Genomic DNA, 72,089 nt, shown 5'->3' with positions numbered 1-72,089 from the left:
GGCACCAACGTTGTGGAATTCTCTTCCTCTACCTTTACACTCTACAGACTCCATTGAACGTGATGATATATTCTAATGTTATTTCTGGTATAATTGTGTAAAACTGATTTTTTGTTTTTCTGCGAAAAGTGCAATATGAATAACTTTTACATGCTTTACTATCTATCCATCTATGAGTTAAGGTATACTAAATAAATGCTGCTAAACAGATTTGGAAAAACGTTATACTATCTGTGTTTTTTGTGAATCTTTTATGTATTAAAAAGAAGAAAAAATCAGAAGTGCTGCGTGGCTCTCCATGCTGTAATGTATTGCTATTTCCACAGGTTTCCCAAGGGGACGCTACTGAGAAGCTGGCTCACCAAGTCGCGGCCCAGGTTGCTGCTGCTGATCGCAGGCTTGAAGAGGCCTCAGGTGACCCTCATGAGGCGGAAAAGGATGAAGCGCACAAAAGTAGCAAAGGCCACGTAAGCGGTAAATATGGTTTATGTTGCATGGAGAAATGCTGGAACCAACCGGTGACATTTTAGAAAATTGAAAATTGAAAAAATATCACAGCGAAATAAGATTATATTTTTACAGCTCCAATCAGGTGACAACATTCTTATCTTTGTCATTCATTCAATTTTCATTTATCAGTCGAAATAAATGTCAATAGACTGGCTGTTGCTAAAACAGTGTTGGAATCTATTATTTTTTCTGGTTCTCTCGCTGATCGGACCAGTAGTTACATGTGCATGTGTTACATGTTTGTTTGTTTTTTTGCATAGCTGTGGCTCAGGAGGTAGAGCAGGTTTTCTATTATTGGTTGGTTAGTGGTTTACTATAACAATATTCCCTGTGAATCCTCTGTTGGCTGATTATTTAATAATAAAATGTAAATTTACAGTAATTGACTACACAGCAGTGGGAAATAAAGGTCATTAGAGTGCATCTATGTAAAGTAAGGAAGTTTAAGGAAGTCATTCTGGCACTATTGTCTTTTTCAGTGCCAAGTGCCAACACAATGCAGAGCAATTTCAGAAGTAGTGTTACATCCTCATTGCGTAGAGCTATGAATATTGTGGTCCCTCTTTAAAAAAAGGCAGATATCAGAAGTCAAACATGAACAAATAATAAGTGATATCTATGTGCACTATGTGCATTAATGGCAATGGGCACAAAGGTGCTTTTGTAATGGCCAGCTGGTTAACCAGCTGACAATTCAGGCACAACAATCAACATTGACCAGGCCAATAAAATCAGGCCATTATTTACTCCAGAGTTTTAACATATCTAATGTGCCTTGCTGTGGGGTTGTACTGACAAAATGGGGAAAAAAATGGAGGTTATTTCCTGGCGACTTTTAGGCACCAACAACATTGTATGTTCTTCTGTGCAAGTGTCACAACTCACTTGATACAGCCTGTCTTTAATCAATATAAAGTGCTAGTAGGTGCGTGCTGCTTCGGGGCGCACCAAGTGACCATCAATTTTTATCACTTGGTGGAAGGCTGTGCGTAGGGTATTGTCAAGACTGCTCTAGTGGAACATCTTCTGTGGAGCAAGAAGGCCCTGATGTCTCCTCCTCCACAGAGTCAGCATCGCACAACACCGCATCGATGCTGTGAGCAGCACAAACACTCCACTAAAGGTTGCGAAAGCATCCCCATGCACTCCCACAACAAGTTATTGCACCCCGGCCAATCTCTTCCCCGAATTATAGAAAGCGTCAGGCACGGGCTATGTGCAGCCTTCACACCTAGCTTTTGCCCTTATATTTGTTTCATGAATGTCTCCATACATAAACCTAATCTTCACCCGCTCCGCCTCCAACAATGTCCCGGGCCAAACCAGGGTTTGGTGAACCAGGGTTTGCATGCAATCCAAATCCATCATAGCCTGGCGGCTATATCCACTATATCTACCATAGCTCATACTCCCTTAGCACCTTACCAGAATGTTGTACGTCCCTCCTGGACTGAGGGAGGGCAGAACACCTGCTTGACCTCCATAAGCGTGTATTCCTGGGGAAAATGTCCCAGCTGCCCCCACCGCCAACACTGCTGCACAACCTGCAATGAAGCTGTCCTCTGAACATGCTGCTGTACCCCTCCCCTGCAGCTGAGCCTCAAACCAAACCCCACTATACTGTATTAATCTTTCACTCAACCTTGACTGGTTTCCCAGCTCCTGCGACCCAAAAAAAAAAAAAAAAATCCCCAAAATGATGCTGCCAACATTTTGTTTTGGTCTAAGATTCCTTCAGGTACCTTTTGCAAACTACAGTGCCTTTTATTGAGAACTGGCTTATACATCGGGGAAACCAAACAACCTCTGGCGAAGCGGATGTCACAACACAGAAGAGTTACCTCGTCAGGCCAGGGCTCTGCAGTCTATTTACACTTACAGGCCAGTGGACACTCTTTCAGCGATGAGGATGTACACATCCTGGACAGGGAGGAATGCTGGTTTGAGCGTGGAGTCAAGGAGGCCATTTACATGAAAAAGGAAAGACCATCTCTGAATCGAGGAGGGGACTTAAGGGTACATCTTTCACCATCTTACAGTGCTGTGATTGCAGCTATTCCCCAACTCTCTGTGAATGGTACTCATGGCCATTGATCAGTGGCCTTTGATCAGTGAGCGTTGATCAGTGGTTGTTCATCAACGGTCATGACAATTTGCATACTAATGATCAAGGAACTAACCTCCCAGCCCATTGTTCATTCAGTGGTTCTTAGAGATGGGCAAAGCAGGCGGTATTTGTATCTGTATTTGTATTTGTTGAGGGTGGAAAAGTATTTGTATTTGCATTCGAGTAAAATTCTAAATAGGCATAAAAATCAAGTTTTTTTGCGTTTCACTTCGAATTAACGTTATAGTTTAAGTATTCTTTAATTATATCCATTATAATAATTATGGATATGCAATATTAGTTGATGTTTTTCCATAAATCCAGCAATGAATATGTAACAAGAAACATCATCGAAAAGAAAATAACATAACAGCAATTGCCTCATCCATGGTTAAACCACCAACTGATAAAATACCATTGTGAAGATTATGAATCCCACCACCACCCGTCCTTGTTGGAGGACACTGAACAGAGCGAAACTGACTTGCAGGGGCAGGACATGGTTGTGATAATGAATTGGTGCTGGTGGGGGGATTGATGCTTGTGGGGGGAGTTGGCAGACAGTACCAGGAGAGGATGCTTTAAGTGCATGTGATTATGCATAACAGAAAACATGACTCCACCACCTCCTTGCTGACATTGCAGCCCTGTTGAGACATGGTGGCTGTCCACCAACCATCCACCACTGCATCCATCTGGACCATCCAGGGTTGCATGGCACTCATCAGTGAACAGGACTGTTTGAAAATTAGTCTTCTTGTAGTTCTGGGCCCACTGCAGCCGTTTCTGCTTGTGAGCATTGGTTAGGGGTGGCCAAACATAAGGTTTATGCACAACTGCAAGTCTCTGGAGGATCCTACACTTTGATGTTCGCAGAGCTCCAGAGGCACCAGCAGCTTCAAATATCTGTTTGCTGCTTTGTAATGGCCTTTTAGCAGCTGCTCTCTTAATTAAATGTATTTGTCTGGCAGAAACCTTCCTCGTTGTGCCTTTATCTGCATGAACCCATGTGTGCTGTGACTCAGCCACAAATCTCTTACATTATGGTGATCACGCTTAAGTTTTCGTGAAATATCTGAGGTTTTCATTACGTGCCTAAGGCATTCAACTATTTCACGCTTTTCAGCAACAGAGAGATAATTTTGCTTGAAAATGGTGGTCTGGTTAATAATGTGGAACATCCTTCTTTAGTAGTTTTTCCTTTAATTGGGCTCACCTGGCAAACTAATGATCATAGGTGTCTAAGATTGATATCAATCATCCAAAGAGCACAATTCCATCCATGGGTTTAATTGAAAAACAACTTATTTAATCTTTATGACAATTAAACACAATTTGCATAATAATTTGGAACGCGGTGTATAGAATCTATGGAACTAAGATGATAACTTACCACACATTTCTGATAAATGTAAGTCAGTAAATACAGTAAGATGGGAACAAAACTAAACTACCCTTATATTTAGAATACACCTATACTAGGAAATGCCAAAGCAGACTACCGAACTCCATCCATTGTCTTCTGCTTATCTGGGGCCATGTTGCAGATGCAACAACCTAAGCAGAGCCACTTCCTCTAGCTTGTCCAGGTGTAGACCAAGAAATTCTATCCAAAAATATTATTAACAGAATTGGTGACAAAGGGCAGCCCTGACAGAGTCCAACACATATGCAAATGTTGCAAGAGCTTGATGAGTGTTGCTGGCATTACGTCAGACTCGTTCCCATAAGGGCTGAATGGCCTTAGCACCTAACCTCTACCACCTCCTATAGAATACTCACTGTCAAATTCCTTCTCCAAGTCCACAAGACACATGTAGAGGGGTTGGGCGAACTCTCATGCACCCTCTAATTTTCTAGAGAAGGTAAAGACATGGTCCGATGTTCCGTGACTTGGATGAAAATCACATTATTCCTCTTGTATCTGAGGTTCAACTAATAGAAACTCTCCTTTCAAGCACCCTGGCATAGGAGTGTGGTCCCCCTATGGTTGGAGCATGCTCTCCAGTCATCCTTCTGAAGATGGAACTCACCAGTGCAGAGGTACTGCCCCAGATCTCCATGAACATTGTAGAGGCAAACCCAGGGGCTCTAGACCAAGGTGTTGTTTAACTGCCTCAGTGAACTGATCCCCAGTGATAAACGAGCCTTACCCCTAGTCCCCAGATAATCGGATTCCTCTATTCCTACATGTCTGTGGGAAGAGGTCCTCACAGTATTCCTTACATTACATGACAATATCCTCAGTTGGAACTTTTCCACTCCTAAGTCACCTAACAGTTTGTCAAAATCTCTTTGAGGCAGCCTGAAAGTCTTTTTCTTTGGCCTGCTCCTCCTCCCAAATTCGCGTTTTTGTTTTCATCACTACCCAAGCCGTGTTCCGCTTGGCCTGCCAGTACCTATCGGCGGCCTCAGAAGTCCCACAGGCTAACTAAACCTGATAGAACTCCTTTTTTTCAGCCAAATGACTCTCATCACTTCGGTGTCTACCATCTGGTTTAAGAGTTACCACCACGACAGGCACCTACCACCTTTTGGCCACAGCTCAGTGCAGCACCTTCAGCAATGGAGGTCCTTTACATGGTTCATTCGGACTCAATGTCCTCAGTCTCTTTTGAAATGCTGTTGAAGCTCTGCCAGAGGTGGGAGTTGAAGAGCTTGCAGACCGGGGCCTAACAGAACACTGGTCCAGTTCAGATCAGGCAGTTCCTTCCTGTCACACCCATCCAGGTCTCACTGTTGCTTCCCACATTAGTGTTGAAGTCTTCCAGTAGAATGACAGAGTCCCCAGGTGGACCACCCTGAAACTCTCCACCCAGCATCTCTAAGAAGGCCGGGTACTCTGAACTGTTGTCTGGTGCATAAACGCAGATGACAATCAGGACCAATTCCCCAAATCAAAGGCGCAGGGAACAAACCTTCTTATCCACCCGGGAAAAACTGAAATGTACAGGTAGCAAGTCAAGTGAATACCAAGATACAATCCTAGACAGCTGCTTCTCAGAATGGGCAACTACAGACCCTTTCCAAGAGACTGGTTCCAGAGCCAGTTGAGGTGAGACTGATTATATCTAGCTTGCATGTCGCAACCTCACATAAATCTGATGCTCAGGCTGCTTCCCCTCCAGAGAGGTGATGTTCCATATCCAAATTGCCAATGTCAGTCGCCAGGGATTGGTCTGTCAGGGTGTCCAACTTTGGCCTCTGCCCAGCACAAACTGCAAACAACCCCTAGGGCACATGTGTCAAACTCAAGGCCTGCGGGCTGCATTTGATATAGATTTATTATTATTTTTATGCATGCCCCGGCGATATGGGGCACTAATAACACACAAACTACAGATCCGATAATGCAGCGCTGGAGCCTCCTTGATGAAAGCTAGGCTACCTGGGAACATTCCCGTGTCAATCAAGTCAAACTTCTGTTATTGCGAAGCTAGCCCCTCATGGCAAAGAGAAAAGTTGATTCTGAAAACAGAGCCTTTCAGCACCAGTGGGAGGCTGTATATATGTTTACAGACATTGCCGGTAATGCCACGTGTCTTATTTGTGTGCTAATGTGGAATTTAGTTTAAGATGGTGCTATGACACAAAACAATGGAATAAGCTGAAAAACCTAAATGCAGGGCAGAAAATACAGAAAGTAGAAGAACTAAAGAATAATCTGACATCTCAGTAGATGTTTTTCACCAGAGCAAAATCACAAAGTGAAGCTGTTGTGAAAGCAAGTTTTACTGTGATAAATGAGATAGCCAAATCAACCCCGTCATTTACCGAGGGAAAGTTTCTGAAGAGCTGCATGATGAAGGTGTGCGACGTATTGTGTCCAGACAAAACGCAGATTCAGATTCAGATTCAGAAGACTTTATTTATCCCCGAGGGGCAATTGAGAGACTGACCTTGCTGACCGTACATACAATACACAAACATCACATTGGGGAGACAGGTCAGGCTAGGTGTGTGTGTGTCTGTGTGTATGTCCAGAGTTCAGCTGAGACAGAGTCCTTCGCCCTGCCAGGCTAAGTAAACAGTCTTCCAGCCAACCCAGGTGGCCTTGCGTAGGATAGGAAGAAACAGTCTATGCACAGTCTGTTTTTGTTCAGCTCCAGCCTTGAGACCACAGCTGGCGCCGAAGTGGTAGCCGCATGAAATGATGGTGGTTTTTACTTTAGTGAGAACAACTCATGTGAATTTCAAAGCTGTTCTAGCAGTCCGACACTGGTCTCTCAATCTCCCGTTGGAGAGCCGTGAGCTTCTCCATGATGTTATCAATCTTGCGCTCCATGATGTTATCAGTCTTGTGTTCAAAGAGCAGATTCTGAGAACTCACGACCGCCGTGAGCTTCTCCAAGATGTTATCCGTGCTGCATTCAATGAGCCATTTTGAGAACTCACGACTCGTCCCATTGTTTCAATCACAGCGGGCAGCCTTGTGGGGTTTTGAACAGCCGATTTCGCTTTCTTTAATCTTCGATAAGCCAGGGCCAAGCCAGCTCCGATCAGCAGGAACCCTGTTATCATGGTTCCGAACAGGTAGATGTCTTTGATGTCCTCGATCGACAGTCCCGCCAGGCACACGACCCTCCACTTATGCCACCCGTCCATCGTGTATCCGGCAGGGAAAGTACCTCCAGGACACTCAGGCTCACCCGAGCCCAGGCTTCTTGTTGAGAAGAGGGTGTCAATTGCATTCAGGGACCAGTTGATCAAATCCATAATTCCTCTTTTAGGTTTTAGAGAACAGACTGTGAGAGAGTGTTCCAGGGAAAGAGTAAGAAAATACACGAGACTAGACAAGGACACAAGAAGCTAAGCAGGGAAGATAAGGAAAGGGAGAGGAGAAACGTGCGACCGCCTTCACCAAGAGCCAGAAGAGAATTGGCAAATGTGAGCCTGAGCAGAAATACGATTGTTAATCGGGTTTGTGAGACGGCCACTGATTTAAGAACACAGTTGTATGAAAGAAGCAAAGACGTTATTGCATACTCTCTTGCTGTGAAACAAAGTACAGACATTATGAACACTGCACAGCTGGCCATCTTCATCCGTGGAGTGGACTCCAATTTGCACGTTACAGAGGAAATATTGGACATTAAATCAATGCACTGGACAATGACAGGAAAATACATTTTTGAAAACTTATGTCAAAGTGTAATGTGAAACGAAGTGGACTAGTCGGCAGGATGCAAGTAAAGATGCAGGAGGAGAACTGTACTGGTGAGTTAACAGCATATCACTGCATCATACACCAGGAAACGCTGTGTGGTAAAGTCCTAATAATGGAGCATGTAATGAGCACCGTAACACAAACTGTAAATTTTATCCGAGCAATTTCAGTCTTTTATGGGGGAAATAGATTCAGAGTTTGCCGACATTTCTCATCATACAGAGGTCCGTTGGCTGAGTTGGGGAAAGTTCTCAATATAGTTTTTTAGCTCAGCAAGGAAATCTGTCAGTTCATGGACATGGCATATATGATGCGGTGTAGACATTTCAAGTGAAGCTGGTCTTATGGGAGTCACAAATGCACCAGTGCAACTTGCCTCACTTTCCCTGTAGCCAAGTAATGTTGAACCAAGTCAGTGCAACAGTGTTCCCAAATGCGGACTAGACAAATGCAGTGCACTGATAAACTGAGTGCACTGCGCACTGAGTTCGCACGGCACTTTGGTGACTTTGAAGCACAAAAAGAGAATTTCGAGCTGCTTCGCAACCCATTTACAGTTGACGTGGAAACTGCACCTGTGCAGATTCAGATGGAGCCGATTGAGCTGCAGTGTAATGGGACACACTCAAGGCAAAGTAGGACACTGAAGGGCACGCACAGTTTATTGTTCCATTCCTGAAGCAATGCCCCAGCTCCGTCTACATGTGTCTCGAACCTTATGTATGTTTGGTAGCACATATCTCTGTGAGAAGCTGTTTTCAGTGTTGAAGGTTAACAAAACAGCACATAGGAGTCGTCTCACTGATGAACACCTGCAGTCCATCCTGAGAATCTCTACAACACAAGACCTCACACCAAACGTAAATGAGCTTGTCATCTTAAAAGACGCCAGCTCCTGATCTAGCTCTGACAAAATGGCATAAGAGCAAAGAAAATTGAATGTTATGATTTGTTGTTTGTTTTTTTTACTTTTGCTGAAAAGCAGAAATTTTATTTATATTTACAGTTTGTTTTTTGCATCTTGTTCATATTTTATAGTTTGAATTTGTATCATTTTCACAGGAGATATTTTTATGAAGAGCAAAAGATTTTAAGTTTATTTTATTTTTTTAATATATGGATAACAGCAACAAAATTGCATTGTTTTGACTTTTTTGATTTGTTGTTATTTTAGCGTTTACTTAAAAGCACAATTTTCATTTATTTTTTCTGGGTTTTTTGGCAGCATGTTCATATTTCTAACTTGCATAATTTCTACAGGATATATTTTTATAGAGAGCAAAATATTTAAAGTTGAAGTTAAAGTTGATTTTTTCTAAGTTTATTTATTCTGGAATAATATTCCTGTCTGATTTTATTCATATTTATATTTTAAAAACATTGTTTTAGTGTGTTCAATAAATGTTTATCTTGTTTGGCCCGTGACCTAAACTGTGCCTTGAATTTTGGCCCCCTGTGCAATTGAGTTTGACACCCCTGCCCTAGGGTGTCTCCAGCGGGTAGTGGGCTTACAGGAGGGTGGGGCCTTGTCTCTTCTTTAGCCTGGCCTGGCCACCAGGTGCTCTCTCTCGTGGCCTGGCTCCATTTTTCCATTTTTCCAGCACAGTCATTCCATTATTCTTTATTTGATGTTAATGGGGTTCATTTTGTCATTACTGATTGTGCATGTACTTTTTCTTACTTTTTGTCAGTAATTTCTGTTCATTTTGCTGATTGTATTTGTGAAAAAAGAATACTAGCTATGACAAACTTTGATGAGGTATCTTTTCTTTTTCCAGAACCTGCAACCGAATGCCCCACTTCACCTGAGTCCTTAAAGGACAGGATGTATTTCCTGGATACGGAAGAGAAAGAAAAAGAAGACTTGTGTGTTGGATCTTTGCCCCAGCAACGAACTAATATCAGAGAACCACAAAACAGAATGAAGCTAGAGGATAAACCACACAGACTGAAACCTCCAGACTGATCGTTATTAGACCTAGACCTGGACTACCAACTTCACCTGTTTCTTCAAATATGCATCTGTTTTGGCTCATGAGACAATAATGGTGGTAGCTTCTAAATTATTCTACATTATTCCGGTCCAGAGAATAACTCTTAGTAGAACAAATACAGCTGACATTGTGTTCATACCCTGCTGTCTAAACTTTTTGATGGGCATCAACTCTTGCTTCACATTCTTCTGTCAGATTAAAACTTTTCAATTAGCTCATTTCCACAAAGTACAGAGCCCTACAAACCAAGAAAATGTGAACATCAGCACATTCATATATAGATGATTTACAAATTTCTCCGTTTCTAGACTGAGAAACAGGACCTAAAAATAAATTTACTAGTCATGTCTATAATCACAACATTGCCAATAATAAAGCAAATAATAAAGTTGCTTAATTACTTATGCTGTCATTGCAAGACACGCACTTAACATTAAGTTGTTACCTGACTATTAGAGGAACATTTGCAGACTACATCCTATAGGTTTTAGGCAAATTTGGGAGGACAAGTCTTTTTCATATTTCCATAGAAAAAGCTTTGGAACCTTACATAAGCACCTTGAGGCAACTTGCTGTGATTTGGTACTATATGGAATAAAATGGAATTGAGTTGAATTACTTTTCCTGACATAATAAAATCCTCTCACAACATCAGAAAATTAAAATTTGTGAGGTGTTCTCTGCTTGAGTAATAAATCTACAGTCCTTATTGTAACAACAGATCCATTCAGAAATAAAATATCATACAGTAGAAGGTATGAGCTCTGAGAAATGGTCTTACTGAAGTGTGGTGTAGTGATGTGCTTACTTTGAAAAAAAATTCAGTAAATGGGTATTAAAAAAAGGATATGTCCTTCAATGCAACATATCTAGGACTGCTTTCTTCCATTTGCGCAATATATATCAAATTTGAAATGAAGCTGAAAAAATAGTTCATGCATTTATTACTTCTAGGCTGGAATTCTGAAATGTGTTATTATCCCAATGTCCTAAAAACTTATTGAAAAGCCTTTGGTTAATCCAAAATGCTGGAGCAAGACTACTGACAGGCTAAAAAGACAGAGCAGAAAAAGTACAGAAATGAACTTAAAATCCTGCTCCTCACAAACAAGCTGATGAATAATCAGGCCTTATCTTGTCATAATAGCCTTATAGTGCAATATCACCCCATTAGAGCACTTCCCTCTCAGACTGCAGGCTTACTAGTGGTTCCTAGAGTATTTAAAAGTAGAATGGGAATGGGAGAAAGTAGAATGGGAGGCAGAGCCTTCAGCTTCAGGGCCCTCTTCTGTTGAACCAGGTTTCCAGTTAGGATATAGAACACCCTCTATACTTTTAAGATTAGGCTTAAAACTTTCCTTTTTGATTAAGCATATAGTTAGGGCTGGATCAGGTGACCCTAAATCCTCACTCAGTTACTCTGGAATATGTCTGCTGGGGGATTCCTCATGCTGGGGATGCATTAAGTGTTTTTTCTTCAGTCCTCTTTTTCACCTCACTATGTGTGCCATTATTAGTTATTATTAGTTCCTGTCTCTCTTCCACAGCATGTCTTTTGTCCTGTTTTTCTCCTCTCCCCAAGCAGCCACATCAGATGGCCACTACTCCTTCAGCCGGGTTCTGCAGGAGGTCGCCAAAGTATTTGCTCATAGAAGGTCATTAGATTGTTAAGATTTTCTCTGTTTCTTTGTGTTATTGTAGGGTCTTTACCTTACAATATCAAGCACCTTGAGGCAGCCGTTGTTGTGATGTGGTGCTGCATAAATATAATCAAATTGAATTGTATTGAAAAGGAGAGGGGGTTAGAAACATTGTGGGCAAATAGGTTTTCAAGTAGTTTGAACTAAGAGTTAGTGATGTGTGATACCACTGATTTCCTTCTAATCTGATACCAAGTAACTTCATGTGCTTTGAAAATCAAAATAAAAAAAGTGTATTTCAAATTATACCTTGAATAAAAGACATCATACTACTTGTTCTTATTTTTTAATTATGAAGAATTATCATAAAAGAAATAAAAAATCTGAAAAGTCAATGCTTATATTTTAAAATATTTAATTAACAATCACTCAAAACACATGTGACTGATTGAAAATAATAATAAAGCTGAGAAACATTTTATAGATACATGTCATCATCTTACTATCTTATGTATTGAGTATTTTTCAAGTTGTATTTTTTTTTTTTAAACCCTAAACCTTGTTTTACTCCATGTACGCTGTATATTTTAACGACACCTAGCCTTTATAATCCACTTTAAACCTTACCTGACTAAATCTAAGCCAATTGGATTGATGTGAGGTGATCTCTGGGACACACTCCAATCTAAACTCATACAGTTTTGAATTATAGCATGTATTTATTTAATTACTTATTTTATAACCATGTTAATTAGTGTACATTTGAACAAATGGGAATTCAGTAGTTTTAAGGATGAGGTGAATTAACATTACCAAAAATCGACACAAAAACCTAAGCCTAGACATAAATCATTTTCCAAAATTTATCAACAATGCTACACGTCACCAACAGCTCCACATTTTCTCCCTCTGTACCTGGATAGTGCAATTTCAGACTCGCCCTTTGCAGCACCTGTCCCTCTCCTTCTCTTCAGTTCGCCTCATCATAATCTCATCATATTCGGTGTTATAATTTGCTTTTGATAGTATATGACAAGGTTTGTGGTTTTGCCACATGTCACAAACCAAGTCTTGGCTGTTTATGGAGCTGAAAAAGCTCCACTTATGTCTCTGCTTATGATCAGCCATTATTGTCAACTGAGGGATTGAACGCACATAAGCCTTGATGCATTTATACATGCATATTTCACATATCACAATGACAGAGGAAGAAGTAGTTCCTACCAATCATTTAGACTTTCCAAATAATATATTTATTTTCCACTGTGTTCCTGTTAACTACAACCAAATTTATCCCAAATTACCACAATATTAATATTTTAATATAAGAATCCGTTGTAGAACAAAAAATATCTGGATCAATCGAATTAATATTTCAGTATCGATTCGATTCGATTTTAAAAGTGAGAACACTGTCATTTTAACACATTAATCTCTGTTAAGGATTCCTAGGGTAGACACCTGTCACAATCGCTCGTTCTAGGTGAAATAAAGGCTCTTTATGCATCTTCACAAAGAAAGGTTTGATTCATTAAGAGGCTGAAAACAGTTTTCTGCTAGTAAACTATAGGAGGTAGAATAAACTTCTTGTGCAAATACATTTTCAAGCAGTTTGAACTGAGATTTTAAAATTATACTCAAAATGAAAAAGAAACTGACAAATTTCTGGGAGAACAGTGTTGTTTCAACACATGAACCGCTGTTAAGGATTCCTAACATATAACCTATCAGACTTTCTTGTTCTAGGTATAATAAAAGGGTTTTTATAGACCATCATGCATCAAAAATGTTTAATTCTTGGAGTAAGAGGCTGACAAACAGTTTTCTGCTAGTCAACTAGGAGATAGAATAAACTTTGTGGGCAAATAGGTTTGCCAGCAGATGAACTAAGATTTTCAAATGACTTAAAATGACAATATTTAGTGTTTTCTATGAGAACAGTGTCATTTCAATACATTTACTGCTGTTAAGGATTCCTAGTGCATAAATTTGTATTGTATTATATTGTGGTCCTATTTGATATTGTAGTAAAGTGATTACTATTTCTTGTGTCTTGAGTTTCCTGTTTTATTGTGAAGGTCTGTGTCTTATGCCATTGTTCAGTTTTGCGCGCTCCCTGTTCCGTCATGTTAATTAGGTTCAGCTGTGTGTGCCATTTCCTTGATCACCTCATGTGTGTATCTTAAGCTGTGTCCCAAAACGTCGGCTGCATCCTTCGGAGGACCCGGCCTTCGTGGTCTACGTGGGCCGGGTCCTTCGAAGACCGAGAAGGCCGGAAGTGCGAGGCTGTGAAATGGGACGGTCTAGCCTTCAGATTTGCGTCACCGCTGTGTCGGTGGAGTTTAATAAAGTTTAAACTTTATTAAACAAATAAAGTTTAATAAACTCGGCCGTCTGCTCCTAAAATATAACAGGACACTGGCGTAAATTCTCGACCGTCTCACACTTCGGTTTAATCAGTTTTCTGTTTGACGTTTATTCAGCTGTGTGAAAATCCCGGAAGAACCCACCCGATGGATTAATAAAGTTTTATTTAATCTAATAATCTAATAACTTTGATCTCAGCCAAACCGATTTACTCCGGAACAAATAAAACACCGAAAAAAGGCAAACAATTACATTTTTAAGTTATCCGAGTGACTTATATATCATGTTTAACCTGAGTAGCGAAAGAGCGGGGGTCTGAAAACGATGAAGCCGGGAGTCTGCTGTTCTCGCTGGCTCGAGCGACCAATTGAACCCCCCGGCTTGCTATCGAGCGGTTGGGTAACAGATGTCTCCGAAAACGTCGGCACACTTTTGCAAATATGCGATGTCTTGATAAACCAAGCAGATATTTGAAGTTTACACAGCTACTTTCTCGCCTGAAAATATGTTAAAAATTTATTTTGTGACCCAGAAAGATTAATAAGAGTAATTTTAAAACTTAGTAGCGGCCGCCATTGTTGGTAGCTGAAATTTGGCTGGGTCGCGCTATGAATTCTGGGATATGGTGGGCCACGAAGGACACACCGGACCCATCCTTCAAATTCGGGGAAATGAAGGACGCATTTGTCGGCCGCATTTGAAGAAGTCGACGAATTGGGACAGCCTTCGTCGCCTGGCTGTGACGTAATCGGCCTTCAAATGCGGCCTCCGGAGGATGCAGCTGACGTTTTGGGACACAGCCTAAAGCTGTGTCCCAGTTCAGGGTATGCACTCTTGAAATACGCATTTCAAGTGCGATTACGTCACCGCCACGCGACGACGGCTGTCCCAATTCAAAGTGTACTTCAAATGCATACTCCAAATGCGCCGTCGATTTCCCCAAATATCAAGCGTGGTCCGGTGCATGCTTGTGGGTCCCATATATCCCACAATCCATAGCGCGGGCGGTGGGTGTGGATAATTTTGCTGCAAAATACGGCAGAAGGGAGCGGACGAAGAGTGAACTGTCAAAAGTAAGTACTGAATATGATGTCACTTATTTATGTGCGAATGTTTAAGAACATTAAAACATTACTGTTGGTCACATGTCAGCAAAGTTATGTGACATTAGCGATGTTTGTACTTTCAGCGGTAACTTGGTTTTAAAGCCTCTACTTCTAAATATGTATATAGTTGACCTTAATCTTACACAGAATGTGATGATTTTATGGATAATTAAAGTCAGTCATATAACCACAAACACAACAAGCTGAAAGTCAGTGATGCTGCTCGGTTTGCAGTCCTGAATATGACGGCACAAGCAGGATTCACTGCACTGTTAATGTTAGCTATGTTATATTGCTGCCTCTGTTCGGTGGTGTCGAGCCAAACGGACTTTAACGTGTGTTTGAACGAGCTGACGGTTCACTCGTTAAGCTGAAAGAAAGATGCTTTAATCACAGGAGTCACACATGTGTCCACTGTACCATCTGGGAACTCTTCTTGTTTAGCACTCGTAATAACACAAACACTAAATCCTCCTTCTCTTGTGCTGTTTTGCTGCAGTGTATACACCTGAGACTGTCACCTGTCTGTCTGTCCTGCACTCTCTCTCTGTTTCTTTCTCTCTGATTGTGGAATAAAAGTATGAATATGTATTTATAAGTTACACTTGTGTTTGAATCCTGCAGCTTATCACACATTTGATTTCCATGTGTGACAACTGCAAGTGTCCAGAGTGAGGACAGACTGAGGGACCCACTGCTGCACATCATCTGTGAGGCTTTGCACCCCTCATGATCCACCAGGACAAACTCAGCAGTGTGTGAGGAAGAGGAGGAGGAAGAGCCAGCAGCAGCTGACAGATGGAGAGAATAGACAGACTGTTCCCTGTTTGTGAAGGACTGCTAGAAAAGTTTACAATAACTAATTGTCTGTCCTGAATCAGTCTTATTAGGTAATGTTCAAATAATGTTATCATTCCAGTGTTTTCAGTGTGGGAGAAAGTACTCAGGGACTTCAAGTTACACACTATGAAAGGCAGCAACAAGTTTAATATTCAGAAACCTAAAGTATGTATCAGCAGCAGAATGGAGCTAAAAATAAATGTTTGCTTCAGTTCTATGAAGCTTTGAGTATTTTGGATTAGTAGTACTGCTGTGTTTGTTGCATCATATTGCTGTAATTGTTTATATGCTTTATATATTCTGAGGTAAGTTGATCTATAGTGTTACATCATATTCTATAAGGATGTTATGTGTTTGTATACTTTCTGCCCAGTTTGACCCATTTAGCAGAAGTCGGCCTGTTTAAGGCTCTGATATCTATTCTGTATGACTTAAAGCAGTTATGACATGGTCTGATTTTCTCACCCAATAAAGGAATATTTAATATATCAGTCTACTCTTCATTCTATCAGCAACCGTTATCACAGCTCGTACATTTTCTTTTTACACATATATGTAAGCATTGAGCCAAATTTAGTAATGCCAACATATTGAAAGAACAATGTTTGTCTCTTATATATAATACATCTGTATATACACTGTCAGAGATACTTGTCTTTGAGTGAAGATTTAAGGTGATAGGAAATATAATTAACTGCTACTTGCATCTTTGACCCACAGTTCAAGCTCATATATATATATATATATATATATATATATATATATATATATATATATATATATATATATATAAAAAAAAAACCCCAGCACGCCCCCACGGGCGGTTTATCCTTCAAGCTCGGGTCCTCTACCAGAGGCCTGGGAGCTTGAGGGTCCTCATGCAGTATCTTAGCTGTTCCCAGGACTGCGCTCTTCTGGACAGAGATCTCCGATGTTGTTCCCGGGATCTGTTGGAGCCACTCGCCTAGCTTGGGAGTCACCGCACCTAGTGCTCCGATTACCACGGGACCACCGCTACCTTCACCCTCCACATCCTCTCGAGCTCTTCTCTGAGCCCTTGGTATTTCTCCAGCTTCTCGTGTTCCTTCTTCCTGATATTGCTGTCATTCGAACTGCTACATCGATCACTACGGCCGCCTTCTTCTGTTTGTCTACCACCACTATGTCCGGTTGGTTAGCCACCACCATTTTGTCCGTCTGCATCTGGAAGTCCCACAGGATCTTAGCTCGGTCATTCTCCATCACCCTTGGGGCATCTCCCATTTTGACCTCGGGACTTCCAGGTTATACTCGGCACAGATGTTCCTGTACACTATGCCGGCCACTTGGTTATGGCGTTCCATATATGCCTTGCCTGCTAGCATCTTGCACCCTGCTGTTATGTGCTGGATTGTCTCTGGGGCATCTTTACACAGCCTGCACCTGGGGTCTTGCCTGGTGTGATAGACCCCAGCCTCTATGGATCTTGTACTCAGAGCTTGTTCTTGTGCTGCCATGATTAGTGCCTCTGTGCTGTCTTTCAGTCCAGCTTTGTCCAGCCACTGGTAGGATTTCTGGATATCAGCCACCTCCTCTATCTGCCGGTGGTACATACCATGCAGGGGCCTGTCCTTCCATGATGGTTCCTCGCCTTCCTCCTCTTTCTTGGGTTTCTGCTGCCTGAGGTATTCACTGAGCACGCTGTCAGTTGGGGCCATCTTCGTGATGTATTCATGGATGTTTCTTGTCTCATCCTGGACTGTGGTGCTGACACTCACCAGTCCCCGCCCCCTTCCTTCCGCTTAGCGTACAGCCTCAGGGTGCTGGACTTGGGGTGAAACCCTCCATGCATGGTAAGGAGCTTTCTTGTCTTTATGTCAGTGGCTTCTATCTCCTCCTTTGGCCAGCCTATTACCCCAGCAGGGTACCTGATCACGGGCAGGCGTGGTGTTGATGGCCCGGATCTTGTTCTTACCGTTCAGCTGACTCCTCAGGACTTGCCTGACCCTCTGCAGGTACTTGGTGGTTGCAGCTTTCCTAGCGGCCTCTTCATGGTTCCCATTCGCTTGCGGGATCCCCAGGTACTTGTAACTGTCCTCTATGTCTGCAATGTTGCCTTCTGGTAGTTCAATTCCCTCAGTTCTGACTACCTTCCCTCTTTTGTTACCATCCGACTACACTTCTCCAGTCCGAACGACATTCCAATGTCATTGCTGTATAGCCTGGTAGTGTGTATCAGTGAATCGATGTCTCGTTCACTCTTGGCATACAGCTTGATGTCATCCATGTACAGGAGGTGGCTGACAACCGCTCCGTTTAAGTAGTCGGTATCCGTAGCCAGTCTTGTTAATGATCTCACTGAGGCGGTTAAGGCCTATGCAGAACAGCAGTGGGGACAGAGCATCTCCTTGGTAGATCCCGCACTTGATGGTGACTTGTGCTATGGGCTTGGAGTTGGCCTCTAGTGTTGTACACCACATCCCCATTGAGTTCCTGATGAAGGCTCTTAGGGTTCTGTTGATCTTATATAGTTCTAGGCATTCCAGTATCCAGCTGTGGGGCATTGAGTCATAGGCCTTCTTGTAATCAATCCAGGCTGTGCACAGGTTGGTCAGTCTGGTCTTGCAGTCTCGGCTGACTGTTCTGTCTACCAGTAGCTGGTGTTTTGCGCCTCTGGTATTCTTACCAATCCCTTTCTGTGCCCCGCTCATGTATTGACCCATGTGCCTGTTCAATACATGAGCGGGGGTCATCAGTTCCAGCTCTAGTTGAACTGTTACGGAAAAGACATAGTGTTTTGCCTTTGATAATTTATATATATATATATATATATATATGCAGACAGTCCGCACTATATATATAGTGCGGACTGTAAAACATGACTGTTGGGCTTCATTTCTGTACTGAACAGTCATTTTAAGATTAGTTAGTAAATAACAATTAGCTTGTGTTGTTCATAAGACTAGTCATCTTACTTTGGTAATGTAAATATAATATGGCCAATATTAAAGTTAGTATTATATTAATCATGATTAGTTATTACAGCAGTGAAGTTGAACTCTGTGTCAAATACTGAGCTTCAGTAAAGATTCAAGTTGCATTTATTTATATGTTCTATCACCTTAAATCTTCACTCAAAGTCAAGTATCTTTTACAGTGTATATATAGATGTATTATATATAAGAGACAAAAATTGTTTTTAATATGTTGGCATTACTAAATTTGGCTCAATGCTTACATATATGTGTAAAAAGAAAATGTACGAGCTGTGATAACTGTTTCTGATAGAATGAAGAGTAGACTGATATATTAAATATTCCTTTATTGGGTGAGCAAATGATACCATGTCATAACTGCTTTAAGTCATACAGAATAGATATCAGAGCCTGAAACAGGCTGACTTCTGCTAAATGGGTCAAACTGGGCAGAAAGTATACAAAGACATAACATCCTTATAGAATATAAGATAAGATAAGATAAAATAAGATGAGATAAGATAACCTTAATTAGTCCCACACGTGGGAAATTTTTTTTGTCACAGCAGGAAGTGGACAGTGCAAAAGTTATGAAGCAAAAATTAGAATACAATAAGAATAAATACAATACACAACTGTACAGAATAGAATAAAACAAAATACTATATACAGTAGAATAAAATATACAATAAGATAAAAATAGAATACAAATGCTATATACAACTGAGTAAAAATACAATGATGCCAGAAAAGATTATTGCACTTAGTCTTATTGCAAATGTGTGGGTGTGTGTGTTTGATCAGTTAAAGTCTTTGTTGTAGAGTCTGACAGCAGTGGGGAGGAAAGACCTGCAAAATCTCTCCGTCCCACACCATGGGTTCCGCAGTCTCCCACTGAAGGAGCTGCTCAGTGCTGTCAGAGTCTCTTGCATGGGGTGGGAGATGTTGTCCAATAGTGATGACAGCTTAGCCGCCAATCTCCTGTCACTCACCACCTCCACTGGGTCCAGAGGGCATCCTAGAACAGAGCTGGCCCTTCTGATCAGCCTGTTCAGTCTCTTCCTGTCCCCAGCAGAGATGCTGCCGCCCCAGCAGACCACACCATAAAAGATGGCAGAGGCCACCACAGAGTCATAGAAGGTCTTCAGGAGTGGGCCCTCCACTCCAAACGACCTGAGTCTCCGCAGCAGGTACAGCCTGCTCTGCCCTTTCCTGTAGAGGCCGTCTGAGTTATGAGTCCAGTCCAGTTTGTTGTTCAGATGAACACCAAGGTACCTGTAGCTGTCCACAGCCTCAATGTCCATACCTTGGATGTTCAGTGGTTGCAGTGGAGAATGCTTGTGCCTGCGGAAGTCTACCACCAGCTCCTTGGTTTTACTGGCGTTGATCTGGAGGTAGTTCAGCTGGCACCAGTCCACAAAGTCTTGAGTCAGTCCTCTGTGCTCCTTGTCGTCCCCATCAGTGATGAGGCCGACTATTGCAGAGTCATCAGAGAACTTCTGCAGGAAGCACTGGGTGGAATTGTGGGAGAAGTCTGCAGTGTAGATGGTGAAGAGGAACGGAGCCAGAACCGTTCCCTGTGGGGCCCCCATTCTGCAGACGACCCTGTCCGACACACAGTCCTCACATACTGTGGTCGGTCAGTGAGGTAGTCCAAAATCCAGGTAGTAAGGTGATGGTCCACTCCAGAGTTCTCCAGCTTGTCCTTCAGAACCGAGGGAAGAATAGTGTAAGGCACTGGAGAAATCAAAGAACATGATTCTCACAGTGCTTCCAGCGGTCTCCAGGTGAGCGAGGGAATGGTAGGAGGTGGATGATGGCATCATCCGCTCCAATGCCAGGTTGGTAGGCAAACTGAAGTGGGTCCAGTGATGAGCTCACCAGACGCAGAAGCTGAGCCAGGACCAACCGCTCCAGGGTCTTCATCAGGTGTAATGTCAGAGCCACCGGCCTGTAGCTGTTGAGGTCCTTGGGGCGTGAAGTCTTTGGCACTGATACAACACAGGAGGTTTTCCAGAGCTGTGGGACTCTCCCCAGCCTCAGGCTCAGGTTGAAGAGGTGCTCCATCACCCCACAAAGTTGGTCTGCGCAGGACCTGACGACCCTCGAGCTGATGCCATCTGGGCCCGCTGCCTTCTTGGCTTTAATCCTCCTCAGTTCCCTCCTAACCTGGGTGGTTGAGAGAGACAGGCTGGAGCCTTGTGTTGAGTGTGTATTGGATACTGTTGTTGGGGGTGGGGAGGAGTAAGCAGGGTGAATAGAGGAGGTGTGAAGTGTCTGAGGTGTCAGAGGTGGAACAGCAACAGTGGGGGTGGGTGAGTCTGCAGCCGATGTTGAAGACTGCCTCATGGCTGAATCAAATCTGTTGAAGAAATGATTCAGTTCATTTGCCCACCTCACATCCCTCCCAGGCAGAGAGTTCTGATGTTTGTGGCCTGAGATGGTTCTGAGGCCTCTCCAGACTTCACCAACGTTGTTTTGCTGAAGCTGGTTCTCCATCTTTTGCCTGTAGCTGTCCTTCCCATTCCTTATCAGTCCCCTCAACTCTCTCTGCACCCTTTTCAACTCCTCTTTGTCTTTGGATTTGAAGGCCCTCCTCTTCTGCTTGAGGACAGCTTTAATTTCTGGGGTAATCCAAGGTTTGTTGTTGGAGAAACACCGTACAGTCCTGGTAGGTACGGTGTTATCCACACAGAAATTAATATAGTCAGTAATGCATGTAGTAAGGCTGTCGATGTCCTCTCCGTGGTCGTCACAGATCACCTCCCACACAGTCGACTCAAAACAATCCTTAAGAGCCTCCTCGCTCTCCTCCAACCATCTCTGTACTGTGTGGGTGGCTGGTGGCTCCCTGCGCACTAAGGGCTCATACACAGGGACAAGGTACACCAGGTTGTGATCAGATCTGCCCAGGGGAGGGAGAGGTGATGAACTGTATGCCTCTTCAGTATTGGCATACAGTAAGTCCAGTGTTTTATTGTCTCTGGTTGGGCATGTCACATACTGGGTGAAGGTGGGCAGTGTGGAGTCCAATGAGGCATGATTAAAGTCCCCTGATATTATGAGAAGGGCTCTCGGAGATTGTGTTTGCAGTCTGCTGACAACAGAGTGGAGAGTGTCACAGGCTGCATCCGCGTTGGCCGAGGGGGGGACATACGCTGTTATCGCGATAACATGCGAGAATTCCCGGGGCAGGTAGTACGGACGCATGCTAACAGCTAACAGCTCAATGTCTCTGCTGCAGAGTTGTTCTTTCACAGTGATGTGCCCAGGGTTACACCATGTGTCATTCACAAACACTGCCAGTCCCCCTCCTTTCCTCTTACCGCTCTCTCTCGTCCTGTCCGCTCGCAGCATCTGGAATCCCGGTAGTGTCACACTCGTGTCCGGAGTTAGCGGTGTTACCCACGACTCCGTTAGCATCATGATGCTACATTGCTGGTACTCCCTCTGTGACCAGGTTAGCGACGTGAGCTCATCCATCTTATTGGGCAAAGATCTTACGTTTCCAATGATTACAGAAGGCAGAGATGGTCGATAACGTCTCCTTCTCGGGCGACGGCACTCCTTCCCAGCACGACACCCCCGTCTTTTCCTCCTCAGCTCGCTGGGAATGTCGGGTCTGTCCGCCAGCAGTACTGCTGTGGGACGCAGCGCTAACAGCTGATCCTTACTGTAAACAAAGGATCCCTGCTCTGGGTCCCCAGACACGGGTAAAAAAAGTAGAAAAAAACTAAGAAAAACAACCAGAACTAGCACAAAATGGTAGAACATGGTTGCAGAGTCTAATTACTAATACGTTAGTTATAAAAATTACGAGAACAAAAAAGATAAGAAAGAAAGAAACTCAGAATGAGCAGAGCTGCTGTAACAGGCTGCCGCACACGGGGGGCGCCGGAAGTATAAATCATGTAACACAAAGATCAACTTACCTCAGAATATATAAAGCATATAAACAATTACAGCAATATGATGCAACAAATACAGCAGTACTACTAATCACAAATACTCAAAGCTTCATAGAACTGAAACAAACATTTATTTTTAGGTCCATTCTGCTGCTGATACATACTTTAGGTTTCTGAATATTAAACTTGTCACTGCCTTTCATAGTGTTTAACTTGAAGGCCCTGAGTACTTTCTCCCACAAAATGTTAAAATTATTTTAATATTACCTAATAAGACTGATTCAGGACAGCCAATTAGTTATTTTAAACTTTTCTAGCAGTCCTTCACGAACAGGGAATAGTCTGTCTATTCTCTCCATCTGTCAGCTGGTGCTGGCTCTTCCTCTTCCTCACACACTGCTGAGTTTGTCCTGGTGGATCATCAGGGGTGCAAAGCCTCACAGATGATGTGCAGATGTGGGTCTCTCAGTCTGTCCTCACTCTGGACACTTCCCAGATAGCAAGACGACATTGAATCTATGTTGATTTTTCATCCGAACCGTCGTATATGGTCGGGGTTGAAATGCCAATGTTGTAACAACATTGAAATACTGTGGTAAACCGACGGTCTTACTATAGAGACGTTGTAACGATGTTGATTCACCGTTGTTTTTTGTCATTGATATTTGATCTATTTATAGTCGACCAGGTGACAACAACAACGTCGAGAAAACGCCTATTTATAGTTGACGATCATTCGCTCCGGTCACCATCAAAACCATCGATTTGTAGTTGAGCATTAAATTGCATTGCAACTGATCGGGTATAAAGTACCAGAGAAAGTAGATTTATTGTTCATTTGTTATCAATGACTTGGTCTAGTTCACCAGCTTTAAAAAATCGTGTCTACGTGCAATTTATGTATAGTTGACCGGGAAATTAAAGCAGCGATCACTTGGACTATTCCACAGCACCCCTCTCACATTGGTACATCCCCCCAGGTATTCATTGTCTTCTACAGTAGAGCAGGACATTTGATTTACTCTCAGCGGAATTGACCGGAGAAGGCATCAGGTCATGCACTGCACTGGCCTGCACCACGATTAGTATAAGGTAAGAATGAATGATTTTTTTTTCCTACTTGTTATTTCCATGTTTGCATTTGAATAACAGTAAAAAACTCGTTAATGTTGTACATTAACGAGTTTTTTTACTGTTATTTACGTTGCTCCCACAAAATGTGGGAGCCCGAAATTGTGTCTACTTCTTACAATCCGGCAACAAATAAATTGCACTGCGAACAAAGTATATCAACAAAGAAAACATTTTCGTTTCATAATTTCTTCGTTATATTCCCTTACAAAGCTAGCTTTAACGCTTCGAGGTTTCCTTTGTTCTTGCCGTCGCCTCGGCGCTTGATCCAGACTTTCGCTCTGTAGTTGCTTAGTACTACAAAAAATTCTAAATCTGTGATATATGATTGATAAACGTAAAGTTAACTGTATAAACGTGTTCAATGACTTTGTTACTTTTGATGATTGGAGAGCACTCGCTTCAATTCGCACACGAAAACTTTAGACTCAGTTTGAATGCTCACGCAGCATGCCCACGTGACCGTACGTTGCACGCTCACCTAACTTTACGTTGCACGCGTACATGACTTTCCGTTTGTGCCTTGAATAATGAATAAGGCTACGTCCACACGTACCAGCGTATTTTTGAAACCGCTGATTTTTCTATGCGTTTGCACCTTTTGTCCACACGTAATGTATGTCTGGCCGTACATTGTGTTTGTATTTCCAGGCACATTTCACGAAGCAGAACGCAGTCTTCAGAGATATCCACGTGAACGCTGTGACTGACCTTCAGTCCGAAGAAGAAACCCAGACCAGTCTTAAAAGAAAGCACAAGTAAAACCTTTTTATTCACAAACATATCTTTGATTGTTAAGAATTTATGATCTTGTCTTTTATACATATCTGTGGTGCATGCATAATGCAATATCACCACATAATATAGTCCAAAAAGTGGAAGTTTGTAAACTTTTTAAAAATGCAAAGCCGTGTACACTTGTGCACTTCAAAAATTCATTGTATACTGTACCTTCTTGCACGTCTCTGTTTCCTGTGTGTGTTGTTAGAAATCAAACTAACTTTAGGAAACAATATGCCAAAAGCATATTTACAATTACTTAAGACCATTTTAATTTCTTTTCTTTAGACCAAATCCCTGTACACATATAACGGACTCAGAGGATGAGCAGCCTACAAAAAAAACGGTTTCCCCAGGCCCCTCGAGTGAAAATACCAGGTAATAAAATACTGTCTAGTGTCTGCGTACATATCTGTGTCTGACACGAGGAAACTTTTTTGACAAGTTGTCTGTATTCTTAAATACTTAAAAAATTATCTTTTTCTAAACAGCCCTCATCACTCCGCAGTCTGCCCCCCAGCCCACTGATAGCAACCATCATAATGCCCCACCCAGCTTCCGGCACCTTTCGCCACTCCGGCACAAACCGACACAGCTTTGCGATCTCGCCAGCATGCAGAGTCTGATGTCTTCCCTATAGATGGTATGCTTTTAAAAAAGCTTTAAAGCTGCATCACAATGTCATTGTACTCTTATCTAAAAAAAAACCCCAATTTATACTCCTGAATGTCATCTTGTTGTGATTTTTTTTTCTGTAGATTCCAGAGACTCTGTGAGGCCACTATTACAAGGCAAGTTTGAAAATCTTGGAATTTCAGTTTACATGGTATAACAAATATATGTGACAGGCAAAAACTAGTAAACACTTTTAGCAGTTACAAGAACTAACAAATGAATATCCAACAAAAGGGAATAGAAATACATTGTACTGCCAATACTTTGGTTTATTCTTTGTATGACTTGAAAATCAGGCTTTAGGGAAAACTAAATGACATGTTTCTATCATCAATTACATGAAGTAAACACACAAGCACTTGCATACACATTTAAGACATGAGACACGCTAATTCCATCTCATAAAATGTGTCTATAGGTGAGACGCTTTGCGTTGATTGGTGCTGCTGGACCACACTGGAGGTGCGAGTCCGCCGTGTAATGGTTTATGCCATTACAAAGGAGCTGGCCTCTGTACTCAACTGGGCAGGGGAAAAAAAAACCAAGGACCAGACAAAGCAAAAAAGGGCATTTAAAGAGACAGCGCTGTGCAGATGCATATTTGTTAAGTTTTAACATTTATTGTAGTTTTATGAGCCTAAAGTGAACAATAAAGGGATCAATTGATGTGCTGGGTGCGTTTCACATTTCCTATGTCTGTTTTTTGCTATATTACTTTGTCTTTCTTAATAACAAGACTTTCATGTCCGGTTAATCTGGAGATGGAGTCTTTGGTCTTCGGCTTGTTTTGTCCTTGGGTTGTACACTTTGTACAGCCCAAGGACCCCATGTTTTCTTTTTTTTTGAAAATCAGAAGAGCATGGTGTTTTTACACTGTCACCACGTCCATATAATACACTCCACAAGCATGAAAACTGAGAATTAGGTAGACTGGACATTGCTGCCGCTCACGGTGAAAGAATTTCGTCAATAGGACCTGTACTTTTGATTTGGGAAGGATTTGTTAGTGGCTGACTTTTCTGTTCATTTTAAGCAGCAAAAGTGAGGTGCATGTCAGTGTGCGTGTGTATGGAGCCATTGGGTGCAGTCACTATAGCAACCAGGCTCACACCTGCCTGCCTAACGAGCTCTGTCTCTCACTGTGCCCAGATTCATCTTAAACACTTCTCTTTCAACTGCTGCTGTGTCCACAGTGTTTGGTCTACAGCCATCATTTTACCCTCAAAACGAAGCCATCGTTGTTCTCTTTACAACACAGTGTCTTTCAAAGCTCAGAGATTTAAACTTTTTAAACTGTGTGGATCCAAGTGGAGGGATCACATTTTAGTCATTCAGTGATTCAAAGAATATGAACTTTTAATATTCATTCAGAGGTTTTCTGACTCTAAATTTTCTTTTGTCATTACTCAGCTTTTTGTAATTTACATTTTAAACATTTTCAGCTATTTTCCAACTTCTTCTCTGTGCTTGTCAGCTTTTAGCAGTTCAGCTTTTTTGTTTTCAGGTGAAAATTTCTGTATTTTTCATCTCATTCAACATTTTTAACTTAAAATTCAGCAATTAATTCATTTCAGTGCATACATTCAGATTCAAGCATTCACACTGCAGTTTCTTCAGAAAATGCATTTTCTAGTTTAAATGAGTTCTACAGATTTGGATTTTCTCCCAAATATTAAGGTTATCTAAATCGGTCTTATTTTTGGTTATATACATACCCAAATATTTGACAGTGGATTTAACAGGAATATTAAAAGTGTTAGAAATAGTACAATCTCTTAAGGGTAAGATCTCACATTTATTTAAATTCAAATTTAACCCTGAAGCTTTTGAGAAATTTTCAATAATCTGTAGAATTTTGGGGATTTCATTCAGGTTATTTAGGAAAATGGTTGTGTCATCGGCTAACTGGCTGATAGAGAGCTCTTTACCCAGAACAGATATCTTACCAAAATCAACATTTTCAATCAGTATTCAATCAGTATGGAAAGCATTTCTGTTGCTGCGATAAACAACAATGGCGAGATTGGACATCCTTGTTTTATTCCTTTGCAGATCCTAAATCTTTGTGAGGTGCCACTTGGAAGACACACAGAACTGTTAGTATCTCTATACAGTAATTTGATTACATTAATGAAGTTACTTCCAAAACCAAACAGATCTAGGGCTTGGAACATAAATTCATGCCCTATCATGTCGAAGGCTTTGTAAAAATCTAAAAATAAGGCGAATATTATTATGGATTGAGCGGCCTTTTATAAATCCAGACTGAGTGTCAGAAATAATTTGAGTTATGCCTGATTTTAACTTCTTTGCAAAAATATGTGTTAGAAGTTTGTAATCATTATTTAAGAGTGTAATTGGTCTTAAATTATCAAGAAGAGTCGGATCTTTCCCAGGTTTTGGTATGAGTGTAATTACCCCTTGTTTCATAGTGTGTGTGAGAGAACCATTTTCTAATATTCCTGTAAGCATTCCAAACACACGGGTTCTCATATGAACCCAAAAATATCTGTAAAAGTTACTCGTCAGACCATCCCAACCTGGGGCTTTATCTTTGGGTAGAGCACCTAAGGCTTTATCTAACTCTTCAATGGTAATTTTGGCCTCACAAGTCTTTTTAAAATTTTCATCAATTTTAGAAATCAGGTGTTTGATAGATTGAAAAACTGCCTCAGCCAATGGTCTAGAGTATGAAGAGGAGTACAAATTACTGTAAAAGGTAAAGATTTCTTTAGATATTAATTGAGGGTCAGTGCATAGCCGATTATCAGTTTGTAGACTATTTATGGCATTTCTCTCTTGTCTCATCAACAATTCTATGATTTGGTAGAAAAACTATAATTAATCAAAAATACTATATTTGGCAGAAATACTTTTTTTTTTTTTAGCAGAAACACTATATTTAGCACAAATCTTATGAAATAGCAGAAATAGTATTATTTAGGAGAAATGCTGTATTTAGCACAAATACTGAAAAGCAGCAGAAATGCTATGACTTAGCACAATATGAATAACTTGAATAGAAAAATTGGAAAAGCAAAATGAACAGCTGAAAAAATGCTGAACATGCTAAGGGTCCCTCAAATGTAATTGTTAAATGAAAAAAAAATCAGCAAAAAAAAGTATAACAGTCACACAATCACAAATATGGACACATATGGAAACACAGAATCACAGAGAGACACACACAGGATCAAATTCAGTCAACCAGTCTAAATATATTGAATTGAAATCATACAATAAGATGCTCCCATAAAACTCTCTCTCGCCTCCCCCTTTCTCTCTCTCTCACACACACACACACACACACACACACACACACATACAAAGGGAGAGACAAGCAAGTTTCTAGGTCAGTCAAGCAGCCTGGGAGCTGCTAAATTTGAATCCACCAATCAGAGAGGCTGTGTACTTTTTCCCGCCAAAACAGGTGCACCTGTTTTTACACACACGCAGCACAGAGACAGGATTTGTGCTGTCTACTTTTCATAGTGAGGACTCCCCTCAAACAAATGGCTATAATTTCCTAACCGTAGGGGCTAGAACAGTCATTCTCACACCGTTTTGTTCAGAAGAGATGGGGGAATCTTAAACTTTTGACAATTTATCATTAAAATATGAATTATTGAGGATATTTGACTTCTAATGCACCATAACTGAGTAGAGGCAAGGCAAAAACTGCTTTGACTTGCGCTCAAACAACGCTTTGTAACTCTAAATCGATATGGAGTATCGATATCATTGTTTCACCGTAAGACACAGCAGGCTTTGGTGAACAGTCATGGAAATTTTCAGGTCTCAGGTCTAACATTCTATTGTTCAGAAGACATGGGGGAATCATCAAGTGTTGTCTTTTTAAAAGAAAATATGAATAATTATAGATATATGACATAGATGATTGGTTGTCTTAGAGGCCATGAAAGCGCCAATATGCAAATTTGAATGTCTCAGCCCTCAGATATGATTGGCTGGTTGGGAAGTCGTGCATGACTTGATATGTCAATTTGAAAATTACAGTCCTCACAGAGGATTGGCTCCCTGAGGAGCTGGCAGGAATACATAGAAATACTATGATTACCCAGAAATACTGCGTTTAGTAGAAATATTATGTTTTAGCACAAATACTATAAAATGGCAGAAATAGTATGATTTAGCACAAATGCTGTATTTAGCACAAATACTGAAAAGCAGCAGAAATGCTATGTCTTAGCACAATAGTAATAACTTAAATAGAAAAATTGGAAAAGCAAAATGAACAGCTGAAAAAATGCTGAACATTCTAAGGGTCCCTCAAATGTAATTGTTAAATGAAAAAAAATTAGCAAAAAAAAGTATAACAGTCACACAATCAAAAATATGGACACATATGGAAACACACAAGCACAGAGAGACACACAGGATCAAATTCAGTCAACCAGTCTAAATATATTGAATTGAAATCATACAATAAGATGCTCCCATAAAAACTCTCTCTCGCCTCTCTTTCTCTCTCTATGTCACACACACACACACACACACACACACACACACACACACTAGCAGCAGCAGCAGCCAAACAGCCTGGGAGCTGCTGAATTTGAATCCACCAATCAGAGAGGCTGTGTACTTTTTCCCGCCAAAACAGGTGCACCTGTTTTTACACACATGCAGCACAGAGAGAGACAGGATTTGTGCTGTGTATTTTTCATAGTGAGGATTCCCCTCAAACAAATGGCTATAATTTCCTAACCGTAGGAGCTAGAACAGTCATTCTTACACCGTTTTGTTCAGAAGAGATGGGGGAATCTTAAGGTGTTGACAATTTATCTTGAAAATATGAATTATTGAAGATATTTGACTTCTAATGCACCATAACTGAGTAGAGGCAAAGCGAAAACTGTCTTGACTTGCCCTCAAATAATGCTTTCTAACTCTAAATCTATTTGGAGTATCGATATCATTCTTTCACCATAAGAGACAGCAGGCTTTGGTGAACAGTCATGGAAATTTTCAGGTCTGTGTGGAAATCCATCAAAAAGATATGACGAGAGAAAAACGTGCCTCATTTCCAGAGTTTGAAATCTGAAGAAATCTGAGCGAGGGACGAATTTCCTACCCTCAAACAAACCCAATTCATGGCCAAATGGTAATAGGTGAGAAAGAAATTCTTGAATTGTGAGCGTCAGGAGGGTCTGAAGATATATTGGCACAAGCCTCATGTCTTAACTTCGCTGCGTTAAGGAGATATGACGATTTGAAAATGCCTCTCATTAGAGAAATCCAGCGGTGATTGTGAACAAGCTCTCCATTGACTTTCTATGCAGAGTTTCCAGACTTTGTGTTGGTCTGAGGAGATTTGCCAAAATTCTATTATACAGAAATACTGTAATCAGCACATATACTGGAACATGACAGAAATTCCTCCACTTAGTAGTAATACTATAACATAACACAAATATTATGATTTGGCACAAAAACCATGATTTGGCAAAATACTATGATTGAGCAGAAGTACTAAGATGTAGTAAAAGTACTTTGATTTAACAGAAATACAATTATAGAGGAGTAATACTTTAAAATGGGAGAAATATTGATACACACACACATAGACAGAGCCTAAAGGGAACAGTATTTGTGCCATGGAGTGTTAACAAGAATCTGAGGTCAATATTAGAAAAGCTGCTAAAATCATAAAAGTTTGCAGAATTGTAATAAATGATCAATATGAATTAGTGGTCTGTGACAGTGTATTAATTTGTAGGGAAAAAAACATGTTGACCAAGGTGGAATTGAACCCACGACCTTTGGGTTGCAGACCTGTGTCATTACAAACTGTGCCACTGGGAAAGAGAACGAGCGCCTGGAAAACAGGGTGATGAGCAGTCAGAATTAGATCGCGGTGAGAGGCAAGGAGCGCCGTTTTTTGGAGTTACAAAATGTCGTGTAACTCAAAAACTAGGTGAACTGGAAGCATAATTCTTGTACTGGGTGAATCAGCGGACTTTGGTGTACTTTGACAGTGATTTTCATTGCTCTTTGTACATCCGTCGCTGAGATATGACGAGAGAAGAAACGGCAGACCTCAGATATGATTGGCTGGCTGGGAAGCCGTGCAGGCCCTGATATGTAAATTTGAATGTCTCAGTCCTCAGAGGATTGGCTGCCTGGGGACCTGGCAGAAATATATAGTAATAGTATGATTAAGCATAAATACTACATTTAGCAGAAATACTGTATTAAGCACAAATCCTATAAAAAGCAAAAATACTGTACTATGATTTGGTAGAAAAACTATAATTAATCAGAAATACTATATTTGGCAGAAATACTATATTTAGCACAAATCTTATAAAATAGCAGAATTAGTATGATTCAGCACAATAGTAATAACTTAAACAGAAAAATTGGAAAAGCAAAATGAACAGCTGAAAAATGCTGAACATGCTAAGGGTCCCTCAAATGTAATTGTTAAATGAAAAAAAAAAAATCAGCAAAAAAAAGTATAACAGTCACACAATCACAAATATGGACACATATGGAAACACACAAGCACAGAGAGACACACACAGGATCAAATTCAGTCAACCAGTCTAAATATATTGAATTTAAATCATACAATAAGATGCTCCCATAAAAACTCTCTCTCGCCTCCTTTCTCTCTCTCTCTCTGTCACACACACACACACACACACACACACACACACACACACACACACACACAGAGACAAGCAAGTTTCTAGGTCAGTCAAGCAGCCTGGGAGCTGCTAAATTTGAATCCACCAATCAGAGAGCCTGTGTACTTTTTCCCGCCAAAACAGGTGCAGCCGTTTTACACACTCAGCACAGAGAGAGACAGGATTTCTGCAGTGTATTTCTCATAGTGAGGATTCCTCTCAAACAAATGGCCATAATTTCCTAACCGTAGGGGGCTAGAACGGTCATTCTTACACCGCTTTTGTTCAGAAGAGATGGGGAATCTTAAAGTGTTTACAATTTATCATTAAAATATGAATTATTAAAGATATTTGACTTCTAATGCACCATAACTGAGTAGAGGCAAGCGAAAACTGCCTTGACTTGCCCTCAAACAACGCTTTCTAACTCTAAATCTATTTGGAGTATTGATATCATTCTTTCACCGTAAGAGACAGCAGGCTTTGGTGAACAGTCATGGAAATTTTCAGGTCTCTGTGGAAATCCATCAAAAGATATGACGAGAGAAAAAAGTGGTTCATTTCCAGAGTTTGAAATCTGAAGAAATCTGAGCGAAGGACAAATTTCCTACCCTCAAACAAGTGTAACTCATCTCAGAACGGTAATAGGTGAGAAAAAAATTCTTGAATTGTGAGCGTCAGGAGTGTCTGAAGATATACTGGGACAAGCCTCATGTTTTAACTTCGCTTCGTTAAGGAGATATGACGATTCGAATATGCCTCTCATTACAGAAATCAAGCGGTGATTTTGAACAAACTCTCCATTGACTTTCTATGGAGAGTTTTCAGACTTTGTGTTGGTCTGAGGAGATTTGCCAAAATTCTATAAATCTCACAACAATGATGTTGACATTTTCGGAAAGCCAGCAAAAATGCCTACGTTTTGATGTATAATTTGTGGAAGTTGAGTGAAAATTGAGCAAGTAGCAAGAAGTTGTTCGGACATGAAGAGAAGACTCATGAAACCTACAGTGGCACACTGGAAGCCAAGTGCATAGCAACCATAACAACGCATGTATTTTCTGAAAATCACAATTTTGCAACTCAAAACTTTAAGAGGGATAAAAGTAAAACTGTAACAGATATGAAAAAGCTGAATCATTCATGAATAGCCCAATAATTTGTGAACATTTTAAAGTTTGAATGGTTGTTCTGCGTGAAAGTAGGAAAAAGTAGTTAAGTTTCAAAAACAAGCAAGTTTTAGCAGAATTATGGAAGTTTCCCATTCATTTCAATGGGACAAATTAAAGGAAAAAGCTTAATATTTTAAAAAGTATAATAGTTAAAAATACCAAAAGTCATAGCGCACATTAGCAGAAATAGCAGAATAGTTTAAAATTTGAACGGTGAAAATCGGCTGAAAATTGTGGAAGTAGAAAAGTGCCAAAAAAAGTGCAAAAAGTGGCAACTAGAATAACTAGAAAAATTTGCATTTCCTGCGAAAATGCAGTGTGGATGCTGGAACGCTGAAGCTGTCTGCTGAAACTAGCTGAAAAAGCTGAAAAGTTGCATAAATTGTAAAAACTTTGCAGAAGCAAAGGAACTTTGCTAAACTGTAGTAACTTAGCAGAACTGTAATATCTTAGAGGAAACATAATACCTGGCAGAAATACAATAGCATAGCAGAACTTAGCAGAAATGTTGTAACTCACCAGAAACATGATAACTTCTCAAAAATACAAGAATTTAGGAGAAATAGTATAAGATAACACAAAGAATATATTTAGCCAAACATTCTTAAACATTACAGAAATACTATGATTTAGAAAAACAGTACAACATATGATTGGTTGTCTTAGAAGCCATATAAAAAGCAGTAAAACTGTACTATGATTTGGTAGAAAAACTATAATTAATCAAAAATACTGTATTTGGCAGAAACAGTATGATTTAGCAAAAATGCTGTATTTAGCACAAATCTTATAAAATAGCAGAAATAGTATGATTTAGCAGAAATGCTGTATTTAGCACAAATCTTATAAAATAGCAGAAATAGTATGATTTAGCAGAAATGCTGTATTTAGCACAAATACTGAAAAGCAGCAGAAATGTTATGACGTAGCACAATAGTAATAACTTAAATAGAAAAATTTCAAAAGAAAAATGAACAGCTGAAGAAATCCTGAACATGCTAAGGGTCCCTCAAATGTAATTCTTAAATGAAAAAAAAAATCAGCAAAAACAAGTATAACAGTCACACAATCACAAATATGGACACATATGGAAACACACAAGCACAGAGAAACATAGGATCAAATTCAGTCAACCAGTCTAAATATATTAAATTAAAATCATACAATAAGATGCTCCCATAAAAACTCTCTCTCGCCCTCTCTTTCTCTCTCTCTCTGTCATACACACACACACACACACACACACACACAGAAAAAGAAAAATAACAGTACAAATAGCAAAAATATTGTAATCTAGTTAAAAATGTGATTATTTATAAGACTTATGACATTTCTAACACAAACACTGAATAAAAGCTAAACAAGCTGAAGTTACCTAAACTACCTGTTGCTGAACTATGAAAAAGTGGCAGAACATCATGAAATTTATCCACCTTAGTCAATGCAATTAGGATATGGCTCTCTCGTGAGATGACTGGAACCATGATGCCAAGTCAGAATACTAGCATAAAATTTTTCACAGTACAAATCTCACTGCACACACAAAAGAACATTGCACGTCTAATGATATCTGTGGAGAGAGCAATTAGAAGCATCAAGGAGAACAAAATTTTTGACACCATTATCCCTCCGACAACTGCTGGCAGTGCAGATGTCTGCTTCATAAATATTATCAAAACAACCCCCTGGTTAAAGCTTGGGTAAGGATCTCACTGAGTTATGTTACACAGTTCACTTGGAGATCAGATAGTTCATCTGATATAGTGGGCACAATAATGGTGTCAAATACTTTGTTCTCCTTGTTCTCCAGTATTCTGACATATGTCTCAAAATAGAGCATTCTCTGTACAATTTCACCCCTCACATGACAAGATGAAGATGTGATCCCTGCGTTGTTGAGCTGATGCCATTCCTGGGCAGCTGTCTGTTCTCCTTTTGCTGTCTCAATCTTATGTACCATGTCCTTCCATGGAACTGGCCCTGGTTCCAAACCCTAAAAAAATAGCAATAACAAATATAAAAGAAATAAATACTTACACATATTATTTATATCATTTTATAAAAGAACATTAAGTCAATTAGTCCTGAATATGAATCTCAGCACTTCCTGCTGTTTGTATTTGTCCCACTGTTGCTCTGTCTCGGTGCAGGTGTGAAGATACAACCTGAAGCTTCCGTTCTGAAAAATGTACTGTTTGAAAGGGCAAAACAAATGTGTGCTTACACACTGCATTGCCAGCTACACACCAGCACTGATCAGAAAAAAGGACAACAGGGTCCCGATGCTCTGTCTGCATTAAACCATATAGAAAGCCAGTCTTACACATACTGACAAAGGCTAGACACTTTTCCAGGGGCAGAGCCACCCACCAGCTAGCAACAGGGTTAGATGATGGCGCTCAAGATGGAGCAGGAGTTATAGTCAAAGTCATTGATAATTCTGTGAACAAGCAGTATTTACCAGGGCTAACAGAATATGATCACTGTCCTTTCTTAGTGTCCTACAGAGTACAGTACCTTAAAAGCATACCTTTTTCACAGTAACATTCTAATATAAATATAAATTATTTTAATAAACAGCATTTGAGTACAAATAACTGATATTAAATTTATCTGAGTATTAAAAGTTATTTCTGGGAATAAATTTAAGTGTCAAAATGAAACCTTTTTCTTATGTGCCATTTTGTTAAGAAAAAAAAAAGCACATTGCTGCAGGGTTAATTAAAACAATATGGTGAGCTTTAGGCTTCGAGAAAAAAATGGTACTGGTTGTGAGACAAACAGTGGTAATAAGGCAACTTGTCATAATCGCCGAGTGCTCTACTGTTCTTTCTTACCCTGAGAGGCTTGATGTCTCTCCCTAAACAGGAAAAGGTGAGAACTGAACACCCAGCCCATCCCTAACTTACAGTGTGATGCAAAGGTTTGGGCAACCTTGTTAATAACCTTTTTAATAATAAACAAATTTCCCACCTATAGGACTAATAAATGTCATCTTATCATCTTATCCTGGCCTACTGGTGTTGACCAGAGGGGCCGATGGCGCGATATGGCAGCCTCGCTTCTGTCAGTCTGCCCCAGGGCAGCTGTGGCTACAACCGTAGCTTGCCTCCACCAGTGTGTGAATGTGAGCGTGAATGAATAATGTCATTGTAAAGCGCTTTGGGTGCCTTGAAAAGCGCTATATAAATCCAATGCATTATTATTATTATTATCATTATTATTATTATTATTATCTTAATAGTCATTATCTTCCTGTATAAATCATTGATTGTTACAATAAAAAATGTTAGTTTAATATATCATATAGGAGACACCCAGTGATATTTGATAAGTGAAATGAAGTTGATTGGATTTACACAAAATGTGCGATATTTGTTTAAACAAAATCAGGCAGCTGCATAAATTTGGGCACTTTTGTCATTTTATTGATTCCAAAACCTTGAGAACTAATTATTGGAACTCAAATTGGCTTGGTAAGCTCAGTGACCTCTGACCTACATACACAGGTGAATCCAATAATGAGAAAGAGTATTTTAGGGGGTCAATTGTAAGTTTCCCTCCTCTTTTAATTTTCTCTGGAGAGTAGCAACATGGGGGTCTCAAAACAACTCTTAAATAACTTGAAGATAAAGACTGTTCACCATCATGGTTTAGGGGAAGGACACAGAAAGCTGTCGCAGAGATTTAAGCGGAGGAAGCATTTTCTACGCCCACACAAATGGAGCCGCTTGAGATATGCTAAAGCACATTTGGACAAGCCAGCTTCATTCTGGAATAAGGTGCTGTGGACTGATGAAACTAAAATTGAGTTATTTGGGCATAACAAGGGGTGTTATGCATGGAGGAAAAAGAACACAGCATTCCAAGAAAAACACCTGCAGCCTACAGTAAAATATAGTGGTGGTTCCACCGCGCTGTAGGGCTGTGTGGCCAGTGCAGGGACACATGGATTCCACTCAGTGTCAGCAGATTATGGAGAATCAGTGATGTCCAGGAATCAGTGACAAAGCTGAAGCTGCGCCGGGGCTGGATCTTTCAACAAGACAATGACCTGAAACGCTGCTCATAATCCACTAAGGCATTCATGCAGAGGAACAAGTACAACGTTCTGGAATGGGCATCTCAGTACCCAGAGCTGAATATTATTGAAAATCTGTGGTGTGAGTTAAAGAGAGCTGTCCATGCTCGGAAGCCATCAAACCTGAATGAACGAGAGATGTTTTGTAAATAGGAATGGTCCAAATTCCCTTCAACCACAATCCAGACTCTCATTGGAACCTACAGGAAGCGTTTAGAGGATGTAATTTCTGCAAAAGGCAGATCTAATAAATATTGATTTCATTTCTTTTTTTGTGGTGCCCAAATTTATGCACCTGCCTGATTTTGTCTGAAAAATATTGCACACTTTCTGTAAATCCAAAAAACTTCATTTCACTTCTCAAATATCACTGTGTGTGTCTCCTGTATGATATATTTAACTGGCATTTTTCATTGTAACAACCAACAATTTATACAGGAAAATAATGAATATTAACAAGGTTGCCCAAAATTTTGCATCCCACTGTAACTCTCAGCCTGCCCATTTCACTTTTCCTGCTGTACTGGCCTGCCCTGATGATGACAACACTGGTCACACCAACATTGTTTGACACTGGTTAAAAAAGGAAGTTATCAATGCACATCATACAAACATTCCAAAAAGCAAAGCAAAAGGCCTTTAGTATTTTGTCAAATGCCATACTTATTTTTATCGTTTTTAACCAAATCTAGCTCTACTCGCAGTAGAGGAGAAATTCTCCATGTTTCACCATTGGATTCAGCAAAGATGACTCTACTAAGCATTACTTATTAACGTAGATAAATGAAACATTTGCTTCATTTGAGAAAGCTGATTCATCAGTGTTAAAACTATAATAAAAGGTGTCACAATCAAGAATTGCTGACATTTCAAATACTCACCAGTCTAGGCTAAGAAACCCTGTGTGGCTTGGCCTCAAAAGCACACAGTACAGTACTTAATCACATAATAATGATCAAAAGTAAGTTATAGTTTTTATCCTCTAAATATGAAAGCTTGCCTGTTTAATATGCATCTTTGAAACTATTCCCCCCCCTCAAATGTTGGATACTTGTCACAAATATTCCTCTCTGTCGCTCTGACATATCACCGGTCACCTGATGCCTTCAGTAATCACCTACTTAGAATTCACAAAAGACCAACAATTACACCATAGCCAGAAAGTCACAAAAATGTTCTGGTGCAGAGTTCTACTTCAGCTTTTTGAGGCAGGGAGAGTGACAAAAGTGAAGCTTTATAGACAGAGTATGGCAAAGTAACTGGGACAAATTTAATCTCTAAATGACTATTTACCTGTTCTTGAGAGGGCTTGAACATCATAGTTACCCGATGTTTACACTCTTAGTCAGTCTTGATCAATTCAGCAAAAACATCTGAAAAACAAAATGTTGCACATTTTTTTTAATAAAACATTTAGGAATTTTAAGCAAATTCTAACATCTCTGATTCTATACCGTTCAATAATATTTCATTTTTACTGTGGCATCACTAGTTACATCTGATATTTCAGAGAAATGCTAAAACCATCTGCTGTTTGTGAGCTGGACACTATGATTGTGATAAAACATTTAAACTTTGTAGCTCATACAGTTATACCTCTGCTTTACTGTCTTTAGCTTTAAGTTTATTAAGCTCTTCTTGCATAAGCATCAGAGAAATAATTGGATAGTAGTTGTCATCTGAATGTTACAGTTACTGAGGCAAAGTGTGTGGAATTAGGAGAAAGAGACAAAAAAGAAAAAACAAAAGCTACTCCTGGGAAAGCTATACCTGAAACATCATTAGAAAGCCTGAAACGTGTAACTCAGAGGGGATGTCCAGCAGAGAAAACACAGGTGCTGATACATAGCAGAGAACGTAGAAGTAACGCAGACAATCTAACGAGAGACAGAGGTGTACACACACTATGGCTATGTTCCAATTAAGAGACCGCACGCTTGAAGTACACATTTTGAGTGTGATTACGTCACCGCCACGCGACAACGGGTGTCCCAGACCCACTGCTGCACATCATCTGTGAGGCTTTGCACCCCTGATGATCCACTAGGACAAACTCACAGTGTGTGAGGAAGAGGAGGAGGAAGAGCCAGCAGATGGCAGATGGAGAGAATAAGACAGACTGTTCCCTGTTTGTGAAGGACTGCTAGAAAAGTTTAACATCACTAATGTCTGTCCTGAATCAGTCTTATTAGGTAATGTTCACATAATGTTATCATCCAGTGTTTTCAGTGTGGGAGAAAGTACTCAGGGCCTTCAAGTTACACACTATGAAAGGCAGCAACAAGTTTCATGTTCAGAAACCTAAAGTATGTATCAGCAGCAGAATGGAGCTAAAATAAATGTTTGTTTCTATTAAGCTTTGAGTATTTTGGTAGTAGCACTGCTGTGTTTGTTGCATCATGTTGCTGTAATTGTTTATATGCTTTATATATTCTGAGGTAAGTTGATCTATAGTGTTACATCATATTCATAATAATCTGACAGTACATATAATATTAGACATATTATATTTACATTACCACAGTGAGATGACTTTAGTCTCATGAACAACATTAACTAATTTTTATTTAATAACTAACCTTAAATGACTGTTTAGTACAGAAATGAAGCCCAACTATCATGTTTTACAGTCCCGTGGTCTCAACCTCAGATACTCAACTGATCAAAGTGATCTCATGACAAAAATGAAAAACCAAAAAAACATTTTTCCTCCTTTATTTCTGTCACACAAAGCTGTATGAAACGTTTCTAACGGTTAGTATCATGGTTGCTAGGTAACCTAAATGGCGCAACGAAGGCTAGACCGTCCCATTTCACAAGCCTCTCGCTTTCCCACTTCTCGTACTCATAGTACGCACCGTACGTAGTACATGTAGTGCACGTACTTCAAGTGTGCGGTCTTTTAATTGGGAAACAGACTATATGTACACACAGAGGGAAACGTGTAAATACCACACAGAAGAGAGACACAGCTGACACTAATCAGACGAGACCAGGAGGAAGCATAAGAGATTACATTGAAGCAGGGGCACGAGACTCTCCAAAGTAAAACAGGAAACATGAACATAGAACCAAGAAAACTAGGCACAATACAAGGAATGCACAGAGAACACGTAAACACTGCAAATAACAACAAGTAACCAGAAAAAGAATTAAAACAAAGAATATTAATAATCACAAAACATAAACACTGAGTGATCAAACTCTGGACAATCACATTGAGCTCTTTAGTCTGCTCTGTTTTCAGGCAGCTTCTCTTACTGTAACTGGACTGCAAATAGCGTCAGTGCATACATGTCGGTATTGCTATTTCCCTGCTCAGCAGATGGCTCACTACAAACTCATACAAATCTTCATCCCTAGTCTCTGCTGTGTCTCTTTACTATGGAATTGGATTTTTGCCAAAAAAGAACCCGTGATATTATTACGTTTTTTTTGTTTTTTTGTTTTTTTATTGGGGGGGGGCATGTAAACCCTAACCCCATGGGTAAACTGGCCAGAGCAGCAGGCCCAACCTGCTCCCTCGTAAGGTGCATTCTGGGAGTTGTAGTTATACTTGGTAAATTACTTAGTAAAGTTTGGTAAATTTTCTTTACATCAATGTTGTTCATGATACATTTAAAGTCATACTAACTTTGACATATTTCTTCATATATATGTTGAAATAAATGCTTATATGAATTAAGCAGTCTGTCTGTACATAATTCTGACAGATTTTAAGGAGGCTCTAAGCTCACCTAGCAAAAACCCCGACCATGCTATAGCTTTTACATCGTTACATTTCTCTGTTTCATAACTCTGGTGGTGCAAATACATTTACCTTTTCCTCTCATGTGATGACCAAGTTTAGCTTACCCTTTTGAAGTAAAACCTTGAAGCTTGAACCTTTGAATTTTGAAATGTTAGGATGCTCAGTCACCGCGTTCAGCCTTGAAACCTGCACCTTCGGGTGAAATCTGGAGAGAATTAGCACTCCTTCGTCCATGAGCCTATTTGAACCGCATTGATTTCCCGCACTCTGTCCAGGGGACTAGCAGTAACGTGGATCTATCAGGCGTGCTTCCCCATGACACCAGGAAAAGAGATCGCCACTTTCAAAATAAAAGCTAATCTAAAAAATAGATGCAGGTCTTTAGGAATCAAACTTAAAAAAATAACTACATAAAAAATAAAAAACACCAGTAATTTTAAACGTTTTAAATTTTAAGTTTGAGACTTATAAAACAGTACTGATAATTTCATAATTCAAATTAGACAAGAATCGGGTCTGATCACCAACAAAAATCTGAAATAAACACAAAATCAACAACAATCATAGTTAGCCAATCAGGCGGGTTGCAACAGATTACGTCACAATTTGTAACATAAAAGACCAGCGGTCCCTTTGTTGGTCTTTCTGAAGAAACTTTCAGTGACGGTCACTGCTCTTCGAATTTTCTCTGTGGTAGTAAGAACTTCATGAAACGTAAGTATTGATATTACAGCCGTTTTTAGTGCCTTTATACTATGTACAACACATTATAATATAGTGAAAGATAAAAGATCTAGCCACTGAAGTTCCTGTGAATATAAAGACTGTCAAAGTACCCCTAAAATTTGGTCTGACTTTTTGTTCGGGCTAAGAATGTTTTGTATATGTGTATCTTCATTTTTCTCTCGAAGAAAAAAAATCACTTTTGATAAATTCCCATTTAGTATTGATAGCAATGTATTTGTAGGTGTCATAGTTTGATGAACTTATTGTTTCAGGGATATTTAATTGAAAAAATGAATGTATTCATGAAAATGGCATCTATTTTTTATGAAATATTAAGATCTTACAGAATCAGACAAATCTTCCAGATCTATAACAGTTTTATAAACTTTAAGACGTTAAGTTTGGGCTGTTAGTATGAAAAAATTGCTTAAGGCTGGCACTCTGCCCTGGCAACCGCCTCCAAACTTTGCAAGCAAATTACTTTCCCAGTTACTCTATCCAACACCTGAGTAACCAATAGGAGTACAGCTAAGTATTTATTGTATTCCTAGCCCTGTATTGTCATGAAATAGTACTGTGCCAGAAGACAATATTCATAGCAGACAGGAGGAATAGTTGACAGGAATATATATGAAACAGTAGAAATCTATTCAGCCCCAATGTTTCCACTGCGTGGTGCAAAGGCTGGTGGTCATCTCCCACAGAGCTGTTTCTGGTCAAAAATGGCCATTTTCTGTCCAGTTAAGGAGGGCGGGACTGACCTAAAAAGCAGGGACTGTAATTCTATAATTCTAATGGCTCAAATGTTCAAAAAGGGGAGCCACAGAGACCAAGCAGGTGCACTTTGTTTGTGTTTGTGTGTGTTGGGGGAGGGGGGCAGGCAGGCAGGCAGGCAATCTTTGGCTAGGTCTTCAGTAAGATATCTGTAATGTTGCTGTTTTTCACTTCAGGAGCATGGATCCTTTTTCAGATAATCTTCCTATGATGTTTCATTGTTTTCTATTGTCCACTGAAACCTCTTTTCAAGTATTATTTTAATTAATAATTATTTTAATTATTATCTGAAAAAAATTAAATGGGGAAAAGAAAATTGTGATTCTTTTTTTCTGTGTTTCATCCAGAGTGAATTGGATAGTCTTACATGTGCTGTAATATTTGTATGTATTTTATGAAGGCTCATAAGCGTAAAACTAATTTTCAGACCAACATTTTGTAAAGATAATTTGTGTTTTCACAGAAATATTGAAATGTTTTCGGGTATGTAAATATCAAGCAGGAACCTCAGAAACACACTTAGGGTTGAGGAAGTTCATGATGTGTTTGTTTTATATCAAAATGTGAAGAGACGACAGAAAAGCAACAGGTGTTACTGTATTCTATCAGAATTGGATCCGTCAGAAATGTATGAACCTGTTAATGTGTTTCTTTTGCTCTTTTTTTCAGAATGGCCTTAATGAAATTAATCAATAACCGGCCTGAGACGCCATACTTCCGGCCCCCACCCATTCACATCCGGGTGTTAAAATGTTGTGAACAGCTAAAGGTGATTCAATTCAATTTTATTTATATAGCATCAAATCACAACAACAGTCGCTTTAAGGTGCTTTATATTGTACAGTAGATTGTACAATAATAAATACAGAGAAAACCCCAATAATGATATGATGTAGACTTTCACATGTATGAATGTGGCTATGGAGTAAGATCATAGAAATACATTTCTTTATTTATGTATTTATCAGGTGATCACCTGGGATGTCCAGGATGGAGGGGTCAAACCACTTTCAACAAAAAAAAATAAAGTTGCAGCAATCACTGATGGAAAATCAGTGGTAAAGATAACTTTATTTGAAGAGTTCTCCCCCAAAGTACAACAGAACATGTCCTACATGATGAGGGGACACGAGCTAAGGGGGCAAGCTCCCCCTTATCTCATCAACGTCACGGCAAGGATGCAGTTTTTTAAAGCTCCTACCCTACCTGTCTCAGACGCCCTCTTTACAAAGGCGGAGGAGCTTCTGGAGCCACCTTCCCCTGCAACGCAACTAAAGATGAGCCCAACATCTGGAGGGCTCATGACAGTGGAAGGGGAGGTTGTGGAGGTAAATATTTGTGGTTCCATCAGAATTGATATTGCTTTAGGTTTTCAAAGAAACCATTACTTTTTTGTCTTTAAAAGTAAAAATAATAAATTTATTGTTTTGTCAAGCAAACACAAAATTGTGAGAACAAGATCAACCACTATTATTTTGTAAATGGTTGTAGATTTATCATTAACAACAATAATAAAATAATAGATGTACTAAGTCAAGAAAGAAGCACCTAGATGTACACACACAGATTTATGCAATCACTATAACTGACATTATATTTTAATTGAATTTTCAGTGTTCGGTAGTGAGGACAGTTTTGTCAGGGAAACAAGTGGCGCCGTTAAGAACGCTGCACCTAAAGCAGGTAATGGTGCAACTAAAGTGTAATATTGAAAATGGTGAAAATAGGCATATTTCTATTAGTTAATGAATAAATCTTTCATTCTGTAATTTTTGTGATTTCAGGATGGGCACACCATGACGGTCTCCTTGTGGAGGGAGGCGTCAATTGTTGATGTTCACGTGGGAGATCAAATAAAGATCTCCCACGTCAAAGTGCACCGCTCTGCGTATGGAGTACAGCTCCAGTCGACTTCCTACACAAAGATTGAGGTATGAAGAAGCCATATGGTAGTACCAACATGTAATAGCAATGTCATTTACCAAAATGTTTAGAATTATAGGTGGTCCAAAAGATTGACTCTGTTCATCTGGACATAGCATTTTCAAGTGGGAGAAATGTTTCATCACTCATCAAAGTGACTTCTTCAGTCTCAGCGGACTGCAGGTTTCTGTGTTCTTTGATCAGTGCCCATGACAATTTGTATATTATTTACCCATGAACTGACCTCCCAGCCTATTGTTCCTTCAGTGGGCTAGTTTCAGTCATTATGCAATGTACTGTTTAAAAGATTGGGTAAAAGAGACTGAAAAAGTCACCTGGATGAGTGACGAAACGTTTCTCCCACTTGAAAATGCTACGTCCAGATAAACAGAATCAACCTTTTGGGATTTACTTACATGGATCATTAAGCATGCATCAACACGTGATTACCATGTTGAATATTTTTGTGTGTGCTTTTTGTGTATCGACAGACAAAGGAAAATGAAAGTACAGAAATAACAATAGTTGGGGTGGCCACTGTAGAGGAGTCACTGCAGTCCACCCAAGTACAAGTTCTCCTTGAAACTGGAGAAACCCTCTTCATCAAGGGGGAAATGTGGAAGCCCTACGAGGAGGAGTTTGAGAATTCCACAATCACCGTTGCTGTAAAAATCAAAGGAAAACAAATAGTAGACATAAAAAAAAACCCAGAATAAATAAATTACATATGTGTGTGTGTGTGTGTGTGTGTGTGTGTGTGTAGTTCATTTGTTTTGTTTGTATTTTCTAAAATGTTCAAGTTTGAAAAATGATATATTATAAAGAATGAATTAAATTGTTTTCATTTATATTTTATTTATATATTAATAATTTTTTATTACATGTTGCTATGTTCATTTGTTTAAACAATATTTAAAAGTTTAAAATAGTTTCAATCGCATTCTTATGCTAAGTGTTTTGTATTCTGACAAAATCTAATAAATAGCTGAAAATGCATAAAGCAGTCTCAAGTTTATTAAATGAAACAGAAGACATGGTTTATAAAACACTCTCTAATGTACAGTTACATTGCATGCTCTGTACAGAGCTTAAGAGACGTTTTAAGCACTTAAAACCTTCCATAAAGAACACTCCTCCTGTAGGCCAACAACTGCCTATCTGTATGTTCAACATGATATAATACTGTTTTTATGTGTGATTTTTTAGAAGGCTGAAAGATTATATATGTTTTTCTTAAACAGTTTGAAAACATTAATAACACACCTAGAAACAAAGATCAAAGCTCAATATTGTATTTTCTGTATGTATTAAAGGGGGCGAGTTCATAAACAATATTTCATTTGGTAGCTTTGCAGAAGCCAACAAATTAATTTCATTATTCATTTTAACATTCTTGCTGTTTTCATGCTTGAATTGCTGTTTTATTCAAATAATTAAGGAAGGACAAAATGATCAAGTCAAGACTTCTGGGTGGATATGATATCGATTAAACAAGGTATTCACATTTTATTAATAAGGCCAGGAATTTATCTAACAATACTCAATGTATTAAAGCAGGAGTTGAGATCTCCAAGCTTCAAGGGCTAGCATCCTGCATGTTTGAGATGTATCCTTGATCCAACACAGCTGATCCTCACCTGCTAAATCATACTATTTCTGCTAAATCATAATATTTCTACTAAATCATAACATTTCTACTAAATATAGTATTGCTAAATCGAGGTATTTCGGGTGTCCAAATTCATATGCTGCATCCTTCTGAGGACTCGACCTTTACGTGGGATTGGTCCTCCGAAGGGTGGGTAGGCCGGAAGTGAGCGGCTGTGAAATTGGACGGTCTAGCCTTCAGATTTGTGTCACCAGCTGTCAGGTTTATACAGTGGATTGTCATTTATGCTTATAAATATCTACTCATACATGCTTAGAGTTTTATAAACAACGTCATGTTGGTAGGGGTTTGATCCTTAGTAGTCTGTGGAGACTCTGTGTGCCTCCCAGAGCACTCTGGCATGCACACACAACTTAAGGTCAGGAGAGAGGTTATATCCGCTCTTACTGATATATGGTATAGCAAACACACCTATATCTGTTTAAGTCTAAGTGCCTTTTGTTTAGATGAACTGCTGGACTTCCAGGCCAGCAGGTTTAGGGAACCCCCACCCCCCCCCATATGTAGACATCATATGTTGATGAACCTATGCATATTCATGTAACCACAATAAAAGGAGTACTATGGGGAACCTGGCTGAGAGTCTGACAGACGTGAAGTGGGTGGAACGGCACTTGGCTCCAGGCAGGTCTCCCTCATGCATGAGTAGCACAAGGAACTTTGCCTACTTGGTGTTCAATGCTTTTGCTCTCTAGTTAAATTGTCTCGTTCCAGCGGTGCACCTGAGCTAGACAGACCCAACACCAGCTGTCTTGGTGGGGTTTAATAAACTCAGCCATCTCCTCCTTGCTATCTGAAATATAGCAAGGAGGAGACATCAGGTCACTGATGTCTCAATCATGTCACACTTCTGTTTAATCAGGTTTCTGTTTGACTGTAATCTCAGCCAAACCGATTTACTCAAACCGATTGTTTGTACACCTCCTTGGTGTTGGTGTTCAGGAGAAGACTGTTGTCATTGCTTCAGTCAGTTAAATAAATCTATATTAACGCATCACATTTTAACACAATGACCTTATATTGATTTATGACTTTTAATCATGAATTCAAATTTAAATAATCATGTTTTAAATATTTATTCAATTTTAAAAAATTAGTTTCTGCTAGTTTTTTTCTGTGGCAAAAAATACTGTAAAATTATTATTAAATTTACATACATTTTTTACGTTCTCAAGGTCCATTTTGTGTAATTTCCCACTACCAGTGAACGCCTCTTTTTTCTTACGTCTGTGGCTCACTTCTGAACCTCCGCCCACTTTCTCCCCGGATTGTTGCCGGTAAGCTGCTTCTCTTCTCTGAAATGTCTATGATCTTTTTTTTTTTTGATTCACCGAGTTGTTGTTAGTGACTTATAAAGCCAGTCAAAGTATAAGTCATATTAAAGCAATACATTATCTGCTTTTTTAGCGAGAAATTGTAAATTTTCTATTTTAAAGGGGTTTTCGAGAAGCTAGCCCTGACAACCCAAAGCTAACGCCTAGCGCTTTTATAGACCCAGTTTGAAATGACAATGGTTCATTTGGTTGTATACTACACTTTATTGTGTTGTTTTATTAGAATTATTCGGCGTTTTAGTATTTCTGAGTCTGTTACGGAAGGTTCAGTTCTCACAAATCAGTGGGTTAAAACAGCCTCATTATTTAGGCTGTAAGGTTATGTGATGTCGCCATCTTGGAACCATGGCGGTACATTACATAATTGAAGCGGCAGGTTCTGCAACTTTGAAGGAGCCATTTTACCGCCTCTGACCCAACAGCGCGCCTGTGTCTGTCTTGGGGGTTAATTAATAGAAGGGAGAGATATACATATAAAATACAAGAATAATAACATCTCTTAATGAGAAGTAGACTTTTCAAATTTTTTAAAACTGTTTAACAAAAGCTTGTTTGTTCAGGCCCACATTTAAATATAACCTAAATCTGCAGCTCTGTTTAATTTTTCACTTTATGGAAAATTAATGAAATAAAAAAGGCCACCTTCAAATAAATCAAATGCAGCAGTGGGCCATTAATATTACTAATAAGGTGTATAGATATTTATTTTAAAACATCAGCATATCAAATGATACTGTGTGCACTTAATAATATTTTCAGGAAGTAGAATTTGAATGCAGGCCACCTCAAATGTTAAAGCCTACAAATATATCATACAAGTTAACTGAATCTTAACTGATGCTGATTTTAGTTGTCTGATTCTGTATGTTTTCCTCTTTGTCTTTTGTTACACAGAGTGAAATACATCGTTGGTTTTGCCTTTGCTGGTAAGTAAACAGTCACTGTAACTGAAGCAATATAAACACAGCATTGTGTAAAAAGTTTTGCAATTTGCATACAATAGTTTGGCTTTTTGTGGCATCCATTGACTGACAAGCAAAAACACATAGTCAGGATTTATAATCTGTAGTAGCAAAGCCCCCACACAGGACCTATGTCTCTCCCTGAAAATGTCCCTGAAGTTTAATAGACCATTTATGTCTGATTTTAATTTTGATGGCTTGTCAAATCATAAATGTTTTAGGAGAGTCAGTATAAGTGGTAACTTAAACACCACAGCTATTGTGGTTTTTATATATGTATGTATGTATGTATGTATTTATATTGTGTCTCATATTCTGCTCATGTATTACATTAAAGTCAGAACATGGGTGAATGGAAGTGGTAGCTTAAACACTTGAGCAATGATTAAAAAAAAAAAGGTTAACCAAAGTTCTGAGTCGATAATCTTTGCTATATTAAAGCCAGTGTGCAATTTATGTACACTAACATTTTTTGTATCCAATATTTTTAATAAGAAATGAAATTTAAAGTTATGGTTTTTCAAATTTTATTAAAACTGACTTGTGATAGAAAATGTTGGAGCCACAAAGCTTCTTTGTAGGAAATATTTGGTATATCCTGCATTGTGCCAATAAATATTGGTTCCTATTCTTTGCACCTCTGTAGTAGTGAATGCTTTTATTACACATGTTATAGCCATGTGACACCCTGCAACTAATGTTTTTCATGTTTAGAGTGCAGTAAGTTAAAGGCTTGAAGAAACTGAAGATGTTACTGGTTAATTTTTGGCACAGTAACCTGGATTGAGTGTAAAGAGGATCAAAAGTCTGAATCATTACACACTGATCTGATGTATTGTTTCGTTTCTCTAGACTGCTGATCTGATCGTCTTAGTTTGGTAAGTAAAGGTTGTGTTTGAAATACAGTGATGGGAAAAGTCTTTCTTACTTGCACGTTTAATTTGTTTATGCTTTTGTCACATGTTTCATATCATCTAACAGGGAGAACCTGGATGAATACCAAAAAGCATTTTTAATGTCATGATTTTATGTATGAAGCAGAGAAAAACAAACCAGAACAACCTGAGATATTATAATGAGCAACAAGTACCATCATGCATTTACAGTAATAAGTAATGACTGGTTTACATCACTGAGGGGATTTTGGTCCACTCTACTTTCAGAATTGTCTTAATTAAGGTCCAATATAGGGTTTCCAAGTCATACCAACTATATCAATTCCATTCAAATACAGACTCTAGTTAGTCTACACCAAGAGTTTTGTTTCATTCGATCGTGGCTCAAGAGTTGGGAGTTCGTCTTGTAATTGGAAGGTTGCCGGTTCGAGCCCCGGCTCGTAAAGTCTCGGTCGTTGTGTCCTTGGGCAAGACACATCACCCGTTGCCTACTACTGGTGGTGGTCAGAGGGTCTGGTGGCGCCAGTGTCTGACAGCCTCGCCTCTGTCTGTGCGCCTCAGGGTGGCTGTGGCTATAATGTAACTGCCATGACCAGTGTGAATGGGTGGATGACTGGATGTGTAAAGCGCTTTGGGGTCCTTAGGGACTAGTAAAGCGCTATATAAATACAGGCCATTTACCATTAAGAGTTGGACTTGCTCGTGTGCTTTAGATCAATTTCCTGCTGTGAATCCCAAGTGTGATTAAACTTAAGCTCAGGACCTGATGGCTTGATGTAGGTCCAGAAGGAGTAAAGGAACTCTGGACCAACACAGTAAGAGCACCATGTTTGACTTTATTGCTGGTGCTTGTTTGTTGTTGTTGCTGTTTTGGTAATGTTTCTCTCACTGTAGATGATTCAGTTTAGTGCAGTGAGTCAGCACAGCTCTTGGTTATGATCAAGATATTTTAAATGCGAGAAAGGAGTTGTTCTTTTTGGCCAGTTATTTATTTTGCCTGTTCACCTACAACATCTGGGAGGGTTTTTCTTTTCTGGGGTCTCCAAATCTGTATAATCTGTAGCAGCAAAGCCCCCACACAGGTCTTTGTAAATCTTTCCAGAATTATAGCTCTCTCTGAGTTTGTTTCACATTAGAGCAGCTCACGATTAGCAGTTTAAATATACACATAGGGCAGGTGTCACAAACTCCAGTCTTTAAGGGCCGGTGTCCTGAAGCTTTTCCATTTGTCTCTATTATAACACATCTGAATAAAATTAGTAGGTCATTAGCAAGAGTACAGACTTTGACTGCATGCTGAAGTCGGAACCCCCAACCCTACTCCGATACAATTAAGTAATTTAAGTGTTTGGAAAAATGTACTCCCAAAAATACATTTATTGCACCATTTTCATTCACTTATTGCGTTGCTGTAACATGAATCAAATGGCTGAATTGCCACCTCAGCATAGAGTCAAGTTGCAGCATGCAGTCTTGCTAATAACCTGTGTTGCAACAGGGACACATGGAAAAGTTTCAGGACACCTGCCCTGGAGAACCAGAGTTTGAAGCCTATGGTGTAGGGCATTGTGAATTTCAAGTTTCTTTCCTTAAATCACTGTCTGAAAACTGCTTTTTGTAATTTTTGATGATGATTTGCAAAATATAGGTGGGATGAAAACATAAACGTAAGAAATTTGCCCCAAATGTCACTGAAATATGTAGAAACTGCTGTGTAGGAACCAGCCATCTCCAAATTTCTCACGTTGGAAAATGGTAAATAACCTGTATTTGTATAGCACTTTACTAGTCCCTAAGGACCCCAAAGCGCGTTACACAACCAGTCATCCACCCATTCACACACACATTCACACACTGGTGATGGCAAGCTACGTTGTAGCCACAGCCACCCTGGGGCGCACTGACAGAGGCGAGGCTGCCGGACACTGGCGCCACCGGGCCCTCTGACCACCACCAGTAGGCAACGGGTGAAGTGTCTTGCCCAAGGACACAACACAACAACCGAGACTGTACGAGCCAGGGCTCGAACCGGCAACCTTCCGATTACAAGGCAAACTCCCAACTCTTGAGCCACGATCACCCCATCATCACCCATCATGCTTAGTAAATTATTGTTTACTTTTACCTTAACGACTCCTGAAATATTTTGATATACTGTTGTTCCAGGCAACTACACACAGACATGGGCATTTGATAATTTTGGGGATTAATGAACATAAATTTTAGAGCATTACATGACTATGAAACTTGTATGTCTTATTGCAAATGGATAAAATCTCATATTACCTTTATGAAGAGGGTGATCTTTATTAAGGTGTAGAAAAAGAAAACAGAGTTGTTGTTTGTATTCCAGCTGTGGCAAACAAAGAAATTTCCTGAATCTTTTTGACTACAGAGAGTGATACACTGTTGACTCTGATGCTGATTTGAGTTGTCTGATTCTGTATTTTTGTCTTTTGTTATAGAGTGAACAGATCTTTGGTTTTGCCTTTGCTGGTAAGTAGACAGTGATGGTGATGTTTAGTAATTTACTTACAGTTTGGCTATTTGTGACATCTTGCCATTTGCTCTTGTGCAAAAACACATAGTCAGCATTTATAATCTGTAGCAGCAAAACCCCCACAGAGGACCTCTGACTGCCCCTGAAAACGTCTCTGAAGTTTAATAGCCCATTTATGTCTGATTTTTATTCATGATGACTTATCAAGTCCAAATGTAGCTAAATGTCAGAGTTGTCTTTATACAATTGTTCGGTTTCTCATTATGTTTGTGGATTTAAGTATCAAACAAAACTATGAAAGTTCTTTAGGTGAGTATAGGTGGTAACTTGAACACTTAAGAGCACCACAGCTATCGATTTTTATTGTCTCTCATATTCCACTTATTAATTAGCATGAAGTCACAACACTAGAAGTATTTTGCCTAAGTGACTAGAAGTGATACTTTGACACTTAAGCAATAATAAAAGGTAAAAAAAATCAAAAGTGTGAGTAGGTATATTAAAGCCAGTGTTTTAGAATCAAATATAAATGTTCCCAAAAAGGGACATACTGCAAAATGCATAAATATTCCTGCCAATAGGTACAATGGAAGGACTTTTTAGTATAATATTTTAAGAAACGATGTGCCACTGTCATTGCTGTAACATGTCAATATTTACTTGTATTTTGGATTTACATATTCAGACCAGACTAACTAAAACCTGATGAGGTTTTCTGTTACTTCTGATTTAAACAATTATTTTGCATCCAATGTCTTTAATCTGAAATGAGATTAAAAGTTGTGGTTCTTCACATTTTATTAGAAACATTTGGTATATCCCGTATTTGTGCTAACTCTTTGCACTTCTGTAGTAATGAATGCTTTTGTTACACATGATAGCCACGTGAGACCTAAAAATTAAGAGTACAGTAAGTTTATAAAGGCTTAAAGAAATTGAGGTTTTACTAGTTATTTTATGACAAAGTAAATTTAATTGTGTGCGAAGAGGCTCAACAGTCTGAGTGATTAAACAGTGATCTGATATATTGTTTCCTTTCTCTAGACTACTGATCTGATTGTCTCAACTCTGGTAAGTAAAGGTTTTGTCTGAGGTACAGTCCTGGGAAAAGTATTTCTTCCTTGCACATTCATTTTATTTATGCTTTTTTTGTAACATGTTTAAAAATCATCTAACAAGGATAACCTTGATACACCTAAACCTGCCTATTTATACCTAAATACAAAAAGCAGTTTTAAAGGGATGATTTCATATATAAAGTGGAGAAAAACAAACCAGAACAACCTGGTGTAATGTAAAAATATGTTACTGTCCAATACCCAGCTGTGCAAGTCCTGATAGCAACATATACCATCAAGCATTTACATTAACAAGTAATGCCTTATTTACATAACTGGGGGGATTTTGGTCCACTCTACTTTCAGAATTGTCTTCATTTAGGCCCATTATAGGTTTTTCAAGTCATACCAAGTATCTCAATTTCATTAAAGTCCAGACTCTGATTAGTCTACACCAAGAGTTTTGTTTCACTCAGAGTTGAACTTCCTTGTGTGCTTTAGATCACTTTCCTGCTGTGAATCCCAAGTGTGATTAAACTTAAGCTCAGGACCTGATGAGTTGATGTAGGTCCTGAAGTAGTAAAATAACTCTGGACCATCCCACTAACAGCACCATGTCTGACTTTATTGCTGGTGGGTTTTTATTTTTGGTAATGTTTCTCTCACTATAGAAGATTCAGTTTAGTGCAGTGAGTCAGCACAGCTCTTGGTGATCATCAAGATGTTTTTGGCAAATGTGAGAAAGGATTTGTGTTGTTTTTGCCAGTCAATCAATACATTTGAGTTGAGTGGATGTAAAGTGTTTAAAGCAGGAAGCCGGAAACTGTCTGCTCTAACCTCAGTGTGCAGATATATTTGGACCATATAATATTTACAGTAAGTTACTGTAGCAGCACATCTTGGTTTGAGTTATAGACTGTGTTTTTATTGTTTTAATAGAACACAGGTGTCCTTATAACAGCTCCACCACCATTTGTTAAACATTGTCATTCAGTTCAGTCCAATAATTTACTGTAGAAATCTTAATTGTGTAAAGCTCTATGTACTGCATTTTTCAGATTATAAGGCATGTATATATAAATTAGTCTGTTTTTAAACATAAGGTATATTAAGGTAAAAACAGTCAGATAATTCGATCTTCATTTAACTCATAGTAACTCTGAACATTGTTAATTTGTAGCACAGAAAATACAGAACAATACACTCACTTTTCAGTTCATTCCTCTTCCACCAATCCATCAAATTCTTGATGGGATGATCAGTTTGAAATGTGCTTCGTAAGCATGTCTCTTAACAGTTGCCACGTCCTTGTACACACGGCATACTATTATGTTAAAGCACTGTACGAATTACTCCACGAGGCTCCTGACTATGGTAGCCATAATTCTCCGACAAAACATCAAGCGGTGCAGCTTTGTAGCAAACCAAACTCTTACTAAATATTTGACAGAATTTTGAGCACCGTGTACCACATAAATCCAGTTCGAGGTCAGTAAGCACAACCAGAATCAAAACGTAATGCACACTGTTTATTTTATTTATTTTTAGAAAATGACAGGATTTTAAGTTCGCCTTATAGTCTGAAGAATATGGTAAAGCCCAAGCTTATTGGAAATACGACTAATTCCAGTCCTTTTGTGTCTTACAGGTGACCTGCTGCAGACAACCCTCTCTCTATCATTATCAAGCAATTCTGTCTGTCCTATCACTCTCCCTGCTCTATCTAATTTGACAGCCATTCTATCTTGTATCCCTCTATCTCTACTGCTCTATCTAATTTGAAAGCCATTCTATCTTGTATCCCTCTATCTCTACTGCTCTATCTAATTTGAAAGCCATTCTATCTTGTATCCCTCTATCCCTACTGCTCTATCTAATTTGACAGCCATTCTATCTTGTATCCCTCTATCTCTACTGCTCTATCTAATTTGAAAGCCATTCTATCTTGTATCCCTCTATCCCAAGCGCTCTATCTAATTTCAGAATCCAAGTTTTCAGAATCCAAGTTTTCAGAAATCCAAGTTACCAGTACTTGATCTATCTGTTATAGAATTCTGAGAGATCTCTGCTCTCACTGCTCCTTCTTTCCTGTCATTAAACTCTCTCACATTCAGTCATTTTGCTGAAAATTACAATTAGAAAGTTGAATATACAGTAGTAGAATTGCAGTACAGTAGAACTTATAGTAGAAACTACTTATACAGCCCTACATTTGTAGTTTTAACTTGGCATTACACTTTGGAATAAACACTGATAGTTTGGCTTACTGGTGCAATTACTTTGATACGTTATATAAAATATACACCTTTTATAAGGTTTATTTGTAATAAGATAATCTGACTATTCTGTAATATATTCAGAGGGCTATATTCACATAAATATTAAATTTGATTCAAATACATTTTTCAGGTCTGTTTCATTGGCTATAACATTTGACTACAAGTTTATACTATTATTATTTAAGGACAAACCCTTTTTTGTCACTCAGTGTAAGTGTTCAGTTACAGTTGTCATCTAGAGGCTGCCCTGAGAACCCAGACTTCCTGTTTCCTGACTGCTGCAGAACATCCAGCTGAAGAATCCCCATCGCCTGTCATCTGATCACCACACCATCACAGGTCCTTATATTTGCTTTAAATTTTAAATATCTTAAAGATTTACACAGTCCACTTAAAAGCTAAGATTTTTATCATAGCCTGTTGATTGATTGTTGAGATTTATTCTGCATATTACTTTACAGAAGTATAGACCTATTTGTTATCCAGTCTGTTATCCAGTCTGGTTAAAAAAAAAATATAACAAGTAATAATATACAGTTTTTGAAAAAGTTACAATAAAACAGACCAAAGTGTTTTCAAAGAACTTTAAATAACTTTTATATTGAGTTTGTATTTAAGTCAGCCTTTTACATCAATTCTGATAAATCTCTGATTTAATAGTTATTAAAGTCATTAGTTTTTCAGTGTTTACAGGTTGACTTTTGTTTACATTTGTGTATAAATACATATAAGGTCCAGTTTGTACTTCAACAAAATGCCAAGAAAAAGTCAAAGGTCACAGTCCCAGAAGCTTAGATGGCAAAAGCAGAAAGAACAGGTAAATGTTTCTCAGAGCAGTGAGCAGGTAAAGGTGTCTGTTACAACTGCTCCCAGTCCAGAAGTGCAGATCAGTGCTCAGACAGCTGCAGTGTCTTATGCAGATGTGGTAAAGAGAGGTGTTCGCTCAGCATGTGTGCCAGATGCTAAAGTACAGCAGGTAATACAGACTGAACCCCAGATAATTGTGCAAACACAGCATGATGAACAAGCTCCAGAACAGTCTCATGTACAAGTTACAAACAGTGAAACTCGTCCACGAGTGAGTAGCATCTGTGCGTCCCGAAGCCAGGCTTCTCCTAAGTATGGAAAGTACAGGAATCATCAATGCATGGCTAACAGTTTGGTTTTCCTGTCATTCTTACATGAGGATGAATTCATTACCAGAGCAGATCTAAACCGTGTTTTGGACAAAGGCCATGCCATGTATTCAGATGCCAAAAAGAGGTTTGTTAACAGTGTGTTTCTAGCCTCCGATGAGCTTCCCTCAGTGGTCACCAGCCGCAGACACAAGTATCAAGTGGACATGTCTCAGATTGCTCATTATGGCACATTTGATGGTACAGATCACCTTCAGAGCCTTGAACAGGGACTACAGTGTTTGGCTTCAGCGGTTCGCTATGCTTTGCTAGTCATGGGAGGAACAGTCATCGCAGTTTGCAGGCTGACTTCAGGTGAATACGCATATTTTGATCCTCACCCACGCAAGTCAACAGGAATGCCATTGTCGCTAGCTGTAAGTGGTGGAACTGCAGTTATGTTAAAATTTACACGTCTTAACGACATGATTGACAGGATCAAATGTTTGTACCGAATGCTTAGCACTGCACCAACCTGCACTTATGAGCTACAGCCTGTCGAGTTTCAGAGTGAAAACGCAGCTGACCAAAGAGATGCTGATGAAAACAGACAAACAGCTACAACTGTTCCAGCACCAGCTTTAAATGAACCTGAATTTGAAACCACAAAATCCACTGAGCAGACACAGCAAACTGTGACCGACACTTTAGCCACTGAAGTGATGTCATCCAGAGTGGATTATTCAAATGAGCCAGCTGCTGAGCTGAATTGTCCTTCTGATTATTTAGAAAAAGAAACCTCTGCATCTTCTGTAAGAGACACTCAGGTAACAAAAGAATCTGTTCCTCAGAATGATTTAAACACTGCCTCCTGTTTAACTAAGACAACAGAGGAACTCTCACATAAACTGTTGAAGCATAATAAACAGCAAAGGAGAAAGATTAGGAGACGACTATTGGTCCAAGAAAAACTACCACAAAGGAAGGAAAATCAGAAAAAGAAAGAAAGACAGACGTACACTTTTGATGAAAGCTTTAAGGCAAAGAAAAAAGATTCTAGTAGAAAGTCTCATGATTCTGATCACAGTAAGAAAAAGAGTGTGTACAAAAATAATCTGTATAAACTCAATGCTACATATAGAGAGAAACAGAGAGAACATTTGAGAAAAATCTATAGAGATGGTGCTAAAATTAGAGAGAGAAAAAGAGAACGTGTGATAAGGATGTATAAAGAAGATTCTTTATTCCGAGAAAAGCAGAAGGAACGTATAACAAGAACATATAGAGAATCTGCCATTTTCCGAGAAAAGCAGAAGGAACGTATGAGAGAAACATATAAAGAATCTTATAGACAATGTCCTATATTCAAAGAAAAGCAGAAGGAACGAATAAGAAGAACATACAGAGAATCTCCCATGTTCCGAGAAAAGCAGAAGGAACGTATTAGAAGAAATTACAGAACTTGTGCTCAATTCAGAGAGAAACATAAAGCTTACATGAGGTCATATGTATATAACCTATATAAAGAAAGTGAAGAATTTAGACAGAAAAAACGATCTTACGTCACTAAACGTTATGGAGAAGAAAGAAAATTTCAGCAGCAACACAAGGACAATATGAGAGAACGAATGAGAGTAAAATATTGGAATGGTTTTTCTTTTAGACAGATGCATAATTTCAGATGTGCAATGAAAATAAAAAGAAAATATCGTCAGATGCATCGACCAACTGAAAGTTTACAGTGTCATCCAGATAACACTTTAATAAATGAGGCCATATCTTGTTTCAGATCCAACATTAAGTCAGCACCATCTTATGTTTGTACTGTTTGTCTAAAAGCTTCTTTTCCTAATCAGGTGAAAATCTGCAAAAGAGAAAATTACTCAAAACACCAAACTGTAGCTCAGCAGTGTCTAACTGGTAAATTTGTTCACGTGTGTGATGAAGCATGTAATGATCACTGCAGTTTTCCTGTTGAGAGAAAAAAGGAGTATATCTGTCACACGTGTCACAGTTCCCTCAAAAGTGGACGCATGCCAAGGCTTGCTGCTGTCAATGGTTTAGATCTGCAGGATATTCCAGCTGAACTGTGTGATCTCAACATTCTGGAGAGACATCTGATTGCCAAATGCATACCATTTGCAAAGATTATTCCACTTCCAAAGGGCAGACAAAGACTCATACGTGGTAATGTGGTGTGTGTACCATCTGAAGTCCAACAAACAGTTGACTGTTTACCTCGGCTCAGAAACCAATCACAGATAATGAGAATTAAGTTGAAAAGACGACTGTGCTACAAAGGCCATCAGCTGTTCCAGACTGTCACCTGGTCTAAACTGATCCAAGCCCTGCGTAAACTGAAACAAATTCATCCACAGTACACAGATATTGTTATCAGAGATGATGCATTGCTTTGTGATCCAACGTTACCTGATGATGACAGCAGTGATGAAGCCAGCATGGCAAGTGATGATTATAATGAAGCAGATTTAATGGAAATTGACAACTATGAAAAAGATGCCCTTTTGTGTGAAAGTGAGTCTGAAAGTGAACAAGATATTAATATGCAATCCTGTGATGAACAACCAGAGGAACAAAATCCAGAGGAACCAGAAAGTGATTTGAACAATGGAGGTTTTGCTCTAGAAAGTTGTCTGCAGCCTGTAGACATTTCAGAAGAGATTCTCTGTTTCACTGATAACACATATTGTGTGGCTCCTGCAGAAAGAAACAATCCTGTTAGCTTCTTCAGAACTCCTCATTTGGAAGCCATGGCATTTCCTGTGCAGTTTCCTACTGGTCAGAATACACTGGATGAAAAGAGACGTCTTAAACTCACACCGAGTGCTTACTTCAAGTCAAGGCTTTTCAACATTGATGCAAGATTTGCTAAAGATACAAATTACCTGTTTTTCTCACAGTTTGTCACTGAAATACACCTGGCTAATTCCAGCATGACAATACAGCTAAGGAAAGGTAAAACTATGACCAAAGATGGACGCAAAATCACATCAGGAATGTTACAAAGTAAGACAGAAGTAGAGAAGCTGGTAAGAAATAAAGATGCAATCAGATTTATGCAGCCACTCAGAGGAACTCCAGCTTACTGGCAGAAAACTACCAGAGATTTATTCAGTATGGTTCGTCAAATAGGAACACCTCAGTTCTTTGTCACTTTCTCTGCTGCTGAGATGAGATGGCCTGAAGTGATTCAAGCAATAAAGAGACAGCAAGGTGAAGAGGTTGATTTTGAAGCCCTGGACTGGTCAGAAAAGTGTGAAATTCTACGATCAAATCCAGTAACCACCATGCGAATGTTTGATAAGCGTGTTGAGGCTTTGTTCAGAGATTTGCTTTTTTCTCCTGCACAGCCCCTTGGTGAAATCATTGATTACTTTTACAGAGTTGAGTTCCAGCACAGAGGTAGTCCGCATATACACATGTTGCTGTGGATTAGAGAAAAGGTAGAAGTAGATGTGGATGACGACCAAACTGTCTGTGACTTTGTGGACAGATACATCTCAGCTCAGCTCCCTGATCCAGAAAAACAACCTGAACTGCACAAAAAAGTCACTGAACTACAGAAGCACAGCAAAAACCACACAAAGACATGCTTTAAGAGTGTGAACTCTGGTTGTAGATTTGGCTTTCCAAAACCACCAGCCACAAGAACAATGATTGTGAGACAGGATGAGGATTCAGACACTGAAGCTGCAAAAGCCAAACTCAGACCTTTGTTGAACCTGCTGAAGGAACCTGAAGCTGCTTCCCTCACCATAGAACAGATTCTGTCACGATGCAACTTGACAATGAATGAGTATGAACAATGCCTACAAGACATAAACAAGAAAACGGCGCTGATTCTGAAACGTGACCCAAAGGACTGTTGGATCAACAATTACAACCCAGACCTGCTTGAAGCCTGGAACTCTAATTTAGATGTCTCATTAATTTTGAATGCCTATTCATGTATAGAATACCTCTGTAAATATATAACGAAGAAAGAATCTGGCCTCTCTGAATACCTGAAGACAGTTATTGACAACTCTGATAAGAACACGGTCAATGAATGTGATGAAATGAGAGCTGTGATGCAGGCTTATTCAAAAAGAGAAAATCAGCGCACAGGAGTGTGTGACTCGAGTCTGTGGCCTAAAAATGAAAAAATGTTCCCGCAGTGTTGTATTTGTACCAACAGATGATAACCCAGTAAAAATGAGTCGCCCCATGAGCTATCTGGAAACCACAACACACGACAGCTGTAATATTTGGATGACAAGTTTGGCTGATAAATACAAATGCAGACCTGAGACACCAGAATATGAGGAAATGTCACTGGCTGATTTTGCTGCCTTGTGCCGGTTGGTGAGTGGTCCAAATGAAGGAAAAGATGTGCTTCCTCTTCTAAACCAGCTTGGATTTGTACAAAAGGCGAAAGAATGATAAACCAGCTATAATCAGGTATTACCACTGTTCACAGGAAAAAGATCCCGAGCAATATTATGGTCGACTGTTGAGACTTTACCTTCCACACAGATCAGAGCAGGAACTGAAACCACAAGGGTTCCAAACCTATCAGTCCTTCTACAACTCAGGTTTTGTACGACTTCCATGTTCAGACCACAGTGAGTCTGTGAAAAGGGTTGTGAAGAGAAATAAAGACAAGTATGAGAAGAACTCTGAGGATATTGAGAGTGCACTGGAAGAGTTTGAACAAAATAGGGATGTTGTTATTGATGAATGGTGTAATCTTGCTCCTGAATCTGAAGTTGTGAGGCTGCAATGTGATGAGAATCTTCCTGAGAGACATTCTGATGATGAGAACGAACAGGAAAATGTCCCTGACTACAGTCGTCAGTCTGATGCTGTAACAGAGATCAGAGCCATCAGAGAACAACCTGCAGTCGATCCAGCTGTGGTACGTGTAATGTATCAGAATCTGAACCAGAAGCAGGCCTGCGTGTTCTATGCTATAAGAGACTGGTGTATTCAGCGCGTTTGTGGTTTGAACCCAGATCCATTTTTCTTGTATGTCAACGGTGGTGCAGGAACTGGAAAGTCACATCTGATTAAATGTATTCACTCTGAAGCATCAAAGATCCTGAGCAGACTGCCTTCTAATGCAGAAGAAGCTGACATATCAAATCCAACTGTTTTACTGACTTCATTTACTGGGACAGCAGCTTTTTCTATCAATGGCTCTACGTTACATTCCCTACTGAAACTACCCAGGAGTCTGAATCCACCCATTCAAGGACTTGGTAACCAACTGGATGAAGTCAGATGTGAGCTTATAAATGCTGAAATTATTGTTATTGATGAGATTTCAATGGTTTCAAAACCCCTTTTTGCTTATGTGGATGCAAGACTGAAACAAATCAAAGGCACTCAGAGACCTTTTGGTGGAATGTCAGTTTTAGCTGTTGGAGATTTTTACCAGCTGCCACCAGTGCGACAGTCTAAACCTCTCTGTGTTTATGATCCAGAACAGATTGACCTATGGCAGGAACATTTTCAGATGATCACTCTAACTGAGATCATGCGTCAGAAAGATGACGTGGCCTTTGCAGAGATGCTGAACAGGATTAGAATCAAAGAAAAGACAGATGAGCTTTCTCAGTGCGACAGAGATTTGTTGTCACAGGCTGTGACTGCACCAGAAGAATGTCCAATCGAGGTCTTACACATTTATGCCACCAACAAGAATGTTGAATCCCACAACACAGATACCCTGAAGAAGCTTCATTCAAACATTATAATCATCACTGCAGACGATTTCCAGAAGGATAAATGTACAGGCAGAATGGCACGAAGAGACAAACCATTTACAGGTGGGCGAAATGATTTACCTGACACTCTGAATGTCGCTGAAGGAGCTCGAGTCATGCTGACCAGAAACTTGGACACACTAAACGGTTTAGTCAATGGTGCTTTTGGTATACTGATAAAGGTGGTGAGATCTGAAAATGATGGACAAATAACTAAACTGGGGCTCAGAATGGACAACCAGCAGCCTATGAGACACAACCGCAGTTCTAATGCAGCATCTGATGATCTGGTTTACATTGAGAGATCAGAGGAGAGTCTGAAGTTTAAAGGAGCAGTACGCAGACAGTTTCCTGTAAAGCTAGCATTTGCCTGCACAATCCACAAAACCCAGGGTCTTACAACACAGACAGCTGTAGTTTCAATGAAGAACATTTTTGAACCAGGTATGGCTTATGTTGTTCTCAGCAGGGTGACGTCTCTCAGTGGACTCTATTTACAGGACTTGGATGAGAAAAAGATTTATGCCAATCCCGAGGTAACTGCAGCGCTCCAAACCATGAGACAAGCCAGCGTTGAGGAAATGATGCCTCTTCTTCAGCTCAGAGAAACAGCCAGCAGACCTGACACTCTTACACTGATCCATCACAATACGGAGGGTTTGCCATCTCACATCTGTGACATCAAGAGTCATCATGAAATGTGTTTAGCAGATGTTTTGTGTCTCACAGAGTCTCACCTCCAAGGCTCCTTTGTTGCAGACAGTCTTCATTTGGACGGCTACACCATGTTCAAACGCAACAGACATGTGTCCTACACAAACTTTCCTCACATGGCCACCAGAAGTGGTGGTGGAGTTGTTGTGTATTTGAGGAATCATTTTCAGGTTCAGGTAAAACAGTATCTGCATAATGTCACTGATCTTGAGTTTTTAGTGTTGAAGGTTCAGGCTCCATTCCCTGCGCTCATTGCGGTTGTGTACAGACCTCCAGACTACAGTTTGACACCATTCATGCAAAACCTGGTAAGTCTTTTAGATTCACTTGAAATAATGGACTGTCACCCAATAATTGTGTGTGGAGATTTTAATGAGAACCAGTTACAGAGTGGAAGGAAACAGATTCTGGAGCAGTTTCAGTCGAGAGGGTATTCACAGCTGATCACTTCTGCCACTACAGACAAGAACACCCTGCTTGACCTCATTTTTATTTCTCAGCCACAGAAAAGTCTTCATTCAGGTGTCCTGAGAACATATTACAGTTATCACAACCCTGTGTTTTGTGTCCTGTCCTTGAGCCAATTATGAAGTCGCCTGGTGAGTTTTGAAATAATTACAGATCATGTTTGTTACAGAGTTTACTGATTGTAGAGTATGAAAAAGATTTTTCATTGAAAAAAGTGTCTTCCCTACTCTGTCTGTAAGAAGACCCTTTCTTATTGCAATGTTATTAATCATTTCACCAAATCATGGCTGAACTTCATGCAGAGCAGGGAACATCTGCTATCATGCACCTCTGATTTGAAATATGCTGCAACATTTATTAAACCAACATCAGTTTCTTTTATTCTCATGTTTTAAATGACTAAATCTTTTTACTGTGATGTATGTAGCTCAACAAACGAGATCTTCCCCTCCAAGAGCTTTAAAATATGAAATAGTAAATAAATAAATCCCAGATAAATGCAGGTATTTATTATGGGTCACATGAATAAATACAGACAATTATATTTTGTTGATTATAGTAGATTTTGTATAATCAAAAGTTTTTGTGATGAATGAGTTTTAGCTAATCATGTTTTACAGGTATAAAATGTCAAAAGTTTTAAACTATCTCTAGGTTACCAGAGATGTCTTTAATGATACATTATGTAGAGAAAAACATTTGTACAGCTTACAGAACATGTATAAAAACTAATTTAGAAGTAAATGGATAGTTTTCTGAATGTTCCCGACTACAGTTTAACACCACCCACCCAGCTCAGCTCCTAAGTGTCTATGTAATGCTGGTATGGGGTGTCAGCTCTGACTTGGCCTTTATCCGGGTGGGTTTGGGTTTGGGTGGATAAAGGCCAAGTCAGAATTCTCTGAGCAGCTGGAAAAAGCTGCTAATAAACAAAGACATCAGAAAGTGTGGGCTTTAGGTGTAGCCCACGCTTTCTGATGCACTAATTAGACTTAGTAACCGACACCCCATACCAGCATTACATATACACTTGGGGGCTGAGCTGGGTGGGTGGTGTTATAAGCACGTGTTTTGTAGATGTATTTTTTCAGACAGGGCACAGTCTCCTTTGTGGCAAAACCTTCAGACTTCACCGTCCTCAGCTGAAACAACAACATCTTAACACCATCTTCATGAACTGCTGAGCCAAACCTGATCCATCAGTGCTGGACTGCAAAGATAACTACATGCCACAAGGAGACTGCTGTGTTATGAACTGCCATACCAGTGTGTCTTCAATGGAGAAGATGACACACCCATCACCTGACCTCCTGCCTGATCTGGAGACCATCATCATGCTGCCACACTACACACCTCTGAGACCATCAATGATGACTGATACTGAGGAAACTGTATTTCCTGTCAGAGATGCTCAGTGATCCTCAGAGCAGAGAGAGGTATGATTCTTTATCTTTGATAAAAATGTCATTGCTTTTAATTCATTTAATTAATTTAAATCCTGTTTATTGCACAAATAATTTCACACTCAAATGATTATACTTGTTGACACTTTTTGAGTTTTAATTCACATTATGGATTACAAATCTATGCTTTTTCTACTCTGTCTCTCTGTGCAGGTATTGCTGTCTTCTGAGTTCTTCAGTGTCCCAACTGAGACATTCAAACCTCACTGCAGAGCTCATGTCTTTCCTCACCATCATGTGAGTGTGAGATTGCTCTGGATTCTGGTTATGTGGCCTGCAGCACCTGTAAGGTATTTCAACATTGTTCATTGTATAACATATTTGTAGTTTATGGGCCTTCACACAAATAAATTGTTCCTTTTCTGTACTTTTTTTAGAACAAGCTCGTACAGTGTGCCTGCATTCCAGCTTCTTACACTCTACGCAAGTGGGCAGAGTATCAGTGTTTGACCACTCTTACAGACACCGACTTCTGTCAACTCACTGCTACTGATCAGGCACCTCACTCCAGGAAGACAGAGGGCTGCAAGCCTGTCATCGTTTCCAGTGTGGCTTTGTATTCTTGGGGTAGCATCAGATTTTTCCCACAAATATGCAAAGGTAACACTTGTTTTAAGCTTAGTTATTAAATCAAAAGTCTTCCCTTGTGTTATGTCTGTGAAGGTTCTCATGTTGTCCTTTAATGTATTCTCCCTCTTCACTTGCATACCCACTACGGAGGCAGTGGAGACTGTCAGAAAACGACTACAAGAAGTCAGCTCCTTGGAAGACAGGACCAACTTCACACCCGATCAGATTTGCACACTGTTAGACCTCTGCCTCACCACTACATACTTCAAATACAACGAGGGTTTCTACAGACAAAAACATGGCTGCGCCATGGGCTCCCCCGTGTCACCTATTGTAGCCAACCTTTACATGGAGGAAGTGGAAAGAAAGTCTCTTGGCTCTTTTAAAGGGACAGTACCCAGCCACTGGTATAGATATGTAGACGACACCTGGGTCAAAATCAAAACACAAGAAGTGGAATCCTTCACTGCGCACATTAACGCCGTGGATAAAAACATCAAGTTCACCAGGGAAGACACAAAGGACGACTGTTTGCCTTTCCTGGACTGCGCTGTGCACATTGAAGAGAATGACAACCTCAACATTGAAGTTTAACGGAAGCCCACACACACGGACCAGTACCTCCTCTTTGACTCCCATCACCCTCTGGAGCACAAACTTGGAGTAATTAGGACCCTGGCTGATTAGGACCCACACCCACTTTCACACCATGGCTCATGTGATTAGAGGATCATCAGGGGGTTCTTTGTCCCTCTTTGGGGGGAAACTCTCACTGGGTTTAAATCTGGGACTCTCCACCATTTGACCCTTAGAACTGAAGAAGCTTCTAGGATTAGAGGTGAAACGTCTTCAAGCAACTCAAAGAAGTCCAGACGCTTTTCTTTCCAAGCTCCTTAGACTTCCCTTGTGTTAATTACATTTTATTTGTTGTTGTTTTCGTTTAGATTTATATGCAGTGATTGGATGTGGTGGAGCTTTGTTAACTGTGTGGAAAACATCTGTTTGTGATGATATTTACAATGAGGCTTTAACGTGACAGTTTCCATGTTATTTCAATCCTTTTAGTAAGCAAAAACATGTTTGCAATTAACATATTTTTTCAGTTTTGTCTTTTGGATTTATGGTTAACATTCCTCTGTGAAAGCAAATACTAAACTTGTCCAAGTAACCAGCATATCATTGGTCAAACGCAAAAAGGACCACATGTCACACTAGCAATGAATTTTTGACTGTGTTTGTGTTAGTATAGAGTAGGTCTAACAGTGGTTTTCCACATCTGCTCTAATATATATAGCAGGGCAGTGATTATTTTTCACTGTAATTTATTCCACAACAATGTTCTTTATTTGATTCTTTAAATATGCACATCTATTGTTCAGCTGTATGACTCTCCACACCTGAAATATATCACAATGTGGACTTCATTTCGACAGTATTTTGTAGATTGATATCATATTTATCATCAAATCATTTTGTGCATTTATTACCTTATTGTTGTTTGTGTGTTGTTGGGGGTTTTTTTTTGTTTTTGGGGGGTTTTTTTGGGGGGGGGGGTTTCTTTGCCCTTTTTACATTTCACCAGCTGTGTAAACTCTGTAATTTTACCTTGGTTTTGTTCCACATCAGTTTATCTGCTGGCTGGTATTCCTGTCTTCCTTCTCTCACCCCAACCGGTCGCAGCAGATGGCCGCCCCTCCCTGAGCCTGGTTCTGCTGGAGGTTTCTTCCTGTTAAAAGGGAGTTTTTCCTTCCCACTGTCGCCAAAGTGCTTGCTCATAGGGGGTCATATGATTGTTGGGTTTTTCTCTGTATCGATGAAGCGCCTTGACGCGACTTTTGTTGTGATTTGGCGCTATATAAATAAAATTGAATTGAATTGAATTGGTTTTCTTCCTTTTCTAATGTTTCTGGTAGTTTTCCACAGTTAAACAAGTAACTTTGAGGTTATTTCAGCGTTTTCAGCTGTTATCTGTTGACACTTTTGTCTAATTATTACATTTCTGCAAAATTATAGCAGTTCTGGTAAGTTGTAATATTTCTGCCAAGTTACTAATTTTCTACTAAATTATATCATTTCTGCAAAGTTATGTTATTCTAAATAATTACATTTCTGCTAAGTTGTAGCTTCTGGTAAACTACAATATTTCTGCTGAATTGTTATGTTTCTTCTAAGTTATTGCATTTTTGTTAACTTGATGTTGTTCTGTAAAGTTATTGAAATTTCAAAAACATTTTAAACACTGACTTTGATTTCTTCAGATTCACACACACACACACACACAGACATATAACCCATGTTCAGAAAACAATGTGTACAAACATGGATGCAAGCATAAACACAGACATACAAACATACACACACAAGGGCACACAGAGACAAACAGAGCATGAAGTCAAGTTAAATCCACTAATGGAATGCTGGTCACCAATGAATAAAATTTGAGAGACACACACACACACAGGTGCTTCTGTAAAGTTATTAGAAGTTCAAAAACTTTTTCACATACTGACATTGGCTTATTCAGGTTCTTTCAGCTTTATATTGTCTGCTGTATCTATGAGAGTCAAAAAGCCTGGATGTGCTCAGTTTGAATCCACCAATCAGAGCTGCCGCTTCTGTCTGCTGCTTCTGGGCGGTTGGTTTAGTGCCCAGATGGCTTGAGGATAGAAGCTCCTCTTCAGTCTCTCTGTCCTTGCCCGGATGATGCGGAACCTTCTACCAGATTGTAGAAGTTGGAACAGTTTGTTGCCAGGATGGGATGGGTCCTTCAATATCTGCGTTGCTCTAGTCCGGCATCTCCTGGTGTAGGTGTCCTGAAGCGGGGGGAGAGCAATCCAGCAGCGTTCTGCTGTACGGATCACTCTCTGGAGAGCTTTTCCATCAAGCGTACTTGTTCAACTGTTAGAAATTCACAGAAATTAAAAAAAAACAACCAATAATAATAATATTTTCAGCTGTATCTATGAGAGTCAAAAAGCCTGGATCTGCTCAATTGGAATCCACCAATCAGAGCTGCCACTTCTGTCTGCTTCATCAGGCTATGTAGTTGTTCCTGTCAATGCAGCTGCATCCCTTGCTCAAACCGACATAGATATGGACTTTCTGTAATGTATTTCAGACATGGAGCAGTAACATAACATCTTTGCAAAAAACTGACTTAAGAGAAAAATAATAACTTAGCAGAAATACTATTATTTGGAAGAAATAATAATATTTGGCAGAAATACTGTATTTAGCACAAATACTAAAAAGTAGCAGAAATACTATGATTTTGCATAACAGTGATAACTTAAATAGAAAAATTGGAAAAGCAAAATGGACAGCTGAAAAAATCCTGAACATGCTAAGGGTCCCTCAAATTTAATTGAGGAATATGTAAATTTGTCCTGATATGTAAATTTGAATATTACAGTTCTTACAGAGGACTGACTCCCTGGGGACCTGTCAGAAATATATAGAAATACAATGATTACCCAGAAATACTGCATTTAGTACAAATACTATGTTTTAGCACAAATACTATAAAATGGCAAAAATACTATAATTAAGCAGAAATATTATATTAAGTACAAATCCTATAAAATAGCAGAAATAGTATGATTTAGCAGAAATGCTGTATTTAGCACAAATCTTATAAAATAGCAGAAATAGTATGATTTAGCAGAAATGCTGTATTTAGCACAAATACTGAAAAGCAGCAGAAATGCTATGACTTAGCACAATAGTAATAAGTTAAATAGAAAAATTGGAAAAGCAAAATGGACAGCTGAACAAATGCTGAACATGCTAAGGGTCCCTCAAATGTAATTGTTAAATGAAAAAAGAATCAGCAAAGTATAACAGTCACACAATCACAAATATGGACACATATGGAAACACACATGTACAGAGAGACACACACAGGACCAAATTCAGTCAACCAGTCTAAATATATTGAATTTAAATCATACAATAAGATGCTCCCATAAAAACTCTCTCTCACCCTCTCTTTTTCACTCTGTCACACACACACACACACACAGGGAGAGAAAATCAAGTTTCTAGGTCAGTCAAGCAGCCTGGGAGCTGCTAAATTTGAATCCACCAATCAGAGAGGCTGTGTACTTTTTCCCGCCAAAACAGGTGCACCTCTTTTTACACACACGCAGCACAGAGACAGGATTTCTGCAGTCTATTTCTCATAGTCAGGATTCCCCTCAAACAAATGGCTATAATTTCCTAACCAGTAGGGGCTAGAACAGTCATTCTTACACCGTTTTGTTCAGAACACATGGGGGAATCTTACAGTGTTGACAATTTATCATTAAAATATGGATTATTGAAGATATTTGACTTCTAATGCACCATAAATGAGTAGAGGCAAAGCGAAAACTGCCTTGACTTGTACTCAAACAATGCTTTCTAACTCTAAATCTATTTGGAGTATCGATATCATTCTTTCACCGTAAGAGACAGCAGGCTTTGGTGAACAGTCATGGAAATTTTCAGGTCTGTGTGGAAATCCATCAAAAAGCTATGACGAGAGAAAAAAGTGCCTCATTTCCAGAGTTTGAAATCTGAAGAAATCTGAGCGAGGGACAAATTTCCTACCCTCAAACAAACCCAATTCATGGCCAAATGGTAATAGATGAGAAAGAAATTCTTGAATTGTGAGCGTCAGGAGTGTCTGAAGATATATTGGCACAAGCCTCATGTCTTAACTTCGCTGCGTTCAGGAGATATGACGATTTGAAAATGCCTCTCATTAGAGAAATCCAGCGGTGATTTTGAACAAGCTCTCCATTGACTTTCTATGGAGAGTTTCCAGACTTTGTGTTGGTCTGAGGAGATTTGCCAAAATTCTATTATACAGAAATACTGTAATCAGCACATATACTGTAACATTACAGAAATTTCTCCACTTAGTAGTAATACTATAACATAACACAAATATTATGATTTGGCACAAAAACCATGATTTGGCAAAATACTGTGATTGAGCAGAAGTACTAAGATGTAGTAAAAGTACTTTGATTTAACAGAAATACAATTATGGAGGAGTAATACTTTAAAATGGGAGAAATATTGATACACACACACATACACAGAGCCTAAAGGGAACAGTATTTGTGCCATGGAGTGTTAAGAAGAATCTGAGGTCCATATTAGAAAAGCTGCTAAAATCATAAAAGTTTGCAGAATTGTAATAAATGATCAATATGAATTAGTGGTCTGTGATAGTGTAGTAAATTGTAGGTAAAAAAACATGTTGACCAAGGTGGAATTGAACCCACGACCTTTGGGTTGCAGACCTGTGTCATTACAAACTGTGCCACTGGGAAAGAGAATGAGCGCCTGGAAAACAGGGTGATGAGCAGTCAGAATTAGATCACGGTGAGAGGCAAATAGCGCCGTTTTTTGGAGGTACGAAACGTTGTGTAACTCAAAAACTAGGTGGACTAGAAGCATAATTCTTATACTGGGTGAATCAGCGGACGTTGGTGTACTTTGACTGCGATTTTCATTGCTCTTTATACATCCGTCGCTGAGATATGACGAGAGAAGAAAGGGCAGACCTCAGATATGATTGGCTGGCTGGGAAGCCGTGCAGGCCCTGATATGTAAATTTGAATGTCTCAGTCCTCACAGAGGACCTGGCAAAAATATATAGAAATAGTATGATTAAGCATAAATACTACATTTAGCAGAAATACTGTATTAAGCTCAAATCCTATAAAAAGCAGAAATACTATATTATGCAATATAAATAACCTATAAAAATCCTAAAAAAAGCAAAAATACTGTACTATGATTTGGTAGAAAAACTATAATTAATCAGAAATACTATATTTGGCAGAAATACTATATTTAGCACAAATCTTATAAAATAGCAGAAATAATATGATTTAGCACAATAGTAATAACTTAAACAGAAAAATTGGAAAAGCAAAATGGACAGCTGAAAAAATGCTGAACATGCTAAGGATCCTTCAAATGTAATTGTTAAAAGAAAAAAAATCAGCAAAAAAAAGTATAACAGTCACACAATCACAAATATGTACACATATGGAAACACACATGCACAGAGAGACACACACAGGATCAAATTCAGTCAACCAGTCTAAATATATTGAATTTAAATCATACAATAAGATGCTCCCATAAAAACTCTCTCTCGCCCTCTCTTTCTCTCTCTCTCTCTGTCACACACACACACTCACACACACACACACACACACACACACACACACACACACACACACACACAGGGAGAGAGAAGTAAGTTTCTAGGTCAGTCAAGCAGCCTGGGAGCTGCTAAATTTGAATCCACCAATCAGAGAGCCTGTGCACTTTTTCCCGCCAAAACAGGTGCACACAGCACAGAGAGACACAGGATTTTTGCAGTCTATTTCTCATAATGACGACTCCCCTCAAACAAATGACCATAATTTCCGAACCGTAGGGGCTAGAACGGTCATTCTTACACCGTTTTGTTCAGAAGAGATGGGGGAATCTTAAAGTGTTGACAATTTATCATTAAAATATGAATTATTAAAGATATTTGACTTCTAATGCACCATAACTGAGTAGAGCAAAGCAAAAACTGCCTTGACTTGCCCTCAAACAACGCTTTCTAACTCTAAATCTCTTTGGAGTATCAATATCATTCTTTCACCGTAAGAGACAGCAGGCTTTGGCGAACAATCATGGAAATTTTCAGGTCTCTGTGGAAATCCATTAAAAAGATATGACGAGAGAAATAAGTGGTTCATTTCCAGAGTTTGAAATCTGAAGAAATCTGAGCGAGGGACAAATTTCCTACCCTCAAACAAACCCAATTCATGGCCAAATGGTAATAGATGAGAAAACAATTCTTGAATTGTGAGCGTCAGGAGTGTCTGAAGATATATTGGCACAAGCCTCATGTCTTAACGTCGCTTCGTTAAGGAGATATGACGATTCGAATATGCCTCTCATTACAGAAATCAAGCGGTGATTTTGAACAAACTCTCCATTGACTTTCTATGGAGAGTTTTCCGACTTTGTGTTGGTCT

At 39.4% G+C, this 72,089-nt stretch overlaps 1 protein-coding gene and 2 long non-coding RNA genes across 3 annotated transcripts; 2 read left to right on the top strand and 1 right to left on the bottom strand.

The window, feature by feature from the left end:
- Positions 1-34,247: 34,247 nt before the first annotated feature.
- LOC120440448 lies at positions 34,248-41,106 on the bottom strand. Its single transcript, XR_005613259.1, has 3 exons — positions 40,941-41,106; positions 38,379-38,458; positions 34,248-34,997 (listed from the first exon to the last, which is right to left on the bottom strand). It is a non-coding gene; the product is annotated as an uncharacterized LOC120440448 (long non-coding RNA).
- A 343-nt stretch (positions 41,107-41,449) lies between these two features.
- Positions 41,450-44,999, top strand: LOC120440487. Its single transcript, XM_039613127.1, has 6 exons — positions 41,450-41,550; positions 43,006-43,105; positions 43,305-43,664; positions 43,951-44,019; positions 44,121-44,267; positions 44,751-44,999. The coding sequence occupies exons 2-6, from the start codon at positions 43,007-43,009 to the stop codon at positions 44,973-44,975; spliced, it is 900 nt and encodes a 299-aa protein (XP_039469061.1). The 5' UTR covers positions 41,450-41,550; position 43,006; the 3' UTR covers positions 44,976-44,999.
- Positions 45,000-51,465: 6,466 nt separating this feature from the next.
- LOC120440504 lies at positions 51,466-54,942 on the top strand. Its single transcript, XR_005613295.1, has 3 exons — positions 51,466-51,616; positions 52,665-52,691; positions 54,327-54,942. It is a non-coding gene; the product is annotated as an uncharacterized LOC120440504 (long non-coding RNA).
- Positions 54,943-72,089: the final 17,147 nt, after the last annotated feature.

Source organism: Oreochromis aureus, linkage group 6, assembly GCF_013358895.1.
Source record: "Oreochromis aureus strain Israel breed Guangdong linkage group 6, ZZ_aureus, whole genome shotgun sequence".
NCBI classification, from domain to species: domain Eukaryota; kingdom Metazoa; phylum Chordata; class Actinopteri; order Cichliformes; family Cichlidae; genus Oreochromis; species Oreochromis aureus.
Note: the sequence above shows the minus strand (reverse complement) of the source record. Positions and strands in the feature narration are given on the sequence as shown.

What these genes read in the sequence shown, in the direction of transcription:
- LOC120440487 (XM_039613127.1), top strand. Translation starts at nt 43,007, where the DNA reads ATGGCCTTAATGAAATTAATCAATAACCGGCCTGAGACGCCATACTTC. An exon ending in AATGTTGTGAACAGCTAAAG is followed by an intron (nt 43,106 to 43,304) that starts GTGATTCAATTC and finishes TGTATTTATCAG; the next exon opens with GTGATCACCTGGGATGTCCA. An exon ending in TGGAAGGGGAGGTTGTGGAG is followed by an intron (nt 43,665 to 43,950) that starts GTAAATATTTGT and finishes TTGAATTTTCAG; the next exon opens with TGTTCGGTAGTGAGGACAGT.